Consider the following 60,948-nt stretch of genomic DNA (forward strand, 5'->3'; position numbering starts at 1 on the left):
TGCTGCCTGATTGTGCTTTTCAACACTCTCATTCCCTCTCTCCCTCCCTTCTAAGGATTATCTTATTTTAGTCGCCAACCTGCAGAAATTTTTATTTTTCTTGTTCCTTCTAATGTTAAAAAAAAAATTGTTATTTCTCAGTAATTTTACAAACTCGTCTCTGCTGGTGAAAATGGGGAAAATGATGCTGTTTAGAACAATATTGTGGAAAGGATAAATCTGAAGAGCTCCAACTGTTTTTCAAGTAGTCTTCATTTCTTATTAGACAGTATTTATGTGTTCTTATTACGATTTTTTTCACTAAAAATATTGAAAAATACCTTCCCATTTTGCCAGTCAAAAATATTTCCTTGCCTTTATTTTACTTGACATAATAGCTCGCGATCATCTTTGTATTGATTAAAGAAGAGAACTATTCATGGTTTGGAAAAGGCAACTAGAAATGCCAGAAACAGCTTAAGAATTTTTGTGAGAGTTGTAACATCTTCCAGGATTCTTTCTAAAGTCTGTTTCTGTCACCAAAAAAAAATATTTAAAAAAATCAAATTTAGTTTTATTATTTTAATTGTTTAAAACTATATTTTGACAGCATCATATTTCTTATATATGCACATTAAAATAAGGGGGACAAATATTGCAATTTGTTTTTGAGTGTCTGATACGTGCCGTTTGTTGATTTAAAATTTACCAATGAAAAACATAACAAGAAAGCTGTAAAACTCTCTTTAATATGTTACATATTTAAGTAGTGTTTCCTTGTCACATTTCAGCTAATACTTATGTTGCCTTTTAAAATGAAAATAAAATATCTTGACCATAATGTTGTAATTATGCACAGCGCGTTCGTTCCCTTTCCAGAACGACTCCCTGCTTTATTCTTCTCTGATAATCACACAGCAATAGCTTACACTCTCCTGGCAATTTATTTTTTGTCTTCAAAGTATTTCTGCCCTTAGAAGAGTTTGCATTTGTATGGCAGCATGTCCAGGCACCAAACTACAAATACAAATTTCTCTGCCCCCATGTATGTATGTGCATAGATGGATGGGCAGCGGGTGTAGTTAAATTTTACAATGAAAAGAAGAAAATCCTACAGGAACCCGCTCCATTATTTCCCTGCCTTCGAGCCGTGCTGGTTCGCCGTTGGGGCTTGTGTGTTTGGCACACAAGTTTCCTCTGAGTTTGTCCTTTAGAGTTCTATCTGCTTAAAATGTGGAGTTTTTTTCCTCACAGCATGAGGTCAGATCTTATTTGTTTGTTCGCTTCGTGTCATCAATTGTCACAAGCCAGATTTTCACTAAATTCGTTTCGCTGCTGTACAATAGTTATAAATGAAGTGAGGGGTGGGAGGGTGACTGCTGGGTGACTTGTTTTTTCCTCAACTATCTTCATAAAAATAGACAGAGATTTCATAAAAAGAATGAGGGAATCATTTTGTTCGAAAAAAAAAATTCAAGCAGCAGAGATGTGCTGCCTACTGCCCTCAAGAAATTACTAGAAGAGACTTGAGAAAAACATCAGTTATTTTTGCCTTGTGATTCTCTTTAATTTATTTTTATTGTCTATTATTATGTAGAGATACATCTGTCCATAAATAGATTGCATTACTTGCTTTCCTAATATAGCTCTGCTAATTAAATCAACCTCAAAAAAGAAATATTTTCTCATCACATTTTCAGTTTAATTGCCTCGAACGTGGAATACAAAATTGTTTTAATTTCAGTACACTGGGAAGACTCATATTTAAAAAGAATAAAGTAGCATTCTCTAAACTTATAGTGATTTTCCTTTAGCCTGTTAAACTTTCTAATAATCTTGACTTGCCTATTTGGAGATTTTCAAGACAATACCACTATAAACACAGCTCTTTCTGTATTACCAGGTACATGCACATACATATATATTCCAAAGGCAGGTTATAAACTGCACCCAGTTGGCAGCTGTCGGGAAGGTTATTTGTGGAGCGAGCGCTTTAGCCTAGGGACGTAGTGGGCTCTTAATAATAAGCAAGGGGGGAAAAAATTTAATGTTTTCTTTAAATTAAGACTCAAACAGAATTGCTTTAATGAATATTGGAGAAACTCAGGCTTCAGTTTGCTCCTACTCTAACAAAATTTCCTTTGTGGTTTTCACTGTAAGATCAAAAGGAGCCAATTAACTTTTCTATAAGGTAAACAAACAGGGAACTAGAAATATACCCGCGAATGATCCGACCGGAGGGGTCCGGCCTTTTGTTGTTCTTCCTTTATTTTTGGTGCCATTTCTTGCATGGCCAGGGCAGGACAGAGGAGGTGCCCCCACTCTGGGCTCTGAGGGGAGCTGAGCAGGGGCTAGGGAGGCAGCCCAGTGGCCGGGAAAGGCTGACAGCCCCCGCACAGGGAGCCCAGCGCTGGCCCAAAGACTGCCCTTGGTGCACCTCAGCTTTTGAGATGCACAATGCTCCTCAGCACTGAGGAGGATAACATGAGACCACCATACAATGGGGGAATGGGAGCATTTCCTCACCATCACAAACTGCGGTCCCTCCCCTGCTGCTGGCTTCAACAGGATCCTCCGCAGCTTGAAAATTCCAGCACAGGCATAGGAACCCATCGGGCTGAGGGACCTGGGCACAGCTTGGGTTCATGCTGCGTGGCCCAGGGAGAGACAAGAAGGCACACTCTGGGGCTGCTCTGGAGAAATCTGGGGTAGGAAAGAAGCAACGAGTTCACACAGAGACAGAGACAAGAGTGGCTGGAGAAACAGAATGCACAAGAAAAACTTTCAGCTAAACCCCCCTCAGTTTTGTTCTCACAATGTGAAAAAAACAAAACAACATAAAAATACGCAGGTCCTCACTCCCACCTAGCACATAACCAGGAAACCTGCTCTTTTTAACGTTTTCCTTGCTGCATATTCCCTAACACAGCCACACTTGCCCTGTTAGCCATGGAGCAGCTGCACTGCTCTCCCAGTGGGGAAACAAAGTCCTCAGGATTGTGCCTCTCCATTGTGCCTCATCCACACTCATCCCCCAAAATATCCCCAGTTCCAGGCAGCAGCCACTGCTCCCCACCATCACCCAGACAGGAGAGCCCAGATGGCTCCCTGCATCTCAGCAAAGCCACTCTAGTTTTAGGGAGCACCAGCTGTATTTATAAATGCAGATAATGGAATAAAATCACCTACCCTGGGGAGGGGGGGAAAGGCTTTCTGGGGTTCCAGTTATGTTTCATTTAAGTGAACATTTTATCTTTGAAAGAGCCACTGAAATTGCATGTAACACAAGTAGGACAGAAAAAGCTTCATTTTTTACTCATTTTCTGATTTTCCACAGAAAAGATTATTCAGGAAGGTATCAGACCATGCTGATGCTCATGCTTTGCCTCCAAGGTAGCTCTGTCTGAATTAACTGGAGTACCTCTGATCCACACCACCGCATGGTGTGGGGCACAGAGGTGCTTCTCTGGAAACAGCAGGGCTGTCTCCAACCCCCCAGCCCCAGCAGTATTGCTGTGGAGGAGAGCAGCTCACGTCAGCCATCGAAGTATCAGGGTGCAAAACCTCCAAAAGCTTTCAGAGGGCACAGTGTCTTGCCTTTAGCCATGGGGTCTGAGAGCATGGGTTTGCAAGGCCAAGCAGGTCTTGGTCATCCACGCAATGTGAAGTCCATCAGCATTAATTGCTCTGCAGGGTCACATCTAGAGATAGGAGCAAACTCAGCAGCAGTGCCACCAAACTCTTTATAGCTCTTGGGTCAGGTGCTGCGGTCACCAGCACCATGGAAATAATGCAGGTTGACAGGCTCAAAGACACCAGGCTGCAGATGTGAGTCACACACTGTATCACTGTATAAATATCTCAAAACACTTCCAAACCTCTGAATAACAGAGAAATGCAGCCAGCTCTGAGATGGAGGGCTGCAGATAGTGGACTGCAGCATTACAGATTAATGGCAGGAAGGAAGGAAGGATTTGGCAGGCTCCACTCACACCAAGAGACATCCCTGGTGTTTGATGTCTCAAAAACGTCTCCTCCCTCCCAACAGCACCAAAGAACTGCAAAGCCATCTCACCTGCATGCCCATCCTCAGCAGTTCCAGCCCTGGGTCTCCCCCCAGGTGCCTGGGAGCAGAAAGGTACATTTGCACTCCCACCAGACATGGGGTTTTGCTGGCTCTCGTTCCAGTGCTGCAGCCTTGCTGGAGATATGCAGAGAGGAAAGTGCTGCTCCACGGGTTCTCATCGTGCTGCTGCAGGTTGGCTCCTACACAGGCTGTTCAGGAGCACAGAGAGTTTCTGCCCCTGGAAAGCGCACAGGAGTGACCTGAGCAGAGTGCTCTGGGTCCATGGGGCAAAGCGTCCCACCATCCTTATGCACCATATGCACAATTTGAGGAGACAAGGAAGCAGAGTGATGACTACAACTGTGTGAATAGATTGTTATTTTAACCTTCAAATGGGTTTAATTACTAGGAATTTTTTTTCCTTATTGCAAGGGGCAGCTAACAGTTTCTTGGGCTTTTTAGAACAGGCTTTTCTCGTCATGTCACCAGTACATGAAATTAAGAACTTTTCTACCCCCACTCCCAACCCCCACATCTTCCTGTCTGATCCCTTTGGTGGGGAAGGAGAGTTAGCAATATTCACAGATCCCAGTCATTAGGCCTTTCCTGCATAATTTCTAAAATGCACTAAGAGAAAAGTGGAGGGCAGGGATGGAGAGGGGGGGGCAAAGAAAAACTCCTTTATTGTGCTGAGGCTCATAAATTCTCTGCAGGACAATTTATAGCAGCAGAGCATAGCACCTAACTCAAGTCAATGCAAGAGGTTAATATGAAAGGTTAAGGAACTCGGTTCTGGCTGATTTATGGTTGGACTGTCGGCTTTTATCCTGACCACAGCTCTGCAACTGTAGCTTGGGACTCTGCAAAGCACAAGAGGGGGTGGTGGTGTTAAAAAAATAATGTGTATTTAGACATTATCCCTGCCCATAAAATAAAGACCCCAAAATTCTTAAATGACCAAGAAGCTTTCATACCACCACATGCCACTGCAAAAGCAAAGCACCTCCACTCTTCTATTCCCAGGCTCCCAGAGCAGAGGGGATTGCTGTGATCATCTTGTTTGCTTCCTGTATTACACAAGCAATAGGTCTTTCTCACAGCTGGGTCAAAGCATGTCTTTCTGAAAACTACGCAAGCTTAAAATTTCCAGGTGCCAGGAAGGTACAGGACAGAGTGCAGGATAGGTAGAGGTGACTTTGCAACGATAAAGTCATACCTTGCTCCAAGGATGAACTTGCTTGACTCCAGAACCCAGCCACTGCATCATAAAAAGCACTTTTTCTTGCAGAATGGAAAAACCCCATGTAGGTGGATATTTCTGTTGCAAGTGCACACAGTTAGTGATCTCCCAACATTTTGTCTCCAATAAAATGACTGGGTTATGTTCTACACAGCCTCCTTCTATGAAAATTATTAGACTGCCTTGCTAAAAATCTTTTCAATTTCCTCCAGCACGTGTCCAGCCAGAAGAGAGCAGAACTGGGTGCAGCATTTGAGTAGCAACCTTACCAAGTGTCATACAAGCTCTGCTCCCAGAAATATGCATTCCTACTGGTGTCACACTGGCAGTATTTTCATTAAAATACATGAACAAATTTTTTTTCAGTTTATGAAGTTCTATCTTAATTTCACATACTAGAATTTTTTAATCTGGCAGTATTAAGACAGGCATCATCAAGAAATATGAGTAGATGGATTTAATGTAAGTGTACTTTATCATGCAAACGGTATTCCTGTTTCAAAAGGATAAGTAGCTCCTCTCACAAGACCCATTCCTGTGAAATTGTGTATCGGCAAAAGACTTTTGTCCTTGCTGCTTACCCAAACTATTTCACTTTTCATGCATGACCAATATCAGTTTTGTCTATAGATCCCTGAATTATCTTTCAGTCCCAGACTTAACACTGTTTATTCACAAAGTCTTGTGGATTGGCCCTAGGTTTACCTCTGTGTAACTGAGAGCCCAGTCTGGGCAGTCAGGAGCAGTTCTGTCTAACCATCCATGCTGGAGAAGGGACATAGCAAGGATATTTTCTCAGTAACATTTTGCAGCAATGATCCAAACCCACAAGAAATTTCTGTGCCTGTAGGTCTATTACTATGTTAGAGAAAAATTGCATTTGTCCTTTGATTTTTTTGTATAAGAGAATCTGTCTGTCAAAGCTTTGGGGAGCTGGGCTGTGTTAAGGCTCCAGCCTGGAATGGACATGAAGTTTTCCTGCTCAGAAGGGAGGAAGGACTGAGAGCCAGAGGCAACCCTCAGTCACTCAGTTTTCCTTTCTCTGCTTGCAGAACAGGGTGTAACTCAGCTGCCTCTGTCAGGACACAGTGTCCCCTCAGTCCCTGCCAGAGCCCTTGGCCATCCTGCCCATGAGGTGCAGAAATCCCACCCCCAAAACTGCCCTTCCCAAGCTGCCTTTCCAGCAGCTGCCCCCCAGCATGGCACATGAAGGATGTTCACGTACCAGCTGGGCAACAGCACAGAGGGGACAGTGTCCCTGTCTGTTTGCAAATGCTCCCTGCACCAAGGATACACTACTGGCCAAAAATAGCCTTTGGGTTTACATGTGTTGGCTAAACAAATCATAGAGCTTTTAACCCCACTTGAAACCCGAATCTCCTGAGGATTTCTAATCGGAGAGAGAGAAATGTACCCTTATGTGTTTAGGAAACACGTTATTTTTTTCTTAACTGTGTAACTAAGCTTTTTGTTTTCACTTAATTTTCTTTTTGGTCAATTATGGCTGAATAAGCTCAAATTTTAATATTTGCATGTTTGTGCTGCTAGCCACTGTTCCTGCTGCTTCTGGAGAATAGACGATGTTGGTTTATAGCCCATATGAGGCAGAGAGAGAGAGAGACAGAGACAGCGAGAAACAGAGAGAGAGAAACTTTAGATTCTTCTTTACCCAGTTTTTGAAGAACAACTCATGGGCATATTCCTACTCTTGGCTCTTAAATGATTTACATAACACCCCAAGTGCATGAGATGTAGAAGTATCTTTAAGAGCCATTATGCAAAGGGGAAGTACAGAGTAACTTTGCCAAGTTATTGTAATCTGGGAAGGCAGGCATTTGCATAGATCTGTACGTTTTGTACACAACTAGCAAGATGCTTAAATGTTCAGTGTATAGTATTTCAAGTAAAAAATAAATTGTCTCTCCCTCTCCTCTCGCTTTCCCTATCATCAATTGACATCAATGGTTAAAGGCCTTGGCAGAAAATCTAAATCACAGATAAAGAAGTAATACAAACAGAAAGCCTAATCCTTCTGCCAAGAAGTTGAACAGCAAAAATTTTATTGACGTTAGCACAGGCCAGATTGAGCCCAGGCACAGAAAAATTAGGAAAGGTTGCTATCTAGATTGTATGAGCCAACATAATGCAGTCTCAAGAGGTTAGGAAGATTTCCCTTTGGAAACACATCCACCCAAACGCTTGAAATGCTGGAGTTTCACATGGCTAAGAGAAGGAGATACTTCCCAAAATTCAACTTCCCTCGCAGACCTGGATGTATTCTTCTTGGACAGCTCCAAAAAATATATATATTTCCTTTTTTAGCAGAAAAAAAGTAAACTTTATAGTCCACATACATGTACTAATAGAACACGTGTAGGTGTACTTTTTGTGTAAAGGTGGGCTGAAGAAATGAATATTTTTAACACTTCTCCAACCTTCACTCTTCAAGCTCAGACATTTTTATAGATTTAACACTGTGAGCAGTCACAGCTGCAGGGAGTCCATGCTGCTGTATGCTTGTGGTCCTTCATATTCTGACCAGAGGAATCTTTCAGGTGATGGAAATTTCAGTCCAACAGCCTTGAATTGGCCTCTGCTTCTGTAAGGAGACTATGTAAAAGGTGTATCCTCAGCAGACCTCAACAGCAACATCACTGCAGCAAACTTTACTGGAGGGTTTTTCCTCCAGGGGATTAATTTAACTCCAGGTAAACTCAGTTCCCCATGACCACACTTGCCTCTCAAAGAAGGACATAACCTTGCAGACCCAGCCATAGCCACGCCAGTTTTCTTTTCCTGCTATATTTATTTGGGGATTTCAGAGGGCAGTCCAGAAGGATCAGCTTGGCAAACCCCATCTAGCTTCTGATAGCAAACCAAGACAGTGCCTGGCAGCTTGTCACATGCAGGTATGAAACAGAGGTCAGGGTCACGTGTCCAAGAGGACACCACCAAATCATCCCCACTGCCTCTTGCACCAGGTTTCTGGGTAGTTGCCGAAGCCAGGGCACTGACTGCACCTGCCAGGCTTGCACCCAGGTCACACAGAAATTGTGCCCCTGGAGAGGTGGAACTAGACAAGGCAACGGATGGAGTTCCATTTCATCCTCAGCCATAGAAGTAACCAGATCCATTTTCCTTTGGTATCTGTGAGGTCTCTGTTCATCTGTGAGTTCAGTGATCTCATCCTTGCTGCTTGTCCCAAGGTAAAATAAATTTATGGATTTAAGGTGACTGAAGGTTTTTAAAACAAATCTCTTCTTGTCCCTCAAGGAACTTTAAAAAATCATATTTCAGCTTTCTGTTTTGTTTAAATGGCATCACACAACTCCATTGCCCTCCCGGAAATATAATCGAAAAACTGCCTCAAATATGACCTGGGAGAGTGCTGATGCAGTTGAAGTAAATCATGCCAGTCATACAGAGTGAACTTTTATTCCCATTCTCCTTATAAAAATAATATTAACCAAGGTAAAAAGGAAAAAAACTGCTGACTTTCTTGGAACTGGCTATCAGTTGAGTGGGTCAATTTAAGGTTTTTAGTGAATATATTTCCCTCATGCTGCTTGAGGCCTTGAAGAGGAACTACTATATCTCTTCCAATATTTTTCAGCACTGTGTGTTGTATGAAAAAAAAGAAATCAGATAGACACACCATTGAACTTTCTCCTTTTGTCCAGGTTGGCTGGAAGTTTTGCTGATTCTGACTGTTGAAATAGAATCAACCCAAACCCAAGCCGCCCTCCTTCTGAACAGCATTATTTTTTTAAAACATAAGTAAACTTCTTTTTTTTTTTTTTTAATTGAGACCAATACTGAAGAGTCAAAAGCCTTGTGTGAATTGCCACAATGCCATCAAAGCCATGCCAATATCTGTGAGGTGAAAAACCACCCTGGGTATCCAGCACACTAAGACTGCTGTAACAGTTCTGCTGGGAAGGAAGATGGGAAAATATAAGAGGTAAAAAGATGTGCCTTAACCCCTCCAGAAACAGCAGGTTCTTATTTCAGACCCATGGGGTCACAAACTGATGTGTTTCTTAAAAGGAGTCAAAAAGTCACAAATACTGTTCACTGAGAAGATGTTCTTCAGGTAATAGCAGAGGTGTGTTTGATTAATACTGTTTTGCCAGACCATTTAAAACTTGCTCAACAGAGCTATAGGCTTAACCAAATTTCTGTTCAAAAGGAAAGTGAAAAGAAAGCAAAGGACCGACTTCTAGGTGTACAAGTGTTATCGCCATTGAAACCACTCTGAAGCCAATAGAGCAAACAACCTGAAGTAAGGGAAAATCTGACATTTTCTAGACATGTTCTGGCAGCAAATATATTTTTGACAATCACTGACGAGGAGCTGACAGTTGTTCCCATTCCTATCAATAGAGTGTTTTCTGGTGGGCAGCTCACCATTGCCATGAGCCTTTTGTGTCCAGTAAAGTAGACATGAGTTCACAATTACGTGCATGTCTCACGCACTCATGATGCATGTGACTAGGAGTAATTCAAATAGAAATAATCACATTAGCTCAAAGATGGAGATCAAAAACCTTACTGACCTTTACAGGCAGTGACACCTCCACTCTGACCAGTGTGCTCAGGACCAAGTCTTGATGCTCATTTCATAAAAAAACAAAGGCACACTGCAAGATGTCCTGGGCAGGAATAATGTATTTTGTCTCTCTATGATTTGGGGTTTTTTGCCTTTGATGACAAAATTCAATGCAGAGGTTCACTCAGATTGCATGAAAATTTCAGAGAGTCACAGACAGCATGAAGTACCTTTTAGGAGAATCTGGCTATTGTGAACACTTACAAACTGGTCATTTATGTCAAAATACAAGAATTAGTGTGAGATAGCAGGATTCCTCCACATATGGAAGTCTTGACCACAATATCTAATTTATTATGTACCACTTGCCCAATGAATCTAATAGCATAAGCCAAACAACAGACAGTCATTTTGCCCATAGAAACCTCAAGTGTTGGATGTGAACTCAAAAGACACATGGCCTTAATGCAAAAAGGGGTTGAAGTCACTCTGTGCCACCATAGCAGAACTGTCTGGTGGATTTGGTGCCTTTGACCCAGGGCAGAGGATCTTTCTGATTTCACTTATTGAAAAATGGGGATAAGTGAATTCCATATAAAAGTACTCCGAGATCAGAGATACTCCATGGGAAAGGTACAGCTGGTTGAGCTGGTGGCACCTTCGTGAATCAATGGAATTTGTTTCAAGGTAGTGTGAGCAGGTGCTGGTGGTTCAGTGAAACATCACGGTATGGTCACTCTGAATCTGCATGGGGTCTAGAGTGATCTGAGGAGAGAAGGACATCTAAAAAATTCAGGTCTATCCACAACTGGATTAATACACACCTCAAGGCGGAGACACAGCCACACCAACGTGTGTCTGAGTTACTGGACAGACAATGAAAGGTGAAGCTGGAGAATGGCAACCCAAAAACTTTTACAACATTTAAATGTGGTAATTCCATAAAGTCATAGGTTTCTCCTGGTCTGATGCACAAAGATGTGTTCCATATGCACTGGATGTGCAGTTCTCCCTGATCAGCCCATGCATACTTCACACACATCTCACTGTGGGCCTGGGACACCTCTCTCAGTAGTGAGCAACCTGGTTACCTAGTGCTGCTGCTCTCAGCACTTTTTTGTTAATCACATCTGAATGAGGGTGACTGCTCCTGGGTAAGCAATCAGAAGTTTAAACTACATCTGCGTAAATATTCACCATCACATGAGGGTTTAAGCTGCTCTCAGCAGAGTCAGGAGTCATCAAGCAAATGCCCATGGCTTGTCTGGGTGTATCACCATCTGTCTGCATGGTTTTGTCCTTTTTCAGTGGCAAATATGGGCTTAGTGCTGGTGCACGTGAAGAACTGGTGGCTTCACAGAAAAGCAGGTGCTCTGAAAGCTTTAAATAGCTCTGCCACATACTTCAAACATGACTGGCAGCACTCCTAGTATTCTGCCCTGCATTATTTGGCCAAGAAGCCTCAGCCTTTAACATTCAAACTTGGTCATTTCAACCTTAAACCTCCATATGTCTCAGTCCTTCAGAGCATCCCACCACTGAACCTTGCTTAACACAGGTATGGCTCCCTGGGGTGCTGTTCAAACATGCCAAGGGAGCGGAACATAATGAGAACCCATGGCATGGCATCTGTAATTTAAGCCAGGATTTGAACCCAGGCCTTGGCAGATGTCTAGGAGAATTTTGCCCAAGTGTGCTTGTTTTCCTCCTCTCTTTTTCCAAGTGTTTGTTTCCCAGTTTGCACTAAATTTTATTGAAAACATCAGGCTAATAGCAATGGGGAGAGTGGTTGAGTAGATTTTGCCTCTTTTTCCCTTTTCTTTCTGGAATGCAGCCATCAAAATAAACATTAAATGCAAAATGCTGGGGCTTGAGTTATTACTTGTGAGGGTGCTGGGAGGGAAATTTATAGCAACATTACTGTGTTTTGCTAGAAATCTCTTAATGCACCAAAGTGGAGAGGTGTGTGTGTTTTTTATTAAAATGTTACACTCTATAAATCTGAGCAGCAGGGAGGACACAGGTGGCCCCAGGGCTCAGCTGACTGGACTGTCATTTTAAACTTGGGGAAGGTCTGCCTGACTGTCCTCCCACCCCATCCCAGCATCAGCACAGCCACATGCTGTCTCCATCACAGACTGCAATGGCTGTAGAAGCTCTGCCTTTGCTTCATTACAGCAGCCTTCCAGTACCTAAAGTGGAAAAAGGGAGACAGACTTTTTGCGAGAACATGTAGTGATAGGAAAAGGGGGAATGGCTTTAAACTGAAGGACAGTAGGTTTAGATTAGAATTTAGGGAGAAATTCTTCACTGTGGGGATGGTGAGGCACTGGAACAGGTTGCTCAGAGAAGATGTTTATGCCCCATCCCTGGAAGTATTCCAGGGTGGACAGGGCTTTGAGCAACCTGCTCTGGTGGAAGATGTCCTTGGCCATGGCAGGGGGATTGGAACTGGGTGATTTTTAAGGTCTTTGCCAGCACAAACCATTCTATGATTCTTTGCTGTTATTGTTGTTGCTGTTGGGTTTACTCCCTCTTTTTGTCCTTCTGATTTTTAAGCCACCAAAAATGACCAGTTAGACTGAGTCATTGCTCCTGCTTTGATAGCAAATTTCCTAATGATGTCATTCAAACACTGTTCCTTTTCGGACTTTCTCAGTGACCTTCTCTTGTGCCCTGGCAGCAGTGTGTCCTGACGAGAAGTTTTCATGAGTGGATGACCCCTAAAATCTGAGCATGGTAGCTGGGCAGATGTCTGTTGCTGTGACTGGACAAAGTTGTCACCGTACAATTTGGAGACGGGTGCACTTCACCAAGGTTGTTAACTTAGCACAGATTTCTGGGTGAGCTGCTGCTGCTTTCTCAGGCTCCAGGGAAAGCTGAAGAAGCTCAGGACCTAGAAAAACACCAGTCACTTTTGTCTCTGTGTCTGTCAGCAGATAAGGTGCTTTTGCCTGAAATTCAGACATTGGCTGAGCTGCTTACCTGGGCAGGTGGCTGCTGTTCACTGGAGGAAGGGACACACAGGACTCCTGGGCTTTCCCAGCTTCCAATCGACAGCAGATATTGTGGCTGAATGTGAGTTCTGGAAATCACTGTTTAAGATTAATTTTCTCTGCCTTAAATCAAGGGTGCTTCCCTCAGTGAGAGACTTCAAAGTAAGGGGGTGACATTCTTATGGAATGTCCATGCGGGTATCTCCTCAGCCTGCTCCCCTGCTTACAAAATATCTTGGATGCTTTCTATAAGACCAATCCTGGACCATCCTGTGGAGAGAATTTGTGAACCCTGTGAACCGACTCCCCCTTAATTAGACATGGCTCTGACACAGTAAGCCTCGATAGGATTTTTTGCAAGTTAAAAAAAATAAGGAATAGCAGTGTTCGTGGAAGGCTTTAAAAAATAAACAAGCAAACGAGTAACAGGAAAGAAGGGGTCGTATCTATGGTCCAGGAGACTGGAAGAGCAGTATGAATCCCCTGCTAGAAATCACATCTACCCAGAGATTCTGCCCTGCGGCTGCGAGTCCCGGCCGTGGCGGAAAACTGAGGAGCCGGGCATCCCTCGGGCTGGGCGCTCAGTGCCCGCAGCCGCCAAGGGCGACTGCGGAGTGTCCCGAGACAGAATACGGTGTGAAAAAGCCGAACATTTTATTTGCAAATCCCCTTTGCTCCCCTCCTTCTTCGGGACAGTTCTGGAAGGGAATTTTCCAGGACTTGCATAAGGTCTCCAAAAAGCACAGGTTTCCTTTCCTGTACTCCTCCTCGAATGAACCTGCTCCTAAAAGGGGGGTTTCCTCCGGCGCCAGTGCCTTGGAAACCAGTGCCCTGAGCAGCGGGATGGGAGAAAGTCACTGCCGTGGTCCCGGAGCCAGCATGGGAGCCCAGAGCGGGCGCTCCCCGCCCGGGCCAGGAGCTCAAGAACTCAGGAGCTCCGCGGCGCATTGAGCCATCGTCCTGAGCACTTAAACCGTGTTGGGGCAGCAGACTTTGGCGCAAATCACAAGGAAAATCAGTTTGTGCGTGCTGCACGGTCCTAACATTGTGCTGTGATGTCTGTAATTGGTACGGGATTATTATCGGGGGAAAAAAAATCGCCACTATTATAATTCCTAACACTGGGTCAGGAGCTGCTTTATTTGGGAAGATATTTGTTTGGTTTAGAGATGGTTTAAGGGAGCTGCTTGGAGATTGCAACGAGAAAGGGGCATTTTTTTACAAACAGCCCCAGAAATAGCTACCGGAGAGTAAGGCAAGCAGAAGAGCAAACGAAATTCAAGGGCCGGGCAGGACCGGGGCTAATCCAGCCTCTCCATCGCGGCAGCCCGAAGGTTCGGGGGTGCCGAGCAGAGCTCTGCTGAGTGCGGGAGCGAGCGCGATCTGCCGTCCTTCTCCCACACCTGAAGTCGCCTCGCCCTGAGTGCTTCATTGTTGTAATAAAAAGTATCCACGCTTCTCTGGGAGGGCTTTTCATCCTCCCTTGGCAGCAGGCACCAGCTGCTTTTCGCCGAGGGATGCTGGAGGTGGGTCTCCGGGCTGGGCCAGCGTCGTCCCCGCCGCCTGGGCGGCGATGCCGGGTCCCAGCACCAGGCGTGACGGACCAGGGGCGAGCTCCCTTTCACTCAACCTCCTCCCATGCCCCAGCGTGTCCCCGTCTCTCCCTCGTTCCCGCCGCCGCGGGCAGTCCCAGCCCTGCTCATAAAGGTCAGGGGAGCCGCTCTCGCCGCGCTGACAGGTGCACCAGCTACCGCTGGATGCCTTCGGCCCGGAGCTCCCTCCTCCCCGACCTCTTTGTTTCAAGCGTAGGGCAAGGAGGACATTCCCAGGCCGAAGCACCCCAAGGGGAAATGCCTATCCCGCGGCGCATCGCGGCCCCGGCCCCAAAAGGTCACTAGTGTCGGGCGCTGTCCTTGGCCTGTTCCTGGGACCAGAGCCGGGGCTTGGGGCCGTAGGTCCGCCTGGTCCCGTGGCACATTCCCCGGACAGGCGGGCGGTACCCAGAGCGCGGTGCCGCATCCCCAGGGCTCCGCTGCCCCGCCGAGCAGCCCGGTCCCCGCCTCCCTCAGCTCCCGTTGGTGCTGCCGTGCACCCTCCCGCAGAGCCCTCGGAGCAGCCGCGGGGCGAGCTCGGGCGCTATCTCGGCTTTATCGCCCCGAGGACCACCGCTCCCCCGGAAGGTACAACCGCCCTGCCTTCACTGCGCCCAAACTTCTGACTTAAGCAAAAAATAGCCCCTGATTTCAGAGCCTGTGCTGGCAAGGTCACACGCAAAAGGAAAGTATCGAGCAAATTACTAGTGAGTGCATATTTCCCCGCGCGAAGGAATTTACAGCCAGCCACGAGGGATGACATATTAAATATAGACACTCTCCCCCCACTCCCCATCCCAGCTCTGTTCGGGGTCCTTGGGAGCGGGACAAAGTGCGCAGCACGGCTTTAACTCAGCCCCGGACCGGGACACGGTGGCAGCTGGGTGCGCTCCGCCGCGCCCGGAGGGACGCGAGGCAGAGCGGGGTGCGCAGCGGGGCGCGGGGGGCGCGGGGCCGCCCCTGCTCCATCTTCCCATTGGTTCTCACATACTGGCGTCACCCGGGGCCCCGCGATGCCAAAAGAGGTGATTTCCCGTGTTTTCCTGGGGAAAGGAAGGGACCGAGAGGTTTGTGCTGCTCCGGGGACCCCCGGGCACCGCTGCCCAGCCGGACGCGGAGTGGGCCCAGCCGCCCTTCTCCAGCCGCGGCAGCCTCAGGGTCTGCGAGCAGGACCGGGTACATAAATGCCCTTCGCTACCCGGGGCTGGAAACTGTCTGGAAAAGAAAACAAAAATTAAAAACTAAAAAAACCCCAAAAGGTAACACAATTCTCGTCTGGGAAGCCCTTGTGGCCCGGAGCAGTCCCCTAAGGCACCTTAGGGACCCCGGCGTCCCGCGAGCGGAGCAGGCCATGGTGCTCTGTCCCCTCCTGCCGTCTCCCCTTGTGCCCCACGAGGAGAGGGCTGGGGACCCCCGCCTCGCCCCCTGCGCACTGGGGCCTCACCAAGCTAAAACCCAAGGCATCACCATGAGCTGCTCAGTCCGCGGACCGGCAGCGGGGCCAGCCTGGGTCGGGCGGGTCCCTCACCCAGCGTCCCAGAGACCAAGCAGGTGCCCTCTTTGGTGACAATGTACAGATACACAGGCGCAGGTGGCCATGTGGATCCTCACGGAGCCCTCCGTTCCCCGGAGCAGCTGGACGGGCCGCAGTGCGGAGTGGGGCCGAGAGCCGCGGGCAGCGCGGCTGGGGAGCACGGCCGGAAAGCGGCAGGGCTGAGGGGTGATAGCCTGCGGGAAGCGGAGCTCTCATGCTGGCGGTAAGAGTTAGCGGGGCGGGATCTAAGGAGGTGGATGAAAAAGCTTTGCCCGCACAAGCCCGGAGAGGCAGGGGCTAGCCTGGCCAGCATCGGAGCCTGGTCCTTCCTTTTTCCCGGAAAGGAGGCGAGCGGGTCAGCTTCAGTTCTCTGCAAGCTCTTTCGTTACATGAGGAATATGTTTTAACAACATTCGATATTTATTTCGACGTAAGGCTTAAAAGGCAGGACAGCAAAGCCTCCGCAGCGTGCAGCTCAGGCCCCAGCCGGTGTCCGGCAGGAAGCGGGAGCCAGAGCGCAAGGCGGCAGGTACCGACCGACCGGTCACTAGGCAAGCTCCACTCCCGAAATAAAGATGCAACCTTCGTCCCACTGGGAAAAAAAAAAAAGTGTTGGGGAAGATTAGCACGAGTACTTTTTTCCCTCACTCCCCCCTTGCAGTTGTGTTATAAATAGGTCGCCTTCATCTCGGTCCAGTACAAAAGGAGCCCGCAGCTCTGAAGTGACCACACAAACCAATCCGTTGGGGAAACAAATTCGAAACAGTTTCCAAGAGCAGCGCTCTGCCAAAGTGCCAGGAGGGAACGGTGTGAAAGGTCTCCCCTCTCTCCGTCCCCCTCTCCAGTGAAATGACCCCACTTCCTGAACCGAGATATTTACTCTCCCACGGCTTAGAGGCGGGGGCAGGACCTGGGGTGCTGGATCCGGCACCCCGGAGTCCCTCCGTGGCTCTCCTCAGCCATCCCGCCGCCGTCGGGAACACCACGAGGACGGTGGAGGCTTGAGGGGACACCGCGGGTTTCCCTCGGCGGTGGCTGGGAAAGTGGGGAAGAGCATTCTTGCCTCCTCCCCCCGGCCTCGTGCGGGAGCCCGGCTCGTCCCAGCACCCTTCCCTCCTGCCCGCTCTCCGCTGCCGCGCCCCGTGAGCAGGGACCAGCGGAAACCTCTGCCTTTTCCCTGGACTTGACAAGTCCTGAGTGTTTAAATCACACGGGAATAAAGATTTCTTTTTCTTCCAGAAGTCGAAATGCAGGATATGCACGCCATCTCCTGCGCCTCGCCCCACGTCCTCACCCGGGGGTGACGCCCGCCCTTGCCTCGGCGGAAAGGAAACAGCTCCTCGGAAACAAGCCAGTCAGAGTTGGCCTGGGCTGTACCTTCTCCCTGGGGTGTCCCCGGTAGGCGACACCTGGAACGCCCGAAACTGCAGATTCTTGATTCCCCCACCTATTACTCGGTCGGTGTGAGCTGCCGTCCATAAAGGTGGGACCGGCTGGCTCTCGCATGGGCTCCCGCAGCTCTGGGGGAGAAGGGACCCTCAGAAGTGACCCCAAAACCAACAGAGACCGTACCTGAAAATTGTCTCTATTAAAAGCCCACGTACACATAGAACTGGCAACCAGTTGCTACGGCACCCAGACCTTTCGGCCGCTCTTTGTCCCTTCCCTTTTGGATGCATTTGATACAGGGATAGGAAAGGTTTGGGGTCACTCTGAAGAAAAATTATGAGCTGGTGTTTCAAACAGTGCGCGTCTCCTGGTGCCCTTGCTCTGCGGATCCTGGGTCCCGCAGCCGGGAATGCGGGGAGACCGGGCGGGCAGGACGCTGCTGCCGGATGGACACGGCCGTCCCGGCTGCGCCGCCATACGCAGCTCCATCGCCTCGTTTAACGGAGGGCGGCCACAGGCTCCGTGTGCTTTGGTATCCGCAAGGCTCTGCTCCCGGCTAACGGGGCTGAGGGGAAACCCCCGTCACACTTGCTGAGAGAAATGCACGCCAAACCTAGTCCAGCTAAACGAAAACAGTCAGGAAAAGCGATTTCCCGGTTATTCCCCTCCTCGCCCGCTAGATCGCCAGGTATTTGCGCACATCCTTTACCCCGGCAACGATTCCCGAATTAACCTTCCGCTTCTAGGGACGCAAACTGACTCTCGCACAGAGGGTTCCATCGCTGTCCTTTCGGAGTGCTGAGGATTAGCCCTGATCTGAAATTAAGGGATTTTTCGTTATAATTTAATGCAAGGAGAGGCTAGCCGAGCGTTCTGACCAAAGGGACCCTGGGCATCCCTCCTTCGGATCGGCCACGCTGCACTGCCTCTGTGAGCCAGTGAATTGCAGCGTTTCTTTAAAAATTACATATATGTGTGTGTGTGTATGTATACATATGTGTGTGCGTTTATAACCTCCTGCCCAATCCCCAAATCTCTCCCTTTAGTTTTTTTCCCTCTTGCTGTTTAACTTTACCGAAGAGAAATCCCGAGGCCGAGTATAATGCTGTAGCATCGAGAACTGCCCTCGCATCACTTCTTTCAGGTTTCTTTTTCGTTCCCCCAAAAAATCGCGGGGGAAGGAACTGGGAAACACGTATTTAAAGCGTCCCTCAGCCGTGAGCGACGCTGAGGGTCCGCTGCGGAGGAGCAGGGATGCTGGAGCTGAGCTGCTACCGGTACCCAGGGCAGCTGCCCTTCGGCGGAGCCGCTCGCAGGCTGCCGGTACCGGCAGTACCCAGGCTCCCTTGGCCGCCCCGGAGCGGATTTTAGAAATGCTTTTATGCATTGAGTTGGTTTGGTTTTTATTATGTCGTGGACGAGGGAAAGAAAGGGGCCTGCAGTGGGGTGGGTGAGTTTGGGAGGGGAGAAAGAAAGGACGAGAAAATAATTAAGTAGAGGTAATAAAGAGAATAAGGAAGGCAAATCCGCTGAAAGCTTTCTTGGACTAGAAAACTCAGCGAGCCGGGCCCTGCTCTGAGGGAAACTCGCAAAATGGTTTTAAATCTCGTAAATGAATCCGTCTCTGGCTGTTTTTAACGACGACGTCGCTAGAAATCCCTTCTGCATCTGGGGGGCGAGAGGTGGGCGCCTATTCTTGTCAGATCCGAGCTAATGAAAACGGCGGTGCCGGTCTTGCTCGTGGAGGAAAGGCCTGGAGGGTGACGGTGGCCACCGGCTCCTCCCGAGCCGTCGTCCCGGGGGTCGCGTTCCCATTCTGCCGTCCCGCTCCCCCTTGAGCCGCATCCCGCTCCCCCCCGCACACACAGATATACGCTCACACAGATGAAAGCCACGAGTCCCCCCGCTCTGCGCGGGGTGGGGGAAGCTACGCGGGAGAAGGGAGGACACATGGTCCGGGCCCCGGGGGGAGCCCGCTGGGAGCCCAGAGCAGCCGCCGGTGCCCCCGCTCCCCTCCCGCAGCCGGGTCTGCTGCGGCCCGCGGCTCCCGAAGGGGTTAAGGTTCTTCTTGTCTTCCCTTTCCATTGCTCTTTTTTTTCCTTTTATTTCGTTAAACTTTTCTTTTTTTTTCTTTTCTTTTCTTTTCTTTTCTTTTCTTTTCTTTTCTTTTCTTTTCTTTTCTTTTCTTTTCTTTTCTTCTGAAGAACTGTGGATTTAGTTTGCGTAATATCTTTATTACTGAAAACTTCAAGGTAAGTGAGCAATAGAAACCAGATGTGGGGATGGGAGGAAGGCAGGGTAAGACTAAGTAAGGGGTAGCAGGAGTTAACTGGGGGAGGAGGGGAATCAGGTTGAATGGGGCGGGGGGGGAAGGACGACGAAAGGTGAGTATTGATTTATTTTTAAGCTCTTTCTGGATTGTAATTGACCCCTCAAACCAAAAAGGGCTCCTGCCAGCCTCTGTCCCTTTGCAAGTCACCTCTGGCAATCCCAGAAGCTCAGTCCAATTCTGTGTGCTTGGTGACCCTGTTAAAATCCGTCCCTGCCGCCCTCCAGTTTGGATCCAGTAGTTTTACACCTGAAGAGAGCACATTTTTAGAGGTAAATAAATAATGACCATCACAAACCTGTGGCAAGACCCGACAGAGAGCTCTCCCGGCTCTGTGCAGGGCGACCGGGGCACCGCCGTGCCATGGCAGGGAAACGGCTCACGGCAGCGCTGGGAGAGCTGTCGGCCCTGAAGGGGTTAACGGCAGGGGGGAGGCTTAAAGGCAGATAGCTGCGGGGAAAATCCGTATTGCCTTTAGTAGAGAGGTGGGGGTCGCAGAGGCGAGGGTCCCACAGCTGGGGCAGTGAGCAGAGGAGAGAGCCGGAGTGAACAGATCATGTCACGACCATTAAATCGTCCCCTGCGCGTCCACCGGCGCGGATCCCGCACTCATCCCTTCGTGGTGTTTATGTCATCTGCTTGATTTTCTGTTTTTTAATCATAAAAATTTTAGGGCTGGTTTGTTTTGGTGGTATGGTTTATATTTTATTTTTTTAAGGCAAAAGATATGACCTCCACCTTCCCTCTGCTTGCACACACTCCCATACACACTCACACACTCACACACACCCCTTCCTGGGCCCCCTCCCCTCCACTGTCATCATCTACATATTAATTGGGGGAGAGGTCTCCCTCTCTCTCTCTTTTTTTTTCCTTTTTCTTTTTTTTTTTTTTGTTTCTCCTATGTGGTGGGGGGGAAGTGCAGAGAAGAGCCTCTTTAGAGTGTAGTTTGGAGGAAGACACGGAGGGCAAGCGTATGTGAGAGAGGGAGGGAGGGAAAGAAAAAGACCCCTTTTACTGTGTGAGAACTTAAGGGGGTTTGGAGATCTGGTCAGCTTTCACGAACATCTGAATCCTCTTAGAGCTCCCCGGCCCAGCTGTGAGTGTGTGTCTATGCGAGAGGGAGAGAGAAAGAGTGGTTCCTGGTGCCCCTCCAAGCGCATTAAGGACACTCGGGCCTTTTAATTTTAGGAATGAATGCTGATACTTGTGTTTCTTATTGTGATCCGGCTGCCATGGATTCCTACTACAACGCAGCCTCCCAGGACACAGAAGGCTCCTCGCCTTTTAGGGCATTTCAAGCAAGTGACAAGTTCAGCCCTACTTTCCTGGCCAGCAAAGGACAAGGCTTTGGTGACAGCAGCTCTAAGTGCCGGAGCCGCTACAGCCAGCAGGAATGTCAGTCCCTGGATGGCAGCGTGCAGGCTCCCGGCTCTGCCGGGTCTCCGGCCTCCTTTAACAAATACCCTCCGCAGCAGCAGCCTCCGCACCTCTACATGCAGCGAGGTCCCTGCAAAACCCCCCCGGACAGCAACATCAAGCTGCAAGAGAGTAGCGGCCACAACGGAGCCCTGCAGGTCCCCTGTTACGGTGAGTCCTTGGCGTGCGGCGGGGAAGCACCGGAGGCGAAAGTGGAGAGACTCCCGGGCCTGGGAAGGGCCTCCCGGGAACGTGGGGGGTGGCTGCCTGGCAGGACAAACCCTACCGGGGTCAAGGAGACCTTGCCCGGCTCCGGCGCGCAGCCCCCTCTCGCCGCAGCGGGGGCCGCTGTGCCCCACGAATATCTTCATTCCCAGGCGGGTCTGGAGCCCGCGATGCCCGCGGGAAGCCGCCCTTCCCCCGTGTCCCGCTTAGCCGTGATCTGAATGGTAATTTCGGATGGGCTCCCGCAACGCGTTAGCTCTTGAGCAGTGCGGGGCACTCCGGGAGACCGGGACAGAAACAGAAAGAGAGGAGCGCCAGGCTGTGCAATGTACTCTCCGCGGGGATCGCTTTCCACAGAAAGAATTTATGAAAAATTTCGCCGAAATCATCACTTCCCTCGGTAACGGTCTCTCCTGTCTCTCACTTTCTCCCCTTATTGCCACTCCCCTGACTGATTTCTGCCCGGCTGCAGATAACCCCCTCGCATCTCCTCCGTGGGTCATTAGCGGCAATTAAGACACTCCCTCGCGCTGGCGCTCGACGGTACAGCCGGCGACGGGGGCGCTTCTCATGTCGTTTCCGACCGGGGCTATAAGAGGTTTCTTGGGGAGGTTTCCGCTGTATCGGGGCGGTTAGGGAAAAGCAAAACAAACAAACAAGCAGCCCCCCCTAAAAACAAACAAACAGAAAAATTCAACAATTAAATACCGTCCGTCCCCCTGTCCCCCCCCCAAGTTTTCCCAAGAAGAGAAGGTGGAAATGAAAGCTCTTCCTTTCCCACCCGGTGATCTCTCTGCGAACAGAGGGGCTGCTCCGGTCTAGACTGAGAGCGCGTCACCGCTGACGGGGTCCCATTCTCGATGCCTTAGTCCCAAAGGCAAGAAGGGCTTGTGTCTCTGTACCCTGTTTCCATCCAGGGAGACCCTGAGATGAGCAGTGACTGCGGACTGGGGGCACAGAGGAGGTGGAAGAGGTCCGGGTCAGGCCAGCAATTCCTTTTATAGGCTCTCGCCATCATTTGAGCGCTCTTTGCCCTCTTTACCCTTTCCCCCCATCTCTAAACTTAAAAGAGGATAGAGACGCTTTACTTCTGCCTGTCTCCCAAACCGCGGCTTGCCAGGTTGCCTTCAGGCACCGTCCCTCGCCCCCGGCTTGCAGCTGAGGTGTCTCCGCACCCAGGTCCACAGCCCCAGTTCCCCCACGCACAGGTGACAGCCAAAGGACATGAAGTCCTCTCCATACAGACGTGTCCGGGAGCCGCAGGCATAGCCCAGTTACGCTGTGCCCGAACGGGCTCCTGCCCGGACCCGCACGGGTCCATCCCACACCCGGCGGCACAGCCATCCTCCCGCGGGTATCTCCCACCGGGCCGCGGAGCGCCACTGAGGCCTCTCTTTGAGAGCTGCTTGCACAGTTTTTTTCTGGCCAGAACTGGGGCTTTGACCTTCTCCTACGCTCCCTCACTTCTCCTGCCCTTTTCCCCTGGGCGGACAGTCCCCATCAGAGTCAGACCCGCTCCGCATCCGCGGAGGCCTTCTGGAGCCAGCCCGGGCTCCGCGGGAAAGGACACACGGTGGGACCGGGGAGACCTGCGGGGCTGCGGCCCGTGCAGGCGGTAACCGGTCCCCGCTCCCTCCGGGAATGGGACCGCAGGGCAGCCCCCCGTGCCTTCCCCGCCACCCTGACATCCTCTCTCTGTTAACCGGCTCTCTTGTTTTTGTAGGTTGCAAAGCCCAGTGCGCCGGCATAGCCTGTGATGACACATTACAACCCCCCCGGTAGAATCACGCGAGTTTATTGCCCTCCTAACACCGCCGGGGTTCCCCGGATTTATTTTCAAGCGAGGGTCGGGGTTCTCCTTCAGTGGGAGCCCGGCGGCGGGTGGCCCGGCCCGGCCCAGACCGCGCTCGTTGTGAGCCCCTTGTGATGTGGCTGGGGACGGTGGGCTATAATGAGAGACACATGGTTCGGCAAGGATAATTAATAGCAATAGTGATAATAATAGTGCTTAATGGCTGAATAGAGAGAATCGCTAATAACAGACAGATCGGGGTTTCGCGGAGCGGGCAGCATCCATAGGCGCCTTTCCGGCTTTTCTCAAACCGCGAGACCACCGCGCCGGGCGTGGGAGCTGTGCCCGAGGAACCCCGCGAGGTCTAAGGGGACGGGGAACCTCCGAGCCGGGGCAGATCCCCTCGGCGCGGGTGAGCGCGGGGGAAGCCAGAGCCGCCCTCGTTCTCTGCAGTGGCACAAGCGCGGGCAGCCAGCGCGCACACGGCGGGTCAGGAGAGCGGCCCGGAGAGGTTTGCCCGGGAAGCGGGGGACAGGTGGCTGTCCCGCTGCTTCCCGCCGACCCCCCGCTGCAGCCTCGCCGCCGGGGCTGCAGAGATACTGTGGTAGTCCTGTGGTAGTCCTGTGGTAGTCCTGTGGTAGTCCTGCGCAGAGCGAAGGAGCGCGGCGGGGACCGCTGGCTCCCCGCGTCCCCTGTTGTCCGGGCCTGAGCAGGATGCTGGAGTGCTGGGACACCGTGACTGCAAACCTCTCAATTTTAAAAAACAACAAAACTCCAAAAGAAGGGGAAAAAAAACCTAACTAAGCAACACACAAACCAACCAGCAGGCAGGCTCTCCTGCCAGGCGATACACGGGCGGCCGTCGTTGCGGCGGGCCCATCGCCCGGCCCGGTCCCTCCGTGGGGTGCTGCTCCCCGTACCGTGGCCCCGGAGCCCTCGCCTTCGCCTTTCCCCCGGTCGCTGCGGACGCCCGGGCGAGCCCGGAGCCGAGCCCGGAGCTGCGGCGGGGGCCAGGCCGGCGGGGCACGGCGGGCATGGCACACACTCCGCGTGCCGGAGGGACAGGGTGTCCCCTCCTTTTTATAGTTGTTTAATTCCATTTCATTTCTTTAATAAACAAGTCTTTTCGAGTTATAAAAAGCCCGAGCCTGCCATCTATTGCTCTCGGCTTCTATTTCTAGACCTAAGACCTTCCACTGCATTGTACGGATAAATATAGGCCAGGGAGAGCTGCGGCCGTAAATACACGGAGGACACGGACGGCAATCGTCGGACCGCTTCCAGCCCGGCTTCTGGCAGGGACAGCGGCACCGGGTGGCCCTGGCTCTCGGCCGGGCTCCCCGCGGTCCCCTTGCAGGGGTGGTTGCCAGCCTGTCCCTATGGGGCTCTCGGCACGGCTCCTCCTGTGCCTACCCGGAGCCCTTCACTGCGACGGGCCGGCAGCCTCGCAGCGCTTACCCCGCGTTCCCTGCCTCGAAGAGCGAGGGATAGGGGTTATTCCGCAAACCAGCACGGACAGTGAAAGCCGAATTCTTAAATAAAAGCCGTAGAATCAGAGACTCTTCAAGGTTGGAAGAGACCTTCAAGATCATCTAGTCCTGAGAACAGGTTATATATCTTGGCTTAGGAGGGGAAGAAGCTTTCGGATGATTTATGTGCTGTAGTAATCTGACTTGCTATTTCTACTGTGTGGAGCTGAAGTAAGTTATATTCCTTGAAACATATGTATTCACATACCTCTATACACACAGAAATGTATACGTATATTGCTGTCTAGAAATACCGACTGGAACAAAATCCTTTTGGGAGTGAAGGTGAATGTGATGGGGATATTTGCTCAAAGGAAACAGGAGAAAGGAAACGGCTTTCTCTAACAGAGGAAATTCTTTAAGTACCGCGTTATACAAATAATGAGCATTTTTTTTTTTTTTATTTAGCTAGCAAATAAAAAGTGCGGCCCGTAAGTGCGTTATTATTAGAAGTACAGAAAGTCACTGCTGTAGGAATCGGAGGCTCGCTGCGTGCTTTTTGAATTGACACTTTTAATGGATTTCTCCTCCTCCTCCTTCCCTGATGTAATGTAAGCTGCAGGCACGGCAGGAACGAGCTCGCTGGCGGTCCCTCTCCGCCTCCCGCGAGAGACCGCTCGCTGCCAGAGCTCGGGGCTCCCCGCGGCGCCGCGCAGAGCCCCCGCCGACGTTCAAGGGCTCTGCGGAGCTCGCCGTGCTCCGGGGAGGGCCGGCGGCGTCTGCCCCTTCCCCCGGCTTCCGCCGCAGCCCGGTGCCGCACGGGGTAACGGGGCCGTGTGCTCGCTCCCCTCCCGCAGGGCTGCCCCACCTCGGGCGATGCCGTGTCCCCGCACCGGCGTCCGGGCCGCCCTGCTAAGAATGTCCGAAGGAGCGGCTCTGCCGGGAGGGGATGGAGGTCCCTGTCCCTCGCCCGCCGAGAGCCCGTGGTGGAGAGGGCTTGGGGAGGGATGTCCCGAGCTGCGGTGGCCCTTCGGTCCTGCCTCCCTTCCCTCACCCTGCGGCTTTGATCTCGGCTCCTGCCCGGGCTCCCTTCAGAGCGCAGGCGGGGCGGCAGGCGGGTGCGCGGCCTCCCCCGCACCTCTCTCGGCCGGGCTGGCGAGATGCTGCTGCCCTGATCCCCGCGGGGAGCAGCGAGCGAGTATAAAGGGGAGAAGCGCGCGGGAGGCAGGCGCGAGTGGGGAAGGGGACAAGGAGGGATGTGATCCTAGCTGGCATCAGGGAGCAGGAGCCGGCAAGCGCAGCCAGGAGGGCGGGGAGGCGAGGCGAGCTTCAGGGAGCAGGGCGGCAGAGCCGGCCCTTCCCTCCCGCTGATGCGGGACCGGCTGCCCGGCGAGGCTCGGCCGCCGGCTCCCGGCGTGCTGCTGACGCCGCCCTGGCAATAGCCCTCTCTTTTCCACAATAGGGCCACCAGATCTGCCATTCAAGGGTTCCGGCACCCTCCCAGGGAGGGGAGGGAGCTCTCGCCAGGAGTTTGGCTAAGCCTGTGTTTGAACAGACACTCGGAGGTGCGGGATCTCCTCCGCGGAAACCTGCGGGATTTCCTCAGGGAGCCAGACGCGAAGGTAGGGCTCATGTTCCTCACCCCCAGGGCCGCGCAGGAAGGTTTATTCGCGGCTCTTTCCAAAAGGTGTTTTGCGCTTCTCTTGAATTGGTCGGTAGATCTGGCTGGAGGCTTTTATAGGATTCCTGACCCGGGCTGTTTATAACACTTATGTGTCAAAGGACCGGGAGACTCCCTCCCCCTGTATCCCTGCCGCTCCCTCCTCGCAGGAAGATTTCTTTTTGCGCTAGAGCTGTTTATTTTCGACTTGTCCGCTGCTGATTGGAATTAACTCCGCTTTAGCCCTACTCTTCAGCAGCGCACGCCTGTAAACCCAGCAGGACGTTACCAGCAAAAAGAAGGTGCGGAAAGAGAGAGAAAGAGTCTTAAAACTTTTACTAGTGTTAACTATTTTGAAAGCAACACAGAGCGAAGTAGACGAGAAAAATACTGATGGAGAGAGAGATTTGGAGATGCTTATTTGAGTGCGTTTTTTTTCCTAAGGGTTTGGTGTAGGAGTCCTATTAACAATATATGCTGATGCCAGATAGCACAAATGAGCTGTGTGTGTGTTATCTGGAGCTGCAGGCTGTTTATTTTGTGCAGCCTTTTGAGTGTACATTCAGTGTGGTTGCATGACTAACTGGCTGGAGTGATTCACTGGCTGCTTTATGGGTGACTGCTCAAAACAAGTTGTGAATCAAAAGAGATTTCTTTGGCTGTGGTTTCTAACCTCCCAAGTTAAATGCACCCACGGTTTAAGGGGAGCTAATGTGCAGAGTTCAATCTCTCAGATCGTGAGGATTTAATAATTTTCGCTGCGTTCAAAGTCATGATGAGTTTCCCTTGTAAGAGGGAGGTGGTGTCTGGAGCGGCTTGGAGCCAAGGTCTGCTGCTAAAGGACACCTCCAGACCTGTCCATTCCGTCACCCTCTTTCCCGGCCCTTTAGCCAGTTTTGCTCCCTACAGTCCTTAAGATGCTTTATTATTTGTTCAGGGTATTTTTGTAGCTTAGCAATTTTCGGGTAAAAAGTGTGAATATGTCTCGGGGCAGTTAGAGGCTTTTATTCCCATTTTACCGTTGGAAAAACCGACACTTGGAATACCCGAGTGGCCTGTGCAAGGTGAAGCTGTGGCCACTCAGTGGCATCAGTATGACCTTCGCAGGGCTGTGCCTCGGGCAGAAAGGCACTCAGCCGGCTTGAGAAAGAGCCACTGCTGGAGTCAGAAACTCACGGAGCAGAGGTCCTGTATGTGATTTTGTAGGGGCTTTAACTTAGGTTTCTTGACAGTCACGTCCTTATTCTGTGCAAATAGCTGTAAGCAATCGGTATGCTCTCATATCCTCGGGTTTTTCGGTGTGCAAAATAGGCTCAACCTGCCAATCCATGTTAATGGTCTAATCTTTAAAAAACAACTCATCAGCGTAGGCAACCTATATTGGCCAACACAAGATATGAGTTGTGCTTTTCAGAAAATGCTGAGCAATCCCTGCCCCAAAAGTCATGTGTTTCTGAAGTACTTCTCCTACACATCTGAAAAACAAATCCCATCTCAATTTTTAATCATGTTGGAAAGCACAGGTCTAATAGCTTTATATAGATATATTTTCAAATGCAAAAAAGAGATAACTCTAGATTAGAAGAAGCCTGAGTGGCAATACAGCTGATATAGGACCCCTGTGACTTGAGAGACATTTACTAAGATGTGGATGGGAATATTTCATATTAATGAAATGTCAGAGCAATTTATCATAGTTGCATGTGTCTCAGCAGCCGTAACTTGTAAACGAAAGTTCATAAGAAAAGGAGGAAAGCTACTTATGTATAATAAATAAATGACCTCCACTTTATTTTCTGTGTAAGTTCAGATGATTCAATGTTATTATACATACTGGTGAATATGCTTGGCCATATTTTTCATTCATGCTTGCAAATCGTATTCATATTTTGACTGTCACATAAGTAGACAGAATGTGAAAGAGCAATTGAGATCATCATGATAATTCTAAGGTCACTTTTTGGTCAAAGAGAGGAATCAGTGGGAAATAGGGTAAATGGATGGAGAGAGGAAAGAGAAGAGATTAATGAGGAGAGGCAGGGGAAGAAGAAGAAGAGGAGATATCTTGGATGGATAATAAGCGGTCACAGACTCAGCACTACTATAGAAGCTAGTCTGCAATTGATTTTATGAACTATCTAAGTATGAAGCCAGCAGTATCAAATTCTTTACATCTCTCTTGACAATAGCTGTGATTCCACGTTGTGTAGCTGCTGTCTTCAGGTCCCAGCAGGACTTAGTCATGACATGTTGGTATATCATGAGCTGTGGTCTCTCATCTGCACGAACTGAAGACTGTTGCATTATCCAACTCAGTATTAAATGTTTATTTAAGTCTATTTGTATCTAATAATTTTTTTAAATGAAGATGCCATCTAAGTGTTATTCTTTTTACATTTGATCTGCTTATTGGAAACAGATGGTTGAATCAGTAATATTTCTAAAGATATTCTTTATTAGCAAGAACTGGGGTCATTAGCTGTAAGGCAGTGGGTGAGCTGGTGGTGGAGCCTGAAAGCTAAGATGGTTTACTCACCAACAGACTGTGTGCTGTATGCCAAGCCCGGGTGCAAACTCTGTGGGATTTAAGATAACAGCCACCTTTATTCAGTGGAAGTCTGAAAACCCTACAAAACCAAAGGGCAGAGAGTCAACAGCATCAAGGCCCAAGGAGGGCTATCAATGGGCAATGAGGAAACTGAAGAAGAGAACAAATGCTTTGGGCAGACTGGTGTCAGGGGAAAATAAAATAAAATAAATTTGTAAGGTCTCCTATCTGATTGCTGTTGTTCCCCATCTGGGCTCTAGGCACAAGCACTGCCGCCTAACAGAAATATCTCATGTCACATCAGTTGCTGACTGTAGTGGAAGCAGTTCCCTTGGGACTTTGGATATTGACTGACTGCTTCACTTGGGAGCTGTAACACAGGTTTTAGGATAGGATGCTGTTTCCAAAAAGGGAAATGGGAAACTGTATTCCTTCTTTTGATGCAAGAGAGATCAGATAACAAAAGTGCTTACAGATATCTAATCTATTCAGGAGCAGTGGGAAGTGAAAGAAATTCACACCAGAATTAAATCAAAACAAACCAAAGTTGTACAGTATGCACAGGGAAAGAGTGCAGTATCGAGAATTTTCCCAGAAATTATCAAAAGCAGCCATAGAACGACTCTGTTCTAGGACATAGCTCAGAGAGATCTGCAAGACCACGACTCTGCAAGGTGTTGAGGAATGTGTGTGACGCTGGTCAGAAGTTGTTTTACAAAACAGGAGAAGTAGGAAAATATTGCTCAGCACAAAACCTAATATGAGACCTGTGCCACAGCAAGGTTTCTGAAAGAAAAGCATTTAAAAAATTGCACCACAGGCTTACAGGGGTACCAGCCTGCTGGGCATGGAGCTGGTCTCAGGCTGTTGGGTCTGCCAGGTGGGGATGGGAAACCTATGAGACTGCTCCTTTCCAGTGTGTGTACAAGCCCACAGCATCAGGTTTTTCCTGTCCCAGAGATGCCACTCACGAAATACTGCACGGGAGGCCAATGCATGTCCATTCCCACTGTGCAACTGACTGGAAAGAGGAACTGGGCAGAGCCTTGTTCTCCAGAGCTTGCTCCCAGAGGAGAGCCTGAGGCCAAACGGTGGGGCAGGGTATGCCCTAGAGCCTGGACCACAGTGCTGGTCTGCAGTTCACTGGAGCACTGTGTGGTTCTTTTCCAGCCTTCCCTGGGATGGTGCAAGCCCAGACCTCTTCCTGGAGTAGAGTCAGGAGCACAGCTGTGGCAAGGACCCATAGCTGAGAGCTGAGAAGCACTGTACTATAGACATAACCTGGCTTATCAAGATTTGGTCTGAACCCGGTAAGCAGATTGGAGCCAGATATCACTCTGAGCTAGACAGGACATAGCCAGATGCTAGAAGGCAAGAGGAAGAAGAACCTATCTAAATTGGCAGAGGACCTGCAGACATTTTGTGTTTCTCACATCTCCAGTGAGGACTTCCAAGATAAACAGCCGATGGACCAATTGCTAGACAGTTAGACAGATTGTGCAGAAGGCCAGAAACACTCCATGAAGCTGTGGGATTTATGGCAGAGCTTAAATATTGCATTTCAGCTCTTGAGCAGAAGTTGGAAAGCTGCTACTGGAAGAAAGGGAAGCTGGTTGCTCTATATAGGTATGAGGTTTTGTGCTAGAGAAATGAATATTTGCATCGAGTTCGCACCCCTTCAAGCTATTAGAAAAGGGGACTTATGAAGGATAGGAAGTAATGGGTTATTGGCTGCAACATTAAACATGAGTGCAGCAACTCACTTAACTGTGACTCTGTTGAGGATGGGAAATATCCACAGAGAGAGTTGTTATAAATATATTGTGTATATATTATATATTGTATCATTATTGTATATTATAATATATTATATTATTTATGAGGACAGAGCCTCATAAAAATCTACTGAAAGGCCCAAAGTCAGGTCAGGAAACAGAGGGACCTGTAGCTGCATGTGCAAAGTTGGGTGATGCTGGTTTTAAGTTAAAGTTGAAGTTATAATAAAGTTTATTTGTGTCTAGGCTTGGATACTATGTTGGCATCCAGATAACCCTGCAGTTCCTTGTGACTTTTAATTAGTTTACTTTTGTGACTGGTTGTCCTGGAAATCCCCATTTCCTTGACTTAGATGGTAAAAATTGGAGTTCTTGGTTGAACAACCCTTTTCTCCATTTGTCAGCAGTCCACCTCAGAGAGTGGGCAATGGGAATAGCCAAGCAGCACAAGAGGGGTCTATCACCTGTGTAATTTAAAGGCATCACAGGGGCTCATTCAGGTATGGAATTTAAAGATGAAATGTTGTAAAGGAGATGGGAAAATAAAACAACGTATGACAAGCACTCATGAGAGCTCATTATCACCAAAACACTCAAACAAGAGGTTCTGATGTTTTGCTACGATGTCTTGAAGTGCTAAAGTCTTTAGTCATGTCATGAGAGAACCGGTTTTGAGCAAAGTGCATACAGATGATGGAAAGTTACTACAAGGAGGTGTGAAGTTTTTCTTGCATGTGTTGTATTTCTAAAGTGGGTCCCCAAAGATGGGGAGAAACCCTACTGCAGCAGGTCATGGAGACCAGAGAGGGAGATGATGGGACAGTCCAACATGTAGCCCTTCCCCTTGCATGGGTCTGAGGGAAGGCAGGGACTGAGGAAAGTGTCCTTGCTGGCAAAAACTGCATGCAGCAGACCAGACTGCTGGGATCCAGGAAATTGCTCAGCATAGCTAAGGTGGGAGATGAGTTAACACTGAGCATACACATCACTTTGGCTGGGACCTGGTCAGGCAGCACCAGGGCTTCCAGCCTGCGGTGTTTTCCTTCAAAAACATGGCTCATGTGAGAGAAAGAGGTTTGAGCAATCTGCTTGTGGTGGCTGCCTCTGTGGGCAGGCCCTGAGCTGTCTCTTTGAGCTTCTACACAGTTTTGGGACCTCATCAGCTGTTCTGGTTAGAAAAGAAGGCCAGCAAGAGCTTTGCTGTGTGATACATTAACCAGAGGGTGCTTGTGTCTTACCATTACTAGATAATATCTGGGATGTGCCTTACTAGGTTCATTTTGGTTTCCACAGTGAATATCTGGAGGTGAAAATGGCTTTCATGTTAGCACAAGTCCATAAAATACTGCAGTGTGGGTCGCCCATCCCCTGTGTACAGCAGCCCTCCCTGAAGAGCCCAAGACAGCAGGCACTGCCCAGGCAGCCCCCCAGCCCCCGTGGCACAAATGTGTCCTGGTGTGGGGTGAGCCCTTCCATAGGAACCAATGAAGTTTTATAAACAGGCTGTCATGAGCTGCAGGCTGCCAAGCTAAATTGAACCCAGGGCAAGGTGAGCTGCTGAAGAGAGACATAAAGTGCACCTTAGGTAAACTCAGCCAGGAGCAAAGGGGCTGTGCTTCCCCAGTGTCAGGGAAGGGAGCACAGAACTGCCAGCCTGTCTGGCCTTGCAGGGCACAGATCCTGCTCCTGGAGGCTCAGCTGCAGACTTGCCAGGATTACAAAAGCTCCACATGCCCCTTGTGAGAAGAGAAAGCTACCCTGACAGTGAAAGGAGAGCAGCCAGGCATTTTCAGGACTGAAGCAGTTTCCATTGAACACAGCTGGGGGTGCCTGTGGGGTCGGAACAGCACTGACACAAGAGCACAGTCACCAAAGACTAGTTCTGCCAGTGCCTTGTTCAAAGGCATTTTTTTGTGCAGATACCTCCCTCAGCAGGGCAGCAAGAAAAAACTGAGACTGCATCCTTTTATACCTCCTTCTTCCACAGTGTGCAGGAATGATAACTTTCCTATTTCATCCATAGATGTAGGTTTGCAAGAGCAGAGTTCATGGAACTAAGAGGGAGTGTTCCTCAAAAAGACTCCTAGTGTCAAACAAGGTGTGATTAAAAAAACTAAACCCTTACTTGGCAACCTTGTCTGCTTTTTGACTCTTTTCAGACTAGCAAGGCAAAAGCCCTCTGGTAGTGGTGGGAAAGCTTGGAATTTAAAGACGAAAAGTTGTATAGGAGATGGGAAAATAAAACAGCATATGGCAAGCACTCATGAGAGCTCATTATCACCAAAACACTCAAACAAGAGGTTCTGGTGTTTTGCTATGATGTCTTGAAGTTGTAAAGTCTTTAGTCATGCCATGAGAGAACCAGTTTTGAGGAAAATGCAGACAGATAATGGAAAGTGACTACAAGGAGGTGCGATGCTTTTCTTGCATGTGTTGTATTTCTAAAGTGGGTCCCCAAAGATGGGGAGAAACCCTACTGCAGCAGTGTCTCCTGGGGACCTTACTCGATTCATTTTTGCTGATGTTGTTGGGCCTTTGCCTGAGACAGAATCTGCCAGACAATATTTGTTGGTAGCTATGGATTTCTTTAGAAAATGACCTGAAGTTTACCCAAAAAGGAACCAAGAGGCTGTGATAGCAACCAAGCTTCTAAGGGCTGAATTTTTCACCATATTTGGGGACCAAGGCACAAAGAGCATGCAACAAGGCAGAGGTTTGATGCCAAAGTATTTCAACAGGTTTGCCTGGAGGTATCCAGCATCCTAAAGATGGTAGGGAGGAGAAGCTTGACTGGTGCTGAGAGAAGGTACTGAGCCAGCTGCATGCCACCTGGCCTGAGATGCCCCCATTTACACTCCCTGCTCTCCCTGTGCTGCTCCTCAAGGCTTGGGTACCTGCCTTGTCTCAGCATCTGAGAGACCTTAGTGTGTTTTGCACAGCACCAAAACCCCATGAGTGTGCGACCGAACCACCCCCCAGACACTTCACAAGAGAGTGACAAAAGGACAAGGACTGATCCAGCCCTTTGTCTATTCTGTTGGGTTTTAATGACTTTCAGTGTAAAGGCAAAGTGCTGTCTAACCCCAGTTCCCCTTTTCAGACTTTAGCCAGGACATGAAGCTCAGTCCTTGCGAGAAATAAATCTGTAAGTCCGGTCTATCTGGACTCTGCAATGATCAAGTGGAACAGCCTAGGTTTTTCTAGAAAAAATCTGATGCAAATATTGCCTCAGGCAATGTGGATGTTCTCTGATGTAGGCTTTTGTGTGGAAATCTGGCTGACTGCACACCCCACAGAGATGGAGATGTTAGGAGCCTGCAGCAGATAAACCATGGTCTGTAGCACTGACCGCATATGTGCATTAACACGTAAGAGGCCAGTGGGTCCTGGCCAAGGAGAAGTTATGAGGGTAACTGAGTGGGTCCTGAAAGCCAAGACTAAGCTAGGGGTGTTGAGTCTGGTAGAAATTAGCTCCCTACTGGGGAAAAAACAGGGGATGGCCTCATTTAGCCCAATTTCATTAAAACCAAGAACTTTGCTGAGAAGTCCTCCTCAGGATTTCAAAAGAAAAGGGAGCAGCAGCTGAAAGCCTGTGGTGGCATCCCAGTGGGAGCAAAGTCAATCCAAACTCTATGAAAATATCCCAGTAGGAAGAGGTGATATGAGTGTGAGAGTAGCTACACTGGTTGCTCTTCCTCCCTGTATGCCTGGCATGGGGTAGGTCCATGAGTCTGGGCTCTTCTGGAAGGAGGCTGAGCAGGGCGTGTTTTTGCAGGGATGCCTGACAGTAGTGAGCAAAGCAGTTCACTTTTGTTCAGTCCTGTGCCAAAAGTAGTCATACAAAGCATGGGCACTGAAAACTGCCCAGAAAACTGCTCAGAGCATGCCTGGCCCAGGTGGCAGGGGAAAGCAGAGGATGTGGCAGCATGGCAGTGATAGCAGTGCAGCACCATGGTTGAGGTGAGCTGCTCCTTGCCCAAAGGGATGTCAGACCACCCCTTTTCCAGGCAGGCAGTTCTGCTCCACAGCCTGCAGCTCTCCTGCCCAGCTTTATCCTGAGGCAAAAAACCATTAAACAAAAAAAATGTGATACAATGGCTTCCAGACTGTCCCTGCCTGGTAATAACCTATGAAGTTTCTTTCTGTAGCATCCAAACACCAGAGTTCATCAGCCGACAGGAGACAAGTAACCTTTTATTTTCTGTTTGTCAGATCATGTTCTTGACAAAGTTACAAACTCATGTTGTGTAGCCCACAGCGTACTACAGTTTGAAGCAAATTGGACTGTATAGCAGTGTATAAGCCTCAGCTTCATAAGCAGTAGGAGGTGTCAGTGGAAAGAACAAAGTGGTTTAAGCCAATTCAGGAGGCAGCATCTTTGCTTTGGAAAACTGAGGAGATAAGCAGCAAATACTCAGAGGGTCCCTGATTCCAGGCAACTCTCGTTACCAGTCGGCACAGCCCAGAGCTGTGCTCCCTTCCTTGGGATGGAGAATTTCCTCTAGCACTGAAACCTTGGCTCTAAAACCCTGGCTTCTTGGAAGCTACATACTCATAACTCTGTTCACTGAAAGGGTTTTGGAGTTTGGAGTCCCATTATTTACATCTGACTGTGTATTTTCTCCTGAGAGCCCTATAAACCAAATGAATTGCAGAAGAAATCGCACATTCCCACACAGGCATGTTTGCCTCTCATGAATCTGAAAAACCATGACCCAAATGTTCTGTGAGATAGTAAATCTGAAAGGCAGTGTGTGGGAAGCCTAGCCTAAGATGAGAAGGAAGGAGAAAGCAACCCACTGCAGCCCCCAGTATCTTTCCCAGCAGCACTCTGAGGCCATGAGATGGAAATGCTCTGGGGAAACAGAGGCCAGCTGGTGCCTAGTGGCCCCACTAATTCCAGGAGCCCTCAGACATTGTTCTGCCTAAATTTCAACCTTTCCAGACCCTTGCTCACAGGCTTGTCTCTGAAGAGAACAGGAAGACAACTAGTGAAAAGGGGTCTTGTTAGGAAACTGAAACAGCACATATCTTTCCAACCAGTACTTTCCAGGTGTACTGATTCCAGCCCACATTTTCTTCTATTTTATTCTCCTCTCCAGGTCATCCTGCCTGCAGTCACTCTTTCCACCTGCTTTTAAGGCCTCCTGTTGCTTCCCACCCTGCTAGAAAAGACAGCTTTTAAGTGCTGAAGCTCTGCTTGTGGTACTGACATTATGATGTCTCCAGGCAGAGACTTCCTGAGTTGTGGTCCGTGCCAGCACATAGCCACCCTTATGGAGATCAGCTATCTCCCAAAATAAGGGCTCCTCATAGGAAGTGTTTTGGGAGGCAGGGAGCAGGAGGGATGAATACCCTGTGTGTTTTATTTGCAAATTGTGAGCAAGGTATGAGTTTTTGAGGTCTGTCTGGGACACAGGACTGTTGTTGGGACGATGTTTGTGAGTAATCTTTGGTCAGCAGATTTTGTGTGTGTGTGTGTGAACTGATGCAAGGAGCAGGCAGCTGAAAGGACATTTGTGGTGAAGTGGAAGGTGGCACACGGTGAACACAAATGATGAGTCCTTGTCCCCTGATTGGATGAGCCCCTCTGGCAGAAGCAGGTTTCTGGGACAAATATTCCTTTTCACGAGTTTCTAAAGATGATTTCTGTAAATGTTTGCAAACGTTTACTTCACATTTGTAGTCACTCATGTCAATATGATCCCATCCTGGAATGTGAACTGGAAGCAAACACAAAAGTGGGCATGAATTCCCCTTCTTAATTTAGGCTGATTTTCATGGTCATTATCTTTCACGTAATCATCCAGTTTGGTTGAGAACTAGTGGTGCTCCAGGAGTTCCTCTCCTTCCAAGAATCAAGAATTTTTTTGTTTTCTGTTAGGAAAATGTGTTACCAGAGTCACTGTTGTTTGTGTCTACTGTCTGATACTTCATACCACAATCCCGCATCCAGTTTCTTCTAACTTAATCAAAACTTAACAATCTTGCCTAAAAACTCCCACAGCAGTTGTTTGCCTCTGGCTGTTTTTATAATACTTTTTTTTTTTTTTTTTTTAAAGTTCTTCTGAATCAATTAAGCCATTTCCAAGAATGTAACTAAAACTAAGCACATTTTTGTTTTCTCCATGTCAGGGAAAAAAAAAATCTGATGATGATGATTTTTCATAAGTTCTGCCACACTGTGCTGTGGAGCAAGATCATCACATTTACAGTGGAGCTGGGCTTTGGGTAGGAAATGTGTTTTGTGCCTTTCCTCTGAAAGATTATCCAACAACTAGCCATTAGGAGTTGTGGTTTGAACTGTCTCAGTAGTGACACCTTTGATTTTCACACCTAAAGACTGCAGATTTCTCACATTCTAGGGGTGTTTTCAGTCAGGTCTGAACTTACTCTTATTGCAGTGGCCATTTACCCTGGTAGTTTGTCCAGCCTTGCTTGGACCCAGACAAAGAAAGGGAGCAATGCTGGAATAAGGATAAGGAATTTTGATGTGACAGAAACTTGTTCTGAAAACTGAGGAGTGTGTTGGACTGAATGGGGGCTTAGATCTACTTGGCCAAGATACAAAGGTATTGCACGATTCAGGGTATCTGAGAGGCACAGGACCTTCACCTCCAGGCTGTAAAAATATTAGATGGTGCTAAGTACTTTTTAAAACTCAGGCTTCACCTCACTGGGCTCGTTGTGGCTTGGGCATCCCTGTGCAACCCTCTAGCACAGCTCGGTGGATGCTGTGGGATGCCCAGAGGGCACTGCTGAACAGGGTGTGAATGCCTTGCAGTAAATAATGATCAGCTTCAAACACTGGATGATGATGAGAAAATGGAGAAGTGTTCACCACAGAGAGGGGTCCAGTGTCTGTGATCCGAAGGCCCAGAAAGCAAGAAGTATTTTGGAAAAAAAGGAAGAGGAATGGCACAAACACCCTTCAGACAGTGCTCTCACTGCTCATCCTCTTGGGTCCTGTGGACGTGTTGGGTCCTGGCCTTGTGTTTAACTGTGGTGCCATGCAGCCAGGGACCATTCCACTTGGCCCAGGCTCCACGCAATGTAACCATAGGCAACAACTTCTCCCTGGAAAAGTCTGGTCCCTGAGTGGCTTTATAAATTAACTTAGTGGTGCAGGTAATGGTCAGAGATCCACATCATGGCCTGATTTGGTCACCACCAAGTACAGTGAGTGGCCAGATTCTGGTAACTTTGGCCATCTGGGTCAGGCAGTTGGAGAGCATGCGCAGGACGGACAGACACTGTGGGAATGCGGCTCACCAGGCACAGTCTGGGAAAAGAACTGAAACACAGAGATAGAGTAGAAAGTAAAGGTCAAATGCTCTTGGCACATGCAAACCTATTTCTGGGTTTTTTGGGTTGTTTTGTTTTTTGGTTTTTTTTATTTAGTTTTTCCCCCTGGTGACAATTATATGTGTTGCAAGGTGAAGTAGTTCTCAAGTGAAACGAAATCCCTTTCTCTGACCTCAGAGTGCATAGCTCTCTGAATTACTTGACAAGCACAGTTTACCCTTTGAGCAATTCACGACTCCCCTTTCACAAGTAAGAGCCACTTTGGTGGATGTTTTCCTTGTTCAGTACTACCTAATGGGTTTTTTTTCCTTAATAACTGTCTTTTGACCTGCATCTTGGGTTCAATCCCCATATGGGCCATTCACTTCAGACTTGGACTCAATGACCCTTAAGGGTCCCTTCTAACTCAGAGCAATCCGTGAGTCTGTGAATGTTGCTATTCTCAGCTCAAAATTTAAAATATAAGTTGCTGATTGTGAATATAATTTGTTGTTCATTTACTGGATGAATCTTAGGCACATTCATCCCATTTCCTGTTAGTGCCTCATTATCAATAAACCTTTGCCTCACTGCTTCTGTAAATCACTTTCATCCCTTTCCTTTGGGAACCATGTGTTTGGCTTCTTGCACAAGTATCTCATGAGAGTAATTGGTCAAGTCATGCAGTATCATTTTTACTCCTTGATGAATTGGCAAAACTTCATTAAAGGGGGATTATTGAACAACACATAAGTATTTTTCTAGATGAGGAAAGCACTGCACTTAAACCATGATGCAAGCAGGGTTTCCCAGTATTTTACCAAGCACAATAGCTTGCATCAGCTATTGGTATCATTCAAAAGACTTGGATTATCCTGGCTCCCATAATCAACATATATCTTCTCTCTTCTGGGATGTGAAGAATGTGGAGCTAAAGCTCCCAAGGAGTCCTAAGTGGGTATATATGTTTCAGAGCTGATGACAAATAAGGCAGTGTTTCAAACACTCTTTCCCTACTCCTCACAGCCTCAGCAGAAATATGAGGTGAAGAGTGTAGCACTCACAACTAAAGGTGGTTTCCCATCAGAGGCTGCAGCAGTGTTGGTTTGCAGCTCATGGCAAGCACCAGTGGTGGACACAGACCCAGAGCCAGTCTGAGGCAGGGGAGAACTGTGTGCTGCAGAGGCTGGGGGGAACCTACAGAGGCCAAGGGTTTATTAAACTTCAGTTTGACTGGAGCTGAAATATGTGCCTCTAGAGCAGGGCAGCAGAGGTTCACAGAGTCCTTTCTGCAGACGTTTTATGACAGTCTTTGGGGATACATATAAGAAGACTGGGGCATTCTGAGTAATTTAAAAAAAATATTTGTTTAGACTGTGTCAGGGTCAACTGGAGTTTCCAAGCAAGCCACTCTTAGATGGATTTTTCTGTCTTTTCCTTTTCTCCACAGCTGTAGTGTAGACACACTGTGGTTCATGGCCAGGCCATGCAAGCAGCCATTCTGCTCAATACCTCAAAAAAACTCTCAAGCTCAGAGAGACCTTGAGGTCACTGTGTACCCCTGCACTGCATGTGGGGTGCAGGAGACCATGTGCATCTCATGGAGACCAGGGATGAGAGTCCCTGGTACCATTGCTGCTGCCACCTTCAGACCCTATCAGCACTCTGGGCTTTCCCACCCCAATTGGCATCAGCCTCTCCTCTACAGCAGACCCCTGTGGGGCTGCAGCACTGTCCCCACCTTATGATGACGGTGTAAAGGTCAGGAGAAGCAACCTGCTGCTCTCAGGTTTGCTGTTGGTTACTGTGCCTTGCTTCTTGGCTGGCAAGTTCCCAGTTTGGTTGTGCTGCTTCTTGCTTCAGTTTGGGATTTTGCTGCCCTATTACTGTCTGCCAGTAAAAGCTGATGCCAGTCTGTTGCCCAGGCCCAGTGACTGCGAATTAGTGGGTTTGGTAGCCAGAAACTTAATTTCTTTCTGGAATGCTTTTAAAAGCCTAGTGCTTGTAGGAATTTTCCCAGACCTGGCTGGCCTTGAGTTTTGCAATGTGCAGTTGGAATGGGAATGAATTATAGATGTTCTTCCAAGAACAGGCAGGTTTGGGGAAGGCCGAAGGTTTTTTCTTCCCTTGTCTGGGCCTTTCTTTACTAATCAGCTGTATAAAACTGAAGAACAACAGAACTGCTTTGCTAAGAAATCTTGCCCAAACTTTGTCTCAATGTTTAAAGTAAACCCTTTCTGTGGTTCTGTGAGGTTCAGCCAACTTTGGTTGTTTTCTGCTTTTATGCCAGCTTTCCATCACTCCTGCTTTCCAATTTCCAAGTGTAACTGGTAGCACCCAATTCCCCCTGAGATGTGCGTTGGGTTCCAATGGGGTTGCCACAGCATCTCACCCAGACTCAGGAGTCCCCAGGCCTTCCCTGTGGGGGCACCTGGGGGCCCACACTGAGAAGCAGAAGGAGCACCATGGGTGTGGTGTTGGGAAGATTTGTTTGGGCTTGCCTGGCTGCCCATCTGAAGCGCATAATGCTGCACTTCAGCATAAGGGTAGTGCAGGGACACACATGTGCTGCAGTGCCTTGCTGGACTGGGGCTGCAGGCTGGCTGCTTCAGCTGGGCAGAACCTGCTCGGACACTGCCCTGGCCGGGGCCCACAAACCATTGAAGTTTGTCTGTCATTAATTTGAACCAGGACTTCATCATGCAGATGCAGCTGAGCTCTTGCCCAGCCCATTGCAAAATGGCCCTAACCTCCCCCTCCTGCCCATCTTCTTAGCCAGCAATTTCAGGTTGCAGGTCCAACCCTGCTACCAGCAGCACAAAACAGGCAACTAGAAGTCACCTCTGGGAGGCAGCTGAACTTCAGCAATGCATGGCTGACTCTGCTGCAGAGAGGTTACTTTTGCAAAGCAGACAGACAGAAGAATGCAGAGAGAGGTAGACAGAGCAACCAACCCAATGATGTGAGCAGCGTCCAGGCAGGCACCGACTCACAGGATGGGGTGAATCACTGCAAGCTGGCAGCAGGGAATTAAACTGTGCCGTAGCCAGACATCAGAGCAAGGATCAACTCCCTTCAGGCAGCTCTGTCTCACCAGCAGGCAGTAGCATCCCCCAGTGCCTTCTGAACTAGATGGTTGATTTATACCTTGTGTCACAGGTGATGGCTGGTGGTGCCTCACTTGGTGGTTAGCATGGAAGGCAACACTCACATTGAGATGTGGAAGGTTGCATGACTCCCTATGGCCCTGACAGAGCAGAGGTCCTGCTCGTCCAGCACACAGACTGGGATGGAAATTGCAGGGGGAAATATCCAGGCCATGTTGTGGAGAAGAGAGAGACAATGTCTGGTTGCAGGGGAAGATGACAGCTTGCAGAGAAGAGCCCCCTTTTCTCTTGCAGTGCTCAGGGGAGGGATCTTTTCAGATCTTTGCATTGGCCAATAGGCATGGGTGAGGTTAAGATGAATACTCTGCATCTGATGGGAACTCTTTTGCTCCTCCTTTCAGAGTGAGAGCTTAGCCCTAGGCCCTGCATCAACCTCATCTGCCACTCACATCTGAACAGCACTCAGTGCTACTGCAGGCACCGAGTGGCACTGCCTGCTGTCAGACCCAGAGCTGCCCAGCACTTACCTTTCCCTGCTCCGGGTGCAGGGCCTGACTTCACAGGGCCCCAGCACAGGGAGGGGGGTTGAATCCTGGCTACCTTAGGTGCTGCTGTCACTGACTCGGCTGGAGATAGCATCCAAGCAGAGGAAGAGCAACCTTGCTGGATCTAGACTTTTCTAAAAACAACACAATAGAGGGATAACAGAATGATCCCAAAGTAAAGTAGACCAAGTAGATTGGGCAGATGTTGCTCCAGATGCTGACAGCCAGTAAGGATGTCCCAGTAGGAGAATTCAGCTCAGGCAGAAGCACAACAGAGTTCCCACATTGGGACAGAGCATCAAGGTGTGCAAACCCCTACAGTACCTGTCTGTGGAGAATGTAATTCTTCAGAAAACAGCACTGAGGATCTGTCTGAGGATATGTCAGTTCAGAGGTTCTAGATGGGTTTTGATTCACATGCACTGCTTTAGGCAGAGGCACGAGTAGGATGGAGCACAAATCTACCTTTTTTTTTTTTCTAGCTGCTTGTGACAAGCCTACAGTGGGAAATGAGACATTTTAAAATGCAGTAGCTGGCCCATCTTGTCTGTCATACTGCACATAGCCTGGCATGCTGCAAACCTGTTGATCACCCTCAGCCCTGTGCCTCAGGACATCTGTGAGGGATCTAATGAGGCTCTGGTGCCACTGAGGTGGCTGTCACTTCCATCTGCTGTCCCTTAAAAAAGTCATCTTGTGGCTGATCCTGGCATATTCCCAAGGCACTATGAAGACCTTCAGGTGTCAGAGAGGACAAAACCATGTCACTGGGAAATTAACAGGCTCATCAGAGAGTACATTGAGTTGCCCAGCTCCAGAGTATTGGCATAATCAATAATCTCTCTTCACATTCAGAAGGAAGCCATGGTATGCAACGGAGCAGTTTCATTTTCTCTCCATGGAGGCAATGGCAGTACATTTTCTTGCTCTTTCCTTATATCATGTTCTTGGTGCCAGAAAATCAACTGCAATTGCAGCAGTTGCTAGAAGCATTTTTGTGCCTTCAAAATTTGCTAGTCAGCACTTTCCTGCTATTCAGATGAATGTGCCACATGAAAAAGGACTTGGGGAAGGAGCTGTGCCTTTTTCTCTAGCCACAGCTTCTATGCAGAGTTTTCAGAGTTGATTTGTTTATGTAAAAGCCGGTTTTGTTAGCGTCCTTTAAAAAACATGAAAGAGGAGTAAGCAGCACATGTTGCATTTGAACAGACAATGCTGAGGTCTCTCCAAGTAGCCACAGGGTGTGTGAATCCAGCTAATCACGCAATAAAGCAACACATGCCCTCAAAAACAGATGTTTGTGTTTGGGGGGGTAAAAAGCTAGTTCAGAATAAAAGTGAGAGGAACAGCAATTTTCCCAAGTAAATAGTGCATATTCCCCAGGTTTGCTGTGATGTAAACTTCTCAGCAGCACTAGAGTTAATGTTTATCAAGCTGTCTGTCCCCAAACACGTACAGTGATTTACTCCAGGACAACTAGCCAGCCAGGAACAAGAGGGGTGTTAAGTGGAGCCAGGGCTGAGGTGAATTTGACTCCCACAGAAACATATCCCAGGCACACAGTGGAGGTAGAGCCAGTGACTCAAGTTACACACTGGCTTCAGGGCCACCAAAAAACCAACCATGGACTTACTGTGTGGGACCTTTGACAGTCTCTGGACTGCTTTTCAGGAACAGAAGGAGGCTTTTAGACCTTTCTGCTCCAGGCCTTAGTGTTGTTCCTGCTGCATGCTCTGATCAGAAAAACAAGTTTCTTCTCAAAGAGGGAAGCCCTAGGTGTGGTCAGAAGGAGCACAGCAGAGAGAAACGCTCCTTTCCCCCTTTCATTCCTCTACAAGTAGGCTTTTCTGTAGGACTTTGCTCTGTCTGTAATTAGCTCCCCAAGGTGATCAGGTATTTCACAGCTATTTTTAGTCTGTGAGTTCCACTGTGAGTAACCACGGTGGGTCCCCCCTTTGCTGCAGAAGTTCAGAAGGCTGCAGGCAGCAGAGCAGCAGTGCTAGCAGCTTTGGCAAGCTCAGCAGAGATGGATGGAGCTCAGCAGAGATGGATGGTGTCCATGCAGATCAGAACATTCGTGCCGTGATCTCCTGAGCACAATGGGAAGTCAATAAATCCTGTACCATGAGCAGAAGAATAGAATAGACCATACTCAGCCTTCCTTCAGGTTCTGCAGAATCAACCATAAGAGGTCTCTGTCTGTGAGGGATGGATGGGCATATATTCATCCTTATCCAAACTTGAAATAGAGTTGATCAGCAGCAAATGGTAACTGCAGCTTCCAGAATGAAGCCAATGGTTTGTGTCCTATGTAGAATTATACCCCCTCCATTTAAGAGATGAGTGCTACCCCATTTTACACTTCAGTTGGGCAAAAGAGTGAAAGTATGATTAAGCATCTGATCATTGCTAAAAAAAATCAGTGATGCCACATACAACTAAAAAAGTGCTAAAATCTTTTCTACATGTGCATACTGCAAGAGCACTGACTTCCTGAACAGAAATAAACCTAAATATTCGGCTCTTTATATGTCTAAAATTGTCACTTTGTTTTTTCCTATATAACCCAAAATGTGAATGTTTTTTAAATCATAGTCAGCACAAGATTTTAATGAGAGATAAGAGGCAGAAGACTGCAACAGACAGCTTAGAAACAAGTATCATGGCTTCAGCACGTGCTAAGGCAAGATCACAGGAGTTGATGAAGGTTCCCATGGTTGACCAAGTCCTTGAGGTGTGCTGGCTGGGCTGTGGTGCAAATCTGCCTTGGTGAATGTGTAAAATACACTCCCTGAACCTTCTCTAGGCAAAATTTTAGCACTGGTATTTAAGGAAGAGTTGAGAGAATGTCATTAAGAGCTTTTTTTTAAAAGTGTCATTGCTATGAAGTCAGACCATACCTGTGCAGGCAAAGAGAGGCACCAAGAAGTGGCCAGCACTGGAGGCCGTAGAATTTGGGAGTGGGCAGGGGGGAACACTCCTGTGCCCACGCTTGGACAGGGAAAGCAGAAGACCCCCATGTCATTTGGTGCGGGAGCAGAGGGGCAGGCTGGTGCAGCCCCCATGCCACCTATGCCATGCTCTTTGGGTTGTCCACAGACAGACAATGTCTGTGAGCTGCCACATGCCACTAGGTGTTCCAGGCTATTCTTGAAGCCTCCCAGGACTGGGATAGCATCAGCTCTTTGCTGAGACTGTAATAGCTGGGACAAGATGTCACCAGAGCAGTACATTAGCAGTGCCAGTCCCAGCAGGCTGTTTTGCCTGGAGCCCAGGGGAAGCTGCCCTGTGCTGGTTGTGTCCCTGGGTTGTGTTGGCCATGTAGGTCTCTTGCAGCCTTGTGGGCTGTGGGGCTGCTGCCACAGGGTCTGTTTGAAGGAGCCTATCATTCAGGAGCTGTGGCTCATCATGCTTGTGCTGTGTGAAGCAAACCTGCCATTTCAAGTTGGGCCCAAAGCTGTGTGTTGGAAATGTCCCAGTTTCCATCCCTGTGGATGAACCAAGCTGACTTTGCTCTAAATAAAATTCCATGGATAAGGTTGTACATAGTGAAGATTTTATTTCATCATCCTCTCAAAATAGCACATCTGAGGAACAAAACAGATCCAAAACAGCTGTGAATCCAAACATTCTGACAGCATGATAAAGATGAGTGCTCCCTCCAGGAGCGTGTCATCAGAGCAGTGCAATGCCTGGATGTCTCAGGGCTTTACTTCATGGTCACAGGTGAACATGGTCCTGTGTCTCCTGCACCCCATTTCTCCTCCATAGGGTTCCCAGCACAGATGTGGTGAGATTTAAAAGGCATGTTCTCTGCAGAAGAAGTGGGAATGCAGGCTTCCCCCCTGCCCAAAAGGGGCTGCAAGATGCTTGGGGGCCACATGCCCAGTTATCCTGGGCTGTCCCTTGGCAGCTGACACAGGGTGACTCAGGGAAGACTTGGGAATGCTGATGGCCTAGCAGGCAGCCAAGGCACTGGGAGAGCAGGGTATAATTGTGGGAAGTCAGAAAATATCTTCCTTCTACTGCTACGAGGGCAAGGATGGATTGGCAAGCAGTGAAGGAGGCACCAAGCTGTCCTGTTGGGCTTGTAAGGGTGCAGTGGTGCTCACATTAACTCCTTCCATGGACATCTTCACAATACATAACTCAAGGTCTCTGTAGGTTTGATTAGAAACAGACACCCCAAACTTTGCACTGAAACTTTGAGGCCATCTCCAGTTACAGGAAGTCTGTGCATATCCATATGGAGATGCACGCAATTTGTTTCACTTCAGCAGCTAGTGTGACTGTTTTGAGGCCAGGGAGTCTGTTTCTAGGGTATGAGATTGGGATGCTCAGCTGAGGGTGGATGCACACCATGCTCTCCCTATGCTGCCATTCCTGCCATGGAAACAGCTCATCCCTAGCAGAGCCCCCAGGGGCTGGAGGTGCAGAAGCCCAGGTCTGTTGCAGTGCAGGAGGATGAGAGCAGCGTGGCTGAGCTGCAAGGAGGGCTCTGGGCTGGCACAGCAGGCTCAGGAACACCCACTGGATATGCAGCAGGGACAGTCCTTGCTCCTTGGGGCTGATGTTTGAGATGGAGATAACTTATCACTGCTGAAAGTCCAGGGCCCAGCTTTCAGCTGCAGTTTGAGCTATGCTGTCAACGAAATTAGAACAGACACAGAGCTTCTCTCTCTCTCTCTCTCTGTGTATGTTTGTGTGTGTTTGTGCAGACTCTTCCCCAGCTAACTGAGCTCTTGAAGCAGATAAAAACCAGCAGAGGAGTTCCCAAGAAAGGCTTCAGGTCTTGTGTTTGGTGCTGCTGGAGCTGTGGGGGTCTTAGGAGTTAGGGAGGCAGCCAGCACAAAGCCATGGGCGGAAATGTACTGAGCTTCCTGACATCATAAATAACAAAAGGAACAGAGAAAGGGGGGAGGAAAAAACAACCTCTTGGAATACTTTATTTATTACTCTCTCTCTACTGAGTCTCATAGGTAGTATTCCATTGCTGCAGACTTTCTTGAACAGTTTTATTTCCAGTCGTAAAAATTATAAATATCATGTCCATAGCATATGGTTTACCAAGACTGCGGGGCAGGGCACTGTCCCAGCCCATTTTGAACAGGTCTGTCCACCTGCACCCCCCAGGAGCAATGGGAGAGGTCAGCCAGCTGGAGAAGGCAGGTTCAAAGACAAGGCAATGTGCCAGTCACTGGCCTAGACACTGGTCCTGGAACCCTGGAAGCATAAATTTTGGCAAAATGTTCCCAAGGATCAAAGCAAAGAGAGCTGAGATAGACATCAAGCTTTGGTAAGCTTTACAGGGAGCTCCTCAAAAGTCTGAAGGAACAATATTAGAGAAAGCAATAAATCTGAAATCACAGCAGGGTGAAAGTGGTAAAGGTAACTCCATTGCCTTCATCCAAGGTCTGCCTACAAGCCCTCTGCACCACCTGGGCAATTTTCTTCTCGAATCCCTTTCATAGCTCATCCCCCAAGGGTTAAATCTGGGCCACCCTTGCTCTCATGCCTGAGGGTGACAGCTACATTTCATCCTTCTGGTTTCATCCCAACCATCTCAGTGCAGCCTTTCAGCTGTGAGAGTGAGAGGTGGGCAAGGGCTTGTACACTGTACACCCTCTCACAACACTTTTGGCCATGAAGATGTGGCAGAGCTGTTCACAGAAGGGCTAAACTGTAAATACAGAGAGAATTAGCAAAAGGGGTTTGTAACAAGAGATGAGTATTGCCAAAGACAAGGTTAAGATGCCTAAACTGGCATTAATGACCCTGGCTATCACATTGCCTGGGAAAACCTCCCAGTGGGGACAGCACTAAATAGTGGAGCTGTTTCCCAGAAAGACTGATCCTGGCCTGGTTACATTTAAAAATAGATTAAAGTGAAATTTAAAAAATACATGAGACACTTGATGTGCTCTTGGCTTGGTAAGGAGAGTATGGATAGAAAATACCACAGTATCACTTCCCACACATTTAGGAACTGAGCATAGCGACTCAAGGTTAAAACCTGCAGTTATACTACCATGCTTTTTGCCCAAAATCCGAGCCAGAAATGTGGCCAGGTGTGACATTTGGCTGTACACTACATGCCAAGTGGCCAGTTGCTCACACAGATCCCTCTTTTTGTGTCCTGGGCTCAGCTCACCATGCAGACCAGTTGCATCAGATAAGGGAGAGCCATGGGTGCTCACCAGAGTCTTGCTGGCCTAACATCATTCTTGCCAGTGAAGGGGACACCACTGTCACTGGAGACAGGAAGTATTCAGGAGAGGACACACATAGTGCCTGCACCTGAAGATGCATATACCCTGTCACGAAGCTCAAAGGTGGTTTTACTGTAGCTGCTAAGCCTTAAAAAGCATCAAGTTCACTCGTTCAGTCATTGAAATGTCTTCCTCCTGTGCTGCCATAGTACTCTCTTATGTCATGTCTCATTAATTATTAATTGTTGAGGGTAACCAGGCAGGAACAGCCCCCCAGACCGCTGTCACACTGCTCTCGTTTCCCTCTAACCTGAACCACAAGCACTGCTGTTTCTGCAGGTGTCTCATACTGTCCTTTTCCGTGGCACTAAGCCCCACTCACAAACTCTGTGCCAAAAGCAGTGCAAGTCCTGGCAGAAGGCTGTGGGGGTGACTGGGGGTGTCAGACAGGAGCTGCCCCGCTAATACACCACCACTGCCTGAGGATGCAGGAGCAGAAAACACACCCCAGTGAGCACCACATGTGACTGCTGTGTACGCCTGGTTTTCTACTCTGTGTTATTCAGCAGGGGAGCACAGATGGGCTAGTGACAGGGGACCTGCATGGTGCAAGGAGCAGATGGGTACCTCTCAGAGACCTTTCCTGCGGCCAGAACCAAGGAATGTAGTGCTCCATGGTGGTCAACCCTGATGTGGGTGTTGAGAGGTTGAAGGAGGGCCTTGCTGGGATGTGTGCACCTCAGTGTGCAGGGCTCATCCTCTCACCTGGGTCTCTGAGAGGGAGCAGGAGCTGACAGAACTTGCCGCAACCTCCTCTTTACCATCTGTGCTGGGCAAAATTGGTCCAAAATTTACATCTGTTTCCTTTTCTCTCTCTTCCTGCCCCTACCCCTGGTCAAACCTGCCTTCCTCTTCCCTCTCCTACTTCCCACCGAAATAGGTAAGGAAAGCGGTTTGGGAGAGCCTGACTTGCAGCCAAGCTCCGACCCTTCAGCAATGGACAGCAGCTACCTCAGCGTGAAGGAGGCCGGGGTGAAAGTGCCCCAGGACAGGGCCAGCACAGACCTCCCCAGCCCCATGGACAAGGCTGACTCGGAGAGCAACAAGGGCAAAAAGCGGAGGAACCGCACCACCTTCACAAGCTACCAGCTGGAGGAGCTGGAGAAGGTCTTCCAGAAGACCCACTATCCTGATGTCTACGCCAGGGAGCAGCTAGCCATGAGGACAGACCTCACCGAGGCTCGTGTACAGGTATGGGGGGAAATCCTGGGGCTGGGTGAGAGCTGGACGAGCTGCAAAAAACCTCTGAGGTTCCCTTGCAGCCCCACCATAAGGTGCAGGCAGCCAAACCCTAATTAGAGTCCATGGCACAGGGAAAGCACGAGGAGGTTCATCCACATCTGACACTGGTGTCAGCTGCTTTATTTGGTCTGGTGCCCTGTGACCCAGTGCTCACAGAAACACCTCTTGCCCTTGAGCTAACGGGACAGAGGGTGGGTAAGCCTCACCACCACCCCAAACAAAGGTTGCACAAAACCTGCTTTCTTCAGGAGGCCTGCAGGAGCCACAGGTTCCTTAGTCCGAGTGGGAGCAAGCTTTTCCACAGGATGGGCTCTTTCTGGCAGATGGGGCCACAGATGTGACTGGGAGTTCAGTACCAGAGAACATGAGGTGATACAAGAGAGGCAGCTCTTGCTGCCTGCTTGGCAGGCGCTGAGACTGCATGAAAGCTGGAGAGCTGGAGATCTGAAGGCAAAAGGTACACCCACCACCTTAGGACGAGCAGGAGAGTCAAACAGCCATACTCTGTTGACAATCTCCATCACCTCCACCCACACAGGTGCCAGCTCTCATGAACTAACTCCTTTGAACTAACCTGGGGGGCACAGCAGACCCGAAATCCACATAAGAGGAGGGAATGATTCTCTGGCTACTGCTCTTTCCTCTGAGTCAAGGTTAAACAGGAGGCCTGTCAGGGCTCAGAATCATGTGCAAAAGGGAGCACTCCGCATGGAGCAGATATCCACAGCTCACGCCGTGGTGGTCGGCTCCTTCTCCAGCACAGCTAATCCTGTAACTTCCGTCTGCAGGCATTTGTCAGCTCACCACCCCCAGAACATGCATTAGCATCAAGAATAATTGGCCCATGGAGACACCTGATTCTATCTTTTATACCAGGAATATTCCCAGCTCTCTGGCAGCCTCTGCTTTAACCTTTACGAGCAGTTCTTGCAAGTAAGGCCCACATCCGTGCTTAAGTCCATTTTAGTTCGTACATTCACTTCTGGATTCAACCGGAAGCAAGATCTTTCTTGTCTGCTTGCCTAAATTGTTTTGCAGGGCTGGTGTGCTCTTCTTCCACACAGCTGTTTCTCTTCAGGCTGGACATGGCTGTGTTTCAGTAGGCAGCAGTGTGATTCCCACTGGTCCCGAGTGCTGAGCACCGCAGGATGGACAGAGCAAGGCAGTGCTACAAACATCAGCTCTTTACTTGTGCCACTGGATGCAGCTCTTGATTTCCCAAGAACGCACCACAAGTGCTAATGGGGTCTCCTGGGAGGCCAGGCATGGCATCGAGTTACTGGCTGCACAGTGCATGAAATTCCTTTAGCTCAGGAATGAGAATGAGGTGCTGGAGGGTGGCGAGCTCCTCCTGCTCGCTTCTGAGCCAGGGTTTGCAGCTACTGTGTCGTCCCAGTCAGTGTGCAGGGCTGGCCATCCGAGCCAGGGTAGGCAAGGCAGACACAATCTACACATTCCTTACATGTGACCCTTCATTTGGGGGATTTCCCACACTTTACCTCTGGATCACACTTTAGCTGAGGACAGAAGGACACCCTAGGTAGCCAGGAGTATATTTGGCAAAGAGGGGTTTCAGCTTGCTCTGAGATAAGCGTGCCTCTTGCCACAGGCAGCCAGAACAGCCTCCCTGCTCTTGCAAGTGCCAGTGCACACCTCCCACTTGGGATGGCGATGACAGGGCTCGTGTGACAGAGCTGCTGAAGGGCTTGTCTAAGTGGCCTGGCTGCTCGAGCACTTACCCCATGGTGAAAGGGGTAGGCACTTGAATTTCAGTCATTCCCTGGCTTTGTCAGGAAGGACCTGGTGACGTGGGCTGTGGCTGGCAGCAGGCCATGACCTCGTGATGAAGGACTGCCAGGCTGTCAGAGCACTGCAGACTCCATCACTGCAGAGCAAGAGCCAGCAGGCTTGTGCCCAGTGCTGCGGGTGCTGACTGGGCAGGCCCAGACCCTGCCCAGGTATCTCAAATGTGTTCCCAGGGTTAGAGGGAGCTGTTTAGCCTTGGCATGGCAGTGGCAGCCCTGGGGAGGCACAGTCTGAGGTGGCACAGGGCTCTTCTGCTGATGGCACTCAGCTGCTCTTCCCACGAGCGAGGCTTTTGGAGACAAAGCTGTAGTGAATCGTCTTAGTGCCTGTCTCCACCTCTGGGCTGTGCTATAGCTTGTTTAGCCTTGACTTTGGTCTCCCATCCCGTGGGCAGTTCTGCTCTGTGGGGTCTTCCAACACCAGCAGTGTTGGGGCTATTAGCTCACAGCCAAGAGTGGGCATGGGGCTGCAGCTCAGGAGGCTGATGGCAAAGCAAATGCCTACTGCAAGGGCCAAGAACCAAGGGCTAGAGGGTGATCACAAATTAGACAAAAGCCCCTCATTACTTTTTCCCTGCAAGCCAAAGAACTGCTAGGTACTCAGACACTCTCCATAATGCTGGGAGAGGCTCTAGCTGCTGTGGGGTGCTTGGACTCACACCTACTGCAGCCCCATGGGCTTTGAGGGAAGCACAGTAGTCCCTCTCCCAAGGAAGATATGGTCATCTAAGGGATAATCCTGCCCTGCAATGATTTTTTTGGAGGTCAGCTCCAGTTGCAAAGCCGAACTAAGCAAAGCAATGTGGCAGAAATGTGAGGCACAGGTTTAAGGTGTGATGCTCCCTCCCACAGCTTTTGGCTGGTGGTCATCCCCTCTGGCCAGGCTTGGCTTCCTGGGGAGAATAACCAGCTGCACTGCAGTCAGGAGCAGATGTGGAGCCCAGACAGGCTCGGCAGCTCCGATGTTTCTATCCCTTTCCCAAGCTCACGCCTCATTAGTGAAGTAGCTGTTCTTGGTGCCAGGAGAAGAGCCCATGCCAGCAGCATACATGAGATGGAGCATAGAGTCTGTGAAGCAGTGACATTCCATGGCCTGGTCCCCTCTCCTGCTCCATTTCCCTGCCTGCCTCAATTTCCAGCCATCTGTACTGGTGTCTGACAACAGCAAAGCTAATTCCCCCGTGATACAATGCAACATTTTCCTGTCTACTCCCTACAACCTTGCCCCCTGTTTCCATTGCACTTCATACAACTGCACTATTAAGATACTGCACATCCCTGTTTTCCAAAGTGGGAGCCATGCATAAGCCCTGTGCGGAGGCACAGCCAGGAAGAGGCAGCTACAGCTCAGCCACAAACCTGCAAGGATGCACGGGGGTGCTGTGTTCATGTAGGTCCTGCAAAACATGTATATCCCATTCCTTTCTTCTCCTCTTCCATGCCTGGGGTTGCAGAGCACCAGAAAGAGCTTCTGCTTGGTATCAGCACCTGCTTGAGGCTCTTCCAGCTCATCCAGGTCTGCAGCAGAAGTCTGAGGCAGTGGCACTAGAAAAACAAGGCAGACACATGTATTCAGACATTATTCCTTCCCCTTGCATAGAAACACACACCGACACATCCCAAGCCCATGCCAGCCTGGCCCTGGCTGCTTATCTCCCTTGGGTTATCAGTATCTGCCTCCTGGAGTGCTCTCTGGGAGAGGAGAAAGGGATGGGACTGGAAAGAGGCTTCCCTGCCAGGGAGTATAACCCTCAGCCAGCCCCCCTCAGAGCCAGCTTTATCATTGCTGGGACCATTAATGAAATGTTTTTGGCAGTGACCCTGTGATGCGGCGGGGGCTTGAAAGTGAGAGGGAAATGTCAAACTCTGCTGTAGCAAAATCACCGCTTTGGAAAAAAAAAGAAAAGAAAAAAAGCAAAGCAAAGCAAGAAGTAATATATCTTGATCCCTTTTCCCCCATAAAACCCTGGGAGGCTGGTGGAAGGAGCGGAAAGACTGAGCTAAGCCTGCAGGAAATTAAACATGAAATGAAAACAAGCTCGAGTTATTCAATTCTCTCATCCCAGGCTCCAATTTCCCATTCCAGGCCACTGATAAAATGGTGTCCAGTTTCAGCACTCAAGGATGAATTCTGGCTCTGTTCTGGCAGTCTGAAAAGCAAAGGGCTGGTGGCCATCTCTGGCAAGACGGGAGATGGCCTGGCCGTTCACAGAGGGAGGGGGTTCTGAGCACAGACAGATGGAGGATGAGCAGAGAGAGGAGGGTAGCAGGGTGAGAGGACAGGAATGAGGAGAATGGATGCTGTGAGGATGCCAGAAAAGAGCAAAAGACAAGAGACTTGAACGTGGTGGACAGGTCATACCTGCATCAGAGCAGTGACGTAGTGAGGGGTGCTGAGCACAGGGCATGAGCACAACCCCACAGTGCCACGAGCCCACCACCACGTGAGAGGTCAGCCTCACCCACCACTGCTGTGGTGAGGGTAGGAGAGAGGGGAAAACACCTTTTCTTTAACTTGGAGGAAGGGCAGACCAGTGATGCAGCCTCCAAGTATCCAGACATGGTCAGTGGCCTGGGTTAAGTCCCAAAAAAGCCCATCCCCCTGTGCCCTGTGCAGGGCACATGGCTCTCGGTGCAGGGGCAGACTGGCAGTGCCCACTGGTGCAAGGGTAGAAGCAGCAAGAGAGTGAGCAGGAGCCTCCTTGCTTTGTCTCAGGTCACTTCTGGCCTCTCCAGCCCCAGCAGCACATCAGCTGTGTATGCATATGGATTTAGGCACCAGCATATGGCTGAATGTCGATGGAGACATGAAACATTCTCTGTTCCTTAGATTTTTACAGGCCTGATTTGGTACATCAGGGCTTACCAAAAGCATGGTAAGCAGGAGTCAGATACATGACATTACCATACACTCCTGCTGTAATTGCTAACACTGAGATTCAGCCCACAGTGACTGCTGGCCCCAGCGATGGGCCATCACATTCCCATCCCACAACAGCCGCTCTAGACAAGGAGTGACAGGCAATGAAAGGAAAATGAACTTCTGTTTGGGTTTAGATTTGCTTTTTAAAAGCAGGTGTCTTCTAAGACTGTGGAAATATTAAGGATTAGTTGGGGTTTTTTGCTGACATTTTCACATTATACATTGTCATGCCTGTCTTGTTTTCCCCGGAGCACTGTGGAGGTCTGGAGAAACCCAACTGCAAGATACCAAGAAGCCTATAAGAATTTGGACCACAGGAGAAAGGAGAACTTTAAAAAGCAGTCCAAACCTTGCCATAAGTGCTTCAGAGCTCACTGTCAGCTCTTAGAGTGTCTCTGGTGCCTGTGACACCAACACTTGGACTGAAGACACTCTTCTTCTTCTTCAGCCTAAAGCAATGACTTGCCACATCCTCCCAGCCCACCAGCCACTTGGCAATTTGGGAGTTTAAATCACTTGCCAGTTTAAATCACTTTGCTCTGTTGAATACAACGCATAAATGTGTTAGAGCAGAGGCCAAGACCTCTCCCTGCTCTGTCAAGGCAGCTGTTGTGCTGTCCTGGGAAGAAGAGGGCACAGAGCTTGCACTGATGGCTTTGAAGGTCACAGTGCAGAGCTCCCAGGTCCCAGGTGGGATGCTCAGGCAGGCAAGGCAGCCTTCACCACACAGGGAACGGCCACGTATGCCTGGCATATGTTCATCCCAGCCTCCTGCACAGCCAGCACTCTGCTCCCTACCTGTTCTGCACCCCTCTGTGCACAGCGGGGCCTCCTCTGCCTGAGGAGGAACCAGGTCACCACCGCTAACTTTGAATCTGCAGATCAAAGCGGCGTGATCCAGGCCAGCCCTGGGACTGGCCTGCAGCTGGGCTGGAGTGGCTGTGCCAAGAAGAGGTAGAAGAAAAACAGACAGATGCCTGAGGCATCAAACCTGCTCCAGTAGGACGCCCTGCATGTGCAGTGTGTGCACAGCTGGGATAACGTTAGGATGCTTCTCCTGATGCTTTTTGCACCTACTGAAAACTCTCATAGGGTCTTTGATTTGGGGTAGGGGGTTGATAGCAGGTTGCTGCTTTGTCCAGCTTGTGGATGTCCCATGCCAGTGGCACTGCCAGGGCCATGGGGCCAGGCACTAAGCCCTGTGCTATCCACAGCCCACATGTGGAGCACATGCCTGGCAGCTGCATCATCAGCTCCCTGCCCCAAGCAGACCACAGCGCATGGCAGACCCTCAGCTGCCCACTCATACCACAGGCCTGGCTGCAAGAGACCAGCACGAGGCTGCCTGTGGGGTGGAAGGCAGAAACTGAAGCAGGAGAGCCTGAAACAGCTCTTCCAGCACAAGCAGGATGGTCAGCTTAGACCAGAAACCCAAACCCCTTATCCCTCCCCATGGCAGCTTCTGGCTGCACTGATTCAGGTTGCAGGTGCCATGGCTCTCCTGCCCCTGCAAAAATTGTCCTGCCATCCCACCCTCTGCCAAGCACCTGGATTTTCCTGCTATCCTCTGAAGACATGAGCTTCCTACTGGGCATCTGCTTCCCCCAGGTGCCTGGCAAGCAGCAAAGCTGCCCCATGGCCAGGCGTGGGAAGGGCCAAGCTGCTTGTCAGCAATAGCCCCTCTGGCCCCCGGCAGCGAGTCACCGTGTAAAACTCGAAGCAGAGCTGAGAGGCTCTACGAGTGCTCCTTTCATGCACTGGCGTGACCTGCACAACCCAGCCCCTGGTGATCACCCTCATCTCTCAGTGCCTTCAAAGCAGCTCTTGATTGATGTGTTTCCCTGACTCACGAGCTTCAGGAGGCTTTGAAGACACTGGGCCAGGCTCTGATCTCTCTTAGGCTGATGCAAATCAGGAGCAATGGTGCTGACAACAGTGCAATAATCCACACTGATGTCAGGCCAGTAAAAATAAGAGCAGAAACAGAGTTTTGGTCTTTGCCTTCAAGGGATCTGAGCAGTACTATGAAGCAAAGAGTAGCCAATCCTGCAAAGAAAACTCAGTGTAAACCAAAGGATGCTAGAGAAGGGCACCTGTCCTTTCCTGCAGCTAAGGAGGGAAGGAGTGTTCAGCTTTGTATTTCTTGTTGTGGTTAAGGAAAATGAGAGAGTTGGTGAGAAATGCAAGCTGCAGTCAATGGCATCATCATAGCCGGGATTAGTGTTGTGGAAAGCCCCATCACTGCTGTTTTCAGCCTGGCAGCAGCACACACGGATGTATTCACACTTCTCCTCTGAGACTGGCTGACAGCAGGAGAGCTGCAGGCAGAGCCTGGGTAACACAGATTTAGAGGTGAGAGGACAGTGGGCTATCCCAGGGCAAATCAGGCTATAGGAGGCAAGATCTGGGAATAACCCCAGAGAGGCTGTGCACCAGAAGATGGGCATCCCCTTTTGCTCGGTGTGCTCCCTTTCTTAGCGCACAGGCTGGCCCCAGACCCTTCAGAGAAGCAGGGAAGGATGGTCTCTCCCCTGCAGAGCGTGTGTGTGGAGCAGTGCTCTTCTTGTGCCATACAAAACCACCCACCTGGTGAGGCCCTGCCCTCTGGTGGGCTCTTCAGGGCTGCCGGGCTGCCAGCCAGTGCCGGGCTCCCCTTGTTCACAGCCCTGCTGTCGCCTCTCCCCAGGTGTGGTTTCAGAACCGGCGAGCGAAGTGGCGCAAGCGGGAGCGGTTCGGTCAGATGCAGCAGGTCCGGACCCACTTCTCCACCGCCTATGAGCTCCCTCTGCTCACCCGTGCTGAGAACTACGCCCAGGTGAGTGCATTCCCCTGCCTGGCACACTGCTTGCTGGACACGCTGCTTCTGCTCCCAGTCCTCCCCAAGCCACGCTTCACTTCTCAGGTACATCCATCTGCCCTTCGGCAGGGCTGCAAGGACATCGGGGCTATACTGTCAGGCACTGAGGGGCTGCCAGTTTTTAGTCAGGTGTCCTGCTTTTTTCCCTCATGCCCTGGCCCAGAGAACATCTTTAAAGCAAGTACCAAGTCCAGCACTGTGTGTCATTGAGCAGCATCCTTGGGCACAGGCCTCCCTGCTCAGCACGTCCTATCACATGTGCTGCTGCCCACTAACTTTCCACTGGTTTGAAAAAGATCCAAAAGACTAATTCATGCCTGAAGAATAGCAGATCCCAGGCTTCCTGTTACCATGTCTGGTTTCCATGCCCCTTGGACATGGTGGTTGGATGAAAGCACTTTTCCTCTGGTAAATTCCCACAGCCGTCTCCCAGTGATGGGCTGTGGTACGCAAAACATACTTGGTGACATCTGAGGATGCTTCCCAAGGGAGTTGTAGATTTATGCTCCAAAGGAAGGGAGGGAGCAGCCTTGTTGGGGTACCTGGGGCTACTTCTGAGTCCTACTGAAACCATTCCTGCCCCGACAGCAAGTCACAGGGCTGCCTCCCCTCCTTAGCTTCCTGTCTTGGAAAACCTGTCAGCACAATAGCCTCCTAAACATTGGGCCAGCCCCAGTTTCACAACACTTCAGATGATGCCAGGCAGACTGAGGTTTGCTAGCTCCAGGGCTAGGCTGTGCCCCAGAAAACATTCCCTCCATCCTCCACTCCTCTTCCCACCACCCAGAATTTGCTCCAGGGCACAATTCTGCAGGCATGATGCTCTGAACCTGAGTGTCCTCACAGATCTGCTGAAAGTCCTCCCTCCCTGACACTGTGTCTGTCTCCACTGCTGCCTTCCCAGCCAGTGCTGTACCAATGCTACCCCGCAGCCAAGCCGGGAGTGTTTGACCTCTCTCCTGCTTGGCATCTCCCATAAACTGAACAAGAAGCCCTTTTGAAACAGCTGAGATGCCAAAGCAGCTTTTCAAGCATAGAATGCTCTCAGCAGCCTTTTCAGCGTGTCCTTCTCTTGCCTTTGTAACTTACACTGCTCTCTCCCTCAATACTGCCCTCCTCTCCCAGCACAAGAGATCAAAAATTTGCAAAGCAATTTGCAGGAAGTAAGAGGTGAGCAGTGCAAAGGGGCAGTGGGATAAAGGGCCCTTTGCTCTCTTGCTCCTGCCAGCTGCTCACCTCCTCCCTGCTTTCATCCTGCATGCCCACATGCCCCCTGCTGCAGCACACATATTCCCACTGCCAAGCATTGAGCCCTCCTCTCTTCTAAAACATCACTTTATGAGTGACACTGCAGGATCCCAGATGGTCTCTCTCGAGGTGGCCCTGCAGGGCTCTGCTCTGCAACAGGGTGGGTGCTGCTGCCTCGATGGGCACTGCTGGGGAAGAGGGGCAATGAAGCTGCCTGTGCTGGGGGCTGTGGGCAGCTCAGCTCTGACAGGCATGTCTCTGTGGTACAGTATAGCCCTTGCCTAGGCAAAACTGCCCTGAGCTGGAGAAGGAAGGAGGATGAGCAGCCTCACAGCACTGCCTTCTGCCTGATCCCTCTGTTAGGAGTAGAACCACAGAAGCACCATGGATGACACAAAGTTCCCTGTGCTGAGGAAAGTGCTCATGGTACAAAAAAAGTAAGGGAAGTGAGTGGGAGAGGGATAAATAAACAGATGCAGTGGCAGAGAAGGAGCACAATCCTGCTCCCTGTGAGTAATCCTGCTGCACTCCCTGCCCCTGTCCAGGCTGGCATGCAGGTTTTGGAGAGGATTTGCTGCCTGCAGCAGGGCTGAGGGTGCCGCAGCTGCCAGGGGCCAGCATGTCCATCTCACTGGCTGCCCTGCCAGGCCAGGGCTGGACACATTCCATTCCCCCAGGTATCCTGCACGGGGCAGCCCTGACCCTTCTTTTCCCACCCCAGATCCAGAACCCCTCCTGGATTGGCAACAACGGAGCCGCCTCCCCCGTGCCAGCCTGCGTCGTGCCCTGCGAGACGGTGCCCTCGTGCATGTCCCCCCATGCTCACCCCCACGCGGCCGGCGGCGTCTCCGAGTTCCTCGGGGTCTCCGGGCCCGGCAGCCACGTGGGACAGACTCACATGGGCGGCCTCTTTGGCACGGCCGGCATGAGCCCCAGCCTCAACGGCTACGAGCTGAACAGCGAGCCGGACCGCAAGACCTCCAGCATCGCTGCCCTGAGGATGAAAGCGAAGGAGCACAGCGCCGCGATCTCCTGGGCGACATGACAGGGCTGCGGCCCGGTGCCCGCCAGACACGGAGACAGCACGTGGGGACAGCCCAGGAAATCCATCCGCTTGGACTCCAGACAGCAGTTGCCTCCTCGGGGATGTGAATGCAGCACTTTTAGCTACCCTAGGCATATAAAGTACATATGTTAATGTAAGTGGAGTGTTTCCAGCATGAACGTGGCGGCTCCCGGCTTCCTGGGATCAGGCAGGGAGAGGGAGGCTGTGGAGCAGCACCTCTTCCATCAAGATCTGGGATGGGATGCATCCCTTCTCACTGCCACCTCCCCAATAACCTGGGCATTTTTTCTTCCTGCTATTTTTTCTGACACCAGACCTGCCTTTCCAGAGAGCAAGAGCCCACTGGCCCTTCAGCAGCTTCTCCCATCCCACTGCCCACCCACTCACACATTCACACACACATATTCTGGGCAGGGGACTGGATGGGGACTCTGGCACCAGCAAAGAGACTCTCTCACACTGCCAATATCATTTTAGTGCGAGCTACAACTTCCCTCAGCTGAATGGGGAATGGGCTGGGAAGATAACCAAAATTAGAAAAAAGGCACATTAGCCCATCTTCTTCTACCCTGCTCCCTCTCCATCTTGTACTCTGAGATCAAGCACAGAGTTGTGGAGGCCTGTGAAGGGGCTGCCCCTCTGCCCACCATGGCACGGTGTTATCACACTGAGAGTCTCTGCCAGCTCTCTGGTGACCCAGATGGAGATACGCCCCAGCAAACAAAAGCTTCCCAGCATGGCTCAATGCCCCAGGGAGTGCCTGAGCGTTGCTTTCCCTGGTTGAGGCTCACAAGCATGATGGTACAGGAAAAGATTTCCTCTGTCTTTCACTGGGTTGGGAATTATTAACTTAAATTTAGAGACAGCAGCTCTGGCAGGGAAACACAGTTACTACGTAAATCTGCAAGTCACCAGTAAGACTGCTCTAAGAGCGAGCTCAAGCACTAGCACACAGCCACAGTGGCACAAGCCACCAAATTCCTCATACACTTAATCCTGGGGTCAGACATGTCAATGACAGGCCCTCCCTCAGCCCTCCACCCAGTGCCCTTTTGCACACAATGGCTGTGCACGTTTCTGCACCAGGAACAGCAAAGGGAACAGGCTGGGAAGGAGCTCAAGAAAGGACAAAGTGATGCTGCCTCACCTCCAGCCACCTTTACTTTACAGAGGGTGTAGAAGAGACCAGAATTTCTCTGGTTTGTGTGAACCAACATGCCTCTCTGCTTTTCCCTGCCAGTGCTCTTACCTGTGCAGAGCTGTTAAATAAGATCTCCTTTGCAAGGCTAAACATTTTACAAGTTTTTCAATGGTCATAGTGCATGGAATAATTTTGGAACATCCTTTTACCCCACTGAAATACCCCCAAGGAGAAGCTGAAAATCAGCTGAGCACTACCATCCACACAGTGTGGCTCTGCAAGCTGACTTGAGCTGGAGTAGCTATCTCAGAGATTTGCAATGGAATTATAGGATACTATGGGAACATAAAAACTGGTTTGTCACCCTGCCCTCTTTCCTCATGCTCAGTGTTAAGGATCTTGGAGTTTGGTCCAGGAATATCTAGTGGTCTCGGAAAAGGTTCCAAATAAGCTACAACCAAATGTCAGGCTTCAGGTTAATGAATCATACAAGTATTTCCATAGTGCCTAGACTGTGAATACACTGCCTTAATGATACACTATTGCTAGGTCAAAAGTAATATATTTACTGGAATAGGAAAACACCAGTAGTACTGTTTCTTTTCTCTCCTCAGAAAAGCTAAGACATGCCTTTCCTGCTACACATAGGGAGCCAGCATGCGTTTTACCACACCATCTGCATAACCAGGGCCTCTCCCACCACAAGCAGCCAGGATTTACATCCCAGCCTAAACATTCAGCTGTGGCCTCAGGCATGGTGGCTTAGATGCTGAAAGTGATGCTGATCACTGAACCAGGCAAGATAACACTGACCAGTTAGAGGTGTATACAGCCCCACCGGGTACCCCAGAAGCCACTGAGCTTCCCAACCACCCAGGGGCTGGAGGCAGGATGCAATT

General features: G+C 49.8%; 1 protein-coding gene across 1 annotated transcript; it reads left to right on the forward strand.

The window, feature by feature from the left end:
- Window positions 1–19,328: 19,328 nt before the first annotated feature.
- Window positions 19,329–59,687, forward strand: ALX4 (ALX homeobox 4). The gene is made up of 5 exons (XM_033063828.1): window positions 19,329–19,406; window positions 20,866–21,264; window positions 48,648–48,958; window positions 56,424–56,552; window positions 58,564–59,687. Exons 2-5 carry the CDS (start codon window positions 20,868–20,870, stop codon window positions 58,885–58,887), a joined length of 1,161 nt encoding a protein of 386 aa, XP_032919719.1. The 5' UTR covers window positions 19,329–19,406; window positions 20,866–20,867; the 3' UTR covers window positions 58,888–59,687.
- Window positions 59,688–60,948: the final 1,261 nt, after the last annotated feature.

The sequence above is a fragment of the Catharus ustulatus genome, chromosome 6, assembly GCF_009819885.2.
Source record: "Catharus ustulatus isolate bCatUst1 chromosome 6, bCatUst1.pri.v2, whole genome shotgun sequence".
Lineage (NCBI taxonomy): Eukaryota > Metazoa > Chordata > Aves > Passeriformes > Turdidae > Catharus > Catharus ustulatus.

Excerpts from the sequence above, each read along its gene's own strand:
- ALX4 (XM_033063828.1), top strand. The coding sequence starts at position 20,868 with ATGAATGCTGATACTTGTGTTTCTTATTGTGATCCGGCTGCCATGGAT. Across the intron at positions 21,265-48,647 it reads CCTGCAGGTCCCCTGTTACG|GTAAGGAAAGCGGTTTGGGA; the intron begins GTGAGTCCTTGG and ends CCACCGAAATAG. Across the intron at positions 56,553-58,563 it reads GTGCTGAGAACTACGCCCAG|ATCCAGAACCCCTCCTGGAT; the intron begins GTGAGTGCATTC and ends TTCCCACCCCAG.